Source organism: Rutilus rutilus, assembly GCF_951802725.1.
Source record: "Rutilus rutilus genome assembly, chromosome: 21".
Lineage (NCBI taxonomy): Eukaryota > Metazoa > Chordata > Actinopteri > Cypriniformes > Leuciscidae > Rutilus > Rutilus rutilus.
In genome coordinates, this window is record NC_140226.1 from 32472301 (window position 1) to 32544389 (window position 72089).

The window sequence follows — 72089 nt, forward strand, 5'->3', positions numbered from 1 at the left end:
TAAGTGTGGCCATAAAGTTGTCAAAACATTGAGCTGGAGGTCTTTAAATACAGAGCAGATGCAATAATGATGGTATAAGTGAGTAAGTAGGAGCGTCTCACAGTAGCCAAGACCACAACACAGCTGAGCACATCAAACACGCCGCAAAACGGGAAATAATTGATCTTACACTGTCAGCTCAGATTAAAGAGAAATGCAAAGTTGGCAGCGTAATGGATGTGCTGATAGACGGATCAGTCATGCGTTTCAGACTGATGTTTTTAATTCATGTTAAAGGGAGAGTTTGCTTGATCCTTCATTCTTATTGGATGAGCTGCGTTCAAAGCCCTTGTAAAATGGCAATCAACAGCCTACAATTAGAGTAATGAATTATATTATTGGAGGACGCATGGTTTAATCTGATTATTATTATTTGCCCAAAAAAAATGGAAAAAAAAGTAAAAAAAATAATAATTATATATATATATATATATATATATATATATATATATAGGAAAAGATAACATATAGTGAATGTGTATATATATATATATATATATATATACATACACACACACACATATATATATATACTGTATACACACACATTCACTATATGTTATCTTTTCCAAACTGAAGTTATAAAAATATATATAAACTTATTATATATTCTATCTATCAGGATAGATAAATAACTATAATTGATTTTAAATAGATATTATCAATGAATATCAAATAAATAAAATATAATTTAAATATATATTTTCCTGATATATATATTCCTGTATTTTAATGTCTAAAAATATCAAATATATATTTTGTGCTTTTTTGGGGGTTTAGTTTAACTATTTATTGAACAATGATTTTTAATCATATTGCTGTTGTTTCACGTCCAATGGTGTGTTTCTTTAATTCATAATGATTGTTAGTGAAGATGCTTCATTTATAAACATTTTTTAATTATTCAGCTACAGTCTGACCATGCCTTAGTCAGTGGAAGGACAATAGATGTAAGAAAATAGTGGCATTCAAACTGTGTTAATCAAGTCATGTTTGTTAAAGGTAAAGTGTGTTATTTTTTTTAACCACTGAAAGCTTTGGCTAAAAGAGTAACATTGACCAATGGCGAGAGTTTGGGGGCGGGACTAGTGACAACCTGTTTGAAAACAGTCATTATTTTTGCAAATCTGATTGGTGAGTCTAGTTGCGCTGTATATCAGTGCCAAAGTGTGTCATAAATGAATTTTGATAAATGCCTTTATAAAGTGGTGACCATACGTGATCACGAAGAAATCTAGATCGAGCAAAAAAAAAAAAAAAAAAAAAAACACACACACAATCCACAAAAATTAGCTGAGCATCACAACCGACGGCATCTGTTTCCAATATGTAGCGCGGCGGAAGGGTGGGTGCTTCATTTAGTGGCAAAAAAGTACAGCCTACTTTATCTTTAAATAGCCTGCGGCTTTGGGCTGGACGGATGTGTGGCTTATTGTTGTATCCCAGATTCCATGAATCTAGACTACAGCTTCTGTCCTTTGAAGACAACAAGTGTACAATTAGAAGGGAATGTTTGCAATGCTTTTCTGTTGCGCCGGACCCAGATACAGCAGAGAGTGTGTGAGCCCAACACCGTGTGTTTAGGACGGGACGCTTCGACCACATGAAAGCGCTCTGTGACTCATTAACCTCCTGCTCTTTGAAAGCCTTTGAAACAGATAATAATTATAATTTACTGCACAGAAAACTAGGCAGGACTTTTGCTGCAAGTGTCGGGCACTTTTAGACTCTGCATGTGGTTTCGCAGGAAAGGGGAAGTGTCCTTTATGATGAGAAATGATTAAACTGAAAGTGTGTGTGTGTGTGTGTGTGTGTGTGTGTGTGAATATTAGTGCTGTCAAGTCCATTAATCAGGATTAATCGCATCTTAAAGTTTGTATTTATAAAAAAAATGTGTCTCTATATATATTATACATAATACATGTACATATGTACCTGTTTTCTTTCCTGCAGTGTATATTTATTTCATACATACATTACATTTTGAAATGTTCGAATTTTTTTTTTTTTTTTTTTTTTTTTATAGATACAATTTTAGAAAGATTATATATATATATATATATATATATATATATATATATATATATATATATGTGATATGAGATATATATACAGTGGGTACGGAAAGTATTCAGACCCCCTTACATTTTTCACTCTTTGTTATATTGCAGCCATTTGCTAAAATCATTTAAGTTCTTTTTTTTTCCTCATTATTGTACACACAGCACCCCATATTGACAGAAAACACAGAATTGTTTACATTTTTGCACATTTATTAAAAAAGCAAAACTGAAATATCACATGGTCCTAAGTATTCAGACCCTTTGCTCAGTATTTAGTAGAAGCACCCTTTTGATCTAATACAGCCATGAGTCTTTTTGGGAAAGATGCAACAAGTTCTTCACACCTGGATTTGGGTATCCTCTGCCATTCCTCCTTGCAGATCCTCTCCAGTTCTGTCAGGTTGGATGGTAAACGTTGGTGGACAGCCATTTTCAGGTCTCTCCAGAGATGCTCAATTGGGTTTAAGTCAGGGCTCTGGCTGGGCCATTCAAGAACAGTCACGGAGTTGTTGTGAAGCCACTCCTTCGTTATTTTAGCTGTGTGCTTAGGGTCATTGTCTTGTTGGAAGGTGAACCTTCGTCCCAGTCTGAGGTCCAGAGCACTCTGGAGAAGGTCTTCGTCCAGGATATCCCTGTACTTGGCCGCATTCATCTTTCCCTCGATTGCAACCAGTCGTCCTGTCCCTGCAGCTGAAAAACACCCCCACAGCATGATGCTGCCACCACCATGCTTCACTGTTGAGACTTTATTGGACAGGTGATGAGCAGTGCCTGGTTTTCTCCACACATACCGCTTAGAATTAAGGCCAAAAAGTTCTATCTTGGTCTCATCAGACCAGAGAATCTTATTTATCACCATCTTGGAGTCCTTCAGGTGTGCTTTCATGTGTCTTGCACTGAGGAGAGGCTTCCGTCGGGCCACTCTGCCATAAAGCCCCGACTGGTGGATGGCTGCAGTGATGGTTGACTTACTACAACTTTCTCCCATCTCCCGACTGCATCTCTGGAGCTCAGCCACAGTGATCTTTGGGTTCTTCTTCACCTCTCTTACCAAGGCTCTTCTCCCCCGATAGCTCAGTTTGGCCGGACGGCCAGCTCTAGGAAGGGTTCTGGTCGTCCCAAACGTCTTCCATTTAAGGATTATGGAGGCCACTGTGCTCTTAGGAACCTTAAGTGCAGCAGAATTTTTTTTGTAACCTTGGCCAGATCTGTGCCTTGCCACAATTCTGTCTCTGAGCTCTTCAGGCAGTTCCTTTGACCTCATGATTCTCATTTGCTCTGACATGCACTGTGAGCCGTAAGGTCTTATATAGACAGGTGTGTGGCTTTCCTAATCAAGTCCAATCAGTATTATCAAACACAGCTGGACACAAATGAAGGTGTAGAACCATGATGATCAGAAGAAATGGACAGCACCTGAGTTAAATATATGAGTGTCACAGCAAAGGGTCTGAATACTTAGGACCATGTGATATTTCAGTTTTTCTTTTTTAATAAATGTGCAAAAATGTCAACAATTCTGTGTTTTTCTGTCAATATGGGGTGCTGTATGTACAATAATGAGGAAAAAAAATGAACTTAAATGATTTTAGCAAATGGCTGCAATTTAACAAAGAGTGAAAAATTTAAGGGGGTCTGAATACTTTCCGTACCCACTGTATGTATATATATATATATATATATATATGAGATATGAGATATATATATATATATATATATATATATATATATATATAATGTATGTATATATAAGAAAAATATGAGATCTCAATATGATATATATATATATATATATATGAAAAAAATAACCAATAACTTATCCTGCAGTGTATATTTATTTCATACATACATTTCATTTTGAAATTTTAAGATTAAATTTTAGAAAGATTATTCCAGTGTATATATAAGAAAAATATAATTACAATAGATTGCATGGGGTTATTTAGACATTATTTCAACTGTTTATTGAACAGATAAAAGTTATAATTTGTTGCATAAAAAATAGGCAGGACTTTTGCTGCAAGGGCTTTTAGACACTTCATGCGGTTTATCAGGAACGGGGATTTATTTTGATAAGAAATGGCAAAACCGAAAGTATCTCTTTAATAACTGCATGTCATTTTAGGACATTGCACATTATGGGCTCCATGCATGCTTGGATGCCATTAAATCTGGCTTATTTTCCTTTAAGAGCAGGAAATTCCAGTTTTTAGCGGATGCAAATCTATGACAAATTCACACACAGTGATGCTCTTAGCAGTAGCCACAATCATCATGATCATTTCCTACTAAACAGCAACCACAGGAAAACATCTGTCCGGTTTAATGAGAAGACCAGAGCTCGAGCTGCTCTATCCAGGAGAAATACTGTGTCATTATTAGTCATGTGTTTCCTAAGGCGAGCATCACTACAACCGTTGCTCATGCTTAATGATAAAGATGTGCTTTTACTTACAGTGATCAAATGCATTTTTTTCACCTGCTGAACCAAACAAAATCCCAAAGATGCACCAGTGTTATTAATAATATTTTTAATTAGTTTTTACATTTTCTATGTTAATTTAAGTTAGTTTTAATCATTTTGTGTGTTTTTATCATTTTTATTAGTTTTTAAAATTTCTATATATTTTTTATTAGTTATTTTAGTATAACAAGTTAGTTGAAATACATCAAACTAACTGAAATAAAATATGTAAGTAATTTTTTTGTTTAGTTTATTTCAGTCAATGTTTGTTTTATTTCAAGTTACAAAATATATATATATTTTTTTTCTGGTTTTAGTTGACTAAAATAATAATACATAAAAATAATAAATAATGTTTATATTAGTTGCTAAAGCAAAATTTCTCATTTTAAAATTATTTTATTATTTTTACATTAATTTCAGTCAGTTTTATTTGAGTTCTAGTAATATATATAAATATAAACATTTTTGTTTCAGTTTTAGTTATTTTAGTGCATCAAGTAAAACAAAATAAAAGTGAGAAATGTCTCATTGGCACCTAGCTGAAATAAAATACGTAACTTTTTTTCTTTTTTTTTCTTCTTTTTTTTCTGGTTTAGCTTTAGTTTTAGTTTCCTCCAATAACCCTGAGGTGCACATTGAAGGACCTGAGCCATATCTAGACCAGAGGATCACAGATAAGAGGTAAGTAACCGCCTAGCATACTACACATAGTATACTGCCTTTACAGCATAGTTTGAAAAATGTATATAAAATGATGATAGTTAATAATCCAGATTTAGATGCTGAGACTGTTGTAGAAAAGCTAAACTCCTGGTGAATGACTAAAAATGGAAGTTGCACTGAAATCCACAAAATTCCACTGGTCAGGCCGAGCTCAAGCCACAGAGATCAATGTCACACACATTGACAGTCCGTCGTCTGTGCCAGCGTGCCGAAATAAAGATCCCTTACCCACAATACTAACAGCAGAAAAGATCTTCTCTGAATTAGTGCAGGGTATAATGCAGCGTAAAACAACCTAGTGTGCATTTACAGTAGAGTACAATGAGCTAACCAATCAGAAACATGCATAATACCTGTGTGATTTTGTGTAGAAAAACAGGATTTTAATGATATCTTGCTAACTAATTTTGCCATATCACTATTGGTCTTATATATATATATATGTATATGTTGGGGTTCTTAACTCTAAATGACGCCTGTATTTGTTCTTATATTTACTTGATTTTTTATCTTTTTTTTTCCTTTTGTAGGGTTTCTGTAACTTGATTGGTTGAGCTTATCGTTCACAACAGCAAGGTTATGGGTTTGATTCCCAGAGAACTCACAAGCTGGTAAATATATACATATACAATGCACTGTAACTGTAAAGTCACTCATAAATTATGTATGTCTATGAATATTTAAAGGTGCTTTAAGCGATGTTGGGTGACGTCACTTCATGTTGACGTTCGAAGTATTGTCAAACAAAACGGAGGCTAGCTCGACCCTCCCTCCTCCTCATCCCGCTCCCTCCCCCTCCCTTCCGTGCTTCCTGAAACAGTCATGAACTATTTAGAATAAACAAACTGGATTTACCCTGTCCATCAGAAACAGAGCCTCCTGAATGTCGGATTGGAAGCCACTCCAATGTGGTCGGATCTCTCTCCTCCACTCCACTCCACATGTATTCCCTGGGAATCAAACCCATGACCTTGCTGTTGTTTGAGCTTCAAGAAGGTATGTTTAAACAAAACCATGTGGCGGATGATATAAAATATTAATCCAAACAAAAATATTTTTATTTCTAGTTTTGTATTAGTCACTCGACCAACACAATTACACCAGTCACTAAAGATGTGTAGGTCAATAGTGTTGCTTTTACACATTTTATTTCTAACAATAAGATATTCATTTTTAAGTTTAAGTACAAAGGCAATAAGTTCAATAGAGCATGACATATGTTCAGCAGGTCTTCATGAGGGTTTCAGGCCTCTAGGGACAGGTTGAGAGGAAGGTTTTTGTCGATGGGATTCGGCTCATGGTGGTCTGGGTCAGTTAAACAGCCAGAGGAGACACACACACACACACACACACACGTGTGATGTTCTGAAGGCCGCTCACAGATAAAGTGATAACTGCTGCTTTTCACCGGTTCCTCTTCATCACTGAATTATTAATAAACGCTGTAAATCCTGTCAGGCGAGCTGTCAACACAACAAACTGTTGTATGAGATTCTGTATGAGACTCCAGATGGTTCAAGATGATAGAACAATATCGTTGTCATTTTTGTGTATCAGGTTGAATGAATGTTTGCAAAAAGCTTCTGTGTTATTTTAGAGGAAGGATCCATTTTCTTATGAAATCCACATATGGGTTATTTGTTCAGTAAATGCCATGTTATGAAAATATAAAAGAGTGAACATTTTTATGTTGTAATTGAGTGAAACTGAGTACACTTTTTAAAAAACTGTTATCGCTCAAGTTTGCATCAATCTTTTTTGTTATGACAACTTAATTTGAAATTGTTCAACCAACAATGTACATTGAGTTAGATGAACTTAATTATTTGTAGTATATGCACACACACAAAAAATATATATATATATATATATTTATATATGTAAGCTAACACTGCCGTTCAAAAGTTTGGGATTGGTAAGATTTTTTAAATAAAGTTAAAATTAAAATAAGTCTCTTCTGCTCACCAAGGTTGCATTTATTTAAAAATATATATATTTTTTTTATTTTTGTAATAATTTGAAATATTTACAATTTCAAATAACTGACATGCAAAATGTGCTGTCAAATCAATTAATCACATCTAACATAAAAGTTTGTTTATATAATACAGTGGGGAGAACAAGTATTTGATACACTGCTGATTTTGCAGGTTTTCCTACTTACAAAGCATGTAGAAGTCTGTAATTTTTATCATAGGTACACTTTAACTGTGAGTGACGGAATCTAAAACTAAAATCCAGAAAATCACATTGTATGATTTTTAAGTAATTCATTTGCATGTTATTGCATGACATAAGTATTTGATCACCTACCAACCAGTAAGAATTCCGGCTCTCACAGACCTGTTAGTTTTTCTTTAAGAAGCCCTCCTGTTCTCCACTCATTACCTGTATTAACTGCACCTGTTTGAACTCGTTACCTGTATAAAAGACACCTGTCCACACACTCAATCAAACAGACTCCAACCTCTCCACAATGGCCAAGACCAGAGAGCTGTGTAAGGACATCAGGGATAAAATTGTAGACCTGCACAAGGCTGGGATGGGCTACAGGACAATAGGCAAGCAGCTTGGTAAGAAGGCAACAACTGTTGGCGCAATTATTAGAAAATGGAAGAAGTTCAAGATGACGGTCAATCTCCCTCGGTCTGGGGTACCATGCAAGATCTCACCTCGTGGGGCATCAATGATCATGAGGAAGGTGAGGGATCAGCCCAGAACTACACGGCAGGACCTGATCAATGACCTGAAGAGAGCTGGGACCACAGTCTCAAAGAAAACCATTAGTAACACACTACGCCGTCATGGATTAAAATCCTGCAGGGCACGCAAGGTCCTCCTGCTCAAGCCAGCGCATGTCCATGTCCGTCTGAAGTTTGCCAGTGACCATCTGGATGATCCAGAGGAGGAATGGGAGAAGGTCATGTGGTCTGATGAGACAAAAATAGAGCTTTTTGGTCTAAACTCCACTCGCCGTGTTTGGAGGAAGAAGAAGGATGAGTACAACCCCAAGAACACCATCCCAACCGTGAAGCATGGAGGTGGAAACATCAACCTTTGGGGATGCTTTTCTGCAAAGGGGACAGGACGACTGCACCGTATTGAGGGGAGGATGGATGGGGCCATGTATCGCGAGATCTTGGCCAACAACCTCCTTCCCTCAGTAAGAGCATTGTAGATGGGTCGTGGCTGGGTCTTCCAGCATGACAACGACCCGAAACACACAGCCAGGTCAAATAAGGAGTGGCTTCGTAAGAAGCATCTCAAGGTCCTGGTGTGGCCTAGCCAGTCTCCAGACCTGAACCCAATAGAAAATCTTTGGAGGGAGCTGAAAGTCCGTATTGCCCAGCGACAGCCCCGAAACCTGAAGGATCTGGAGAAGATCTGTATGGAGGAGGGGGCCAAAATCCCTGCTGCAGTGTGTGCAAACCTGGTCAAGAACTACAGAAAACGTATGATTTCTGTAATTGCAAACAAAGGTTTCTGTACCAAATATTAATTAGCTTTTTGCTTATTAAGTTCTGCTTTTCTGATGTATCAAATACTTATGTCATGCAATAAAATCCAAATTAATTACTTAAAAATCATACAATGTGATTTTCTGGATTTTTGTTTTAGATTCCGTCACTCACAGTTGAAGAGTACCTATGATAAAAATTACAGACTTCTACATGCTTTGTAAGTGGGAAAACCTGCAAAATCGGCAGTGTATCAAATACTTGTTCTCCCCATATATATATATATATATGTATATGTGTGTGTGTATGTGTATGTGTGTGTGTATTATTATATTTATATTATATATATATGAGTATATTACAAATGGCTTAAATTAAGTTTTGACTTAAGTTGTGCTGGAACCCTTTAATCTTACATGTTATAATCAACAGCTAGTTTAGCACATGCTACATGTAACTTACTGTACTTGGCATGTAAATCTAATGAACAAATAAGATATTACTTGTCACTGACATTAGCACAATCATTGGTTATAGAGTCATTTTAGTTTATTATTTTACAGAATTTTTCATCTGAAACCATGCACTTATTTTAGAGTGGTTGTGAAAAAAATATCTTGAATCTATTTATTTTGATTCTAAAATATTGTTTCAACAGGAAGCACCTGCAGCAAACCTTCTTATGAATCATAATGTTCAGAAATCAAGCACTGCTTATGTGACTTCTCTCATGAACTAATCTGTAAGCAGACCTGTAAACAGCCAAATGTGCGTCTTCATCGCATCAAAACACCGGGAAGGAATGATTAGGAATGATTTTGGGTCTTTCCAGCAACCACCCATTGCCGTCTTCCACCGGTAAGCTAAACGCTGCATCATGGTGTGTGTGATAAAGGTTGTTATCTTCTTCATCCAGCTCACAGATGACCCAGCGAGGGGCCAGACACCAGATGATTGTTTGTGGCATTGATGTAACGTCTAGAACAGCTTCAGTCTGTAATTATGTGAAGGAGACAGACACGCTGAAGAGGAATATTCCTGAGCACGTAAAAAACTGATGTACAGTCGCCTCTACGCCCACCTGGCGAAACCGATGAAACATTAAAACATTCAGAAACTGAAGATCGTACAGTGAAACATCTCAGTTTTGGTTCTCGCCAGCTGGAGTTTCTGTGGTTAACTCCTGCATCAAATACTCGAGTCTGTTGTAATACTCAGATGCATGACCAATACTTATTTATACTGTCATTTCACTGAGCTTATGTCTTGTCTTTACTTTCATTGCAGGTCTCGGGTTTCATATGGTGGTGGTTGGTAATAGAGATGCGTATATGTTCAGAATGCATACTTACTAATATTTTTGCAAGCAAGTAGTAATCCAGCATTCATATATGTCATAGGTCAAGTCTAATTTCTATAGCGTTTTATACAATACAGATTGTTTCAAAGCAGCTTTACAGTGATAAACTGGAAAATAATAATTCAGTGATGCAAAATGAATTCAGTTCTGCTGTAAAGCAGCTCTAACAAGATAAAAGTGTCGTCATTCAGCTGAAGTCAGTTCTCTTACGAGAGGTTCTCTCGTATTGCGTAAGCTAGCTTACGCTGCGGGAAAGTCTCCTTTCACGAGATACTGAAGCCAAAAATTATCCTAATTTTTTAAACTTTGTCAACGCAGTGCGGCAGCCTGCAGACCTAGGGCAAGCGAATCGCGTGCCCATTGGCTGCTCTGCGGCAACTGCAGCAGCCTATGGCTGAGCCTTGCGCGTGACGTCACGTCCAATGAGCGCGCTTGGCGCGCTTAGTGCGTCACAGCCCGTCATTAGGGGTGTGGCTTAGAGTATATAAGCAAGGAACAGAGGCTGCTTCGCTGATTTCTGTCTCTTCAGCGAAGCTCTTCGCATCGCTGATCTCCGAGGAAGCCGCCGTTGAATCCAGCGACCAGCACGCCGAGGATCTCAGCCTGAGGACGCCGGCCGCTCGCCGCCTTCAGCCTTCCCTGCCTGCTGCGCCATCCGGCACTTATATCCTTTTTCTGCTCTGTTTTGTGTGTGTGTGTGTCCGCCGCGACACACTTGCATCTAAAAGAGCGCGAGGCGTTGTTTCAAATGCCTCGCACATCCTGTGGCTCGTGCAGAGCCTCGCTCAGCGACGGAGACCGCCACGTGCTGTGCGCTCTCTGCCTGGGTTTTGACCACGCTGTTCGCGCTCTCTCCGAGGGCGGCTGCGAACAGTGTGAAGATTTACCGATGTCGACCCTACGGGCTCGACTCGCTAAATTCGAAGACACTCCATCTTCCCCGGCCGCTTCTTCCGGGCCACGAAAGAAAAAGCGTCGCTCTCAAAGGCCGCCGGAACTGGACGCTACAGCTGAGCGCTCGCCGGAACCTCTCCCGCGAGCCTCGCTCTCTCCTTCCCCCCCACCCTTCTCCGACGCGCAGCGGCCGGCCACTGCCCGCACTGCCGTCGCCCTGGGGGATGATGCAGATGATGCCGCTGACAGCTGCTCTCTGCTCGCGTCTGACAGCGAGGAGTGGTCGGGCTCTCACCGCTCCGCCCCCTCTACTCTGGAGTCTTCTCGAACCCGCGCTAGTGTTGACGCGGAGCTTCTCCGCCTCCTCACTTTAGCGGTCGAGAGAATGGGACTGGATTGGTCTCCACCTAAGGAGCCGGAGCCCAATCGCCTTGACGGGTTTTTTCTGCCTAGCCGCCGCCCTGCGCCTGCCTCTAGGTCAGCACCCTTCCTGCCTGAGCTCCACGCCGAGCTCTCTAAGTCCTGGAACGCTCCGTTCTCCACCAGACTCCGCTCGCCAGTCTCCTCGGCTCTCTCCCAGGTGGACGGAGCCGCCGAGAACGGCTATAACGGCATCCCCGCCGTTGAGGATGCTGTGGCAACGCACCTTTGCCCGCCGTCTGCTAGATGGCGCTCAAAGTCTGCCCTGCCGTCTAAAGCCTGCAGGACCACTTCAGCTCTCGCCGGCCGCGCTTCGCCGCCTCCGGCCAGGCTGCTTCCGCCCTGCACTCAATGGCTATTCTTCAGATCCTTCAAGCCGACCTCCTCCGTGAACTGGACGAGAAGGGCTCGGATCAGTCTGCCTTTACCGATCTCCGCAGCGCTACGGATCTCGCGCTGCGCGCTACCAAGACCGCTGCTCAAGCCATCGGCAGATCCATGGCCGCGCTCACCGTCATCGACAGACATCTATGGTTGACGCTCGCGGACATGAGTGAGTCAGAGCGCGCTGTGTTTCTGAACGCACCACTCTCGCCCACCGGCCTCTTTGGCCCTGCGGTCAGCGGAATTGTGGATCGGTTCTCTGAGGTACAGAAGGCGTCGCAGGCGATGGACCTCTTCCTGCCCCGCCGTTCGAGCTCAGCCACAGGCCGCCCTCAAACTCAGCCTCCTGTGCGCAGCTCTAACCAGCGCTCTTCCAGGCCCCCCAACGCTTCGCAGCGGCGCCAGGGCAATCGCCCCAGGTCGCGCTCGACCAGCCGTCACAGACCGCCGCCCCCACGGGGCCCGCGGTCCAAGATCGCGTTGAAGCCCGAGCCCGCGAAGTCCTCCTAGCATCCGCAAGGAGGAAAAGATGGTTGAGTCCCGCTACGGCCGGACCGCCATCAAAACGCACAGCTCTGTCAGTCCCCTATGTTCAGGCTACTGCAGCAGCACACACCGCAGCCAACGAGCCAGTAATTACACTCGCTCGCCTGCACACAAACGCCGTTTTCACGGCGACCCAGATAAATCTCAAAAAGAGTATAAGTGCTTTAAGTGTAGAAAATGTGCCCACACCCATGTGCTCACTGCTTCACACAAGTGCAATCCCCATGGTAACGCGCCCAGAGCGCTCTCTCATAAAGCGGCCTCACACCGCTCGAGCACTAAATGTAGTAAAAGTGCCCACACTTCCGTGCTCACAACTACTCGCTGCTCGCTCTGTCACTCAGTTACCTCAAATTGTTACGGCTCAAGCCGCAGGGGTTTTAAGTGTAGAAAAAGTGCCCACTCCCGTGTGCTCACTGCCTCACACAGACCAGGTTCCCATGGCAACGCGTCCAGAGCGCTATCTCTTAAAGCGGAAACTTTCCGCTCGAGCATCAAGTGTAGGAAATGTGCCCACAGCCCTGTGCTCACACCTGCCCACTGCCCGCTCTGCCAGACAGGTTGCAAACCTCATAAAGCCCCCAAACACTGGCCGTGTCATAAGTGCATATCCCGCGCCAGCTCACGAGCACGCGCGCCCACTTTCAGACACCATAATCCCCACGCCGCCCTCGCGCCTGGGTTGTTTGACAGCAGTTCACGCTCCATCGTCCGAGATCGAGCTACTAAATTCTGCACAGTCGGCCAGCCCTGTTCTTCTGCCCTCGTGTCCGAGCATCGGCGGCGCGCGCGCCGCCCCGTCTTCTCTGATACAGGTTCCCCATCCCGCGCAACGCGGCGATCTGAACCCAGAGACCATTCGACCCCTAGCTATGCATGCAAAAGCATGGGAGGCTATTCAGGGCGCGTCAGAATGGGTGCTCAACACCATAAGACACGGTTATTCGCTCCAATTTGCTCGTCGCCCTCCGCGCTTTCTAGCGCAGACGGAAACGAAAGTGAGTTTGGAAACAGCACATCTGCTTCAAGCAGAGATAACAAAGCTGCTGCGAAAAGGGGCCATAGAACAGGTGCATCCTTCTCTGAGCGAGTCAGGCTTTTACAGCCGTTACTTCCTCGTTCCCAAGAAGGACGGAGCATTAAGACCTATTTTAGATCTGAGACATCTGAACAAAGCCCTCATGAGACGGCCGTTCAGGATGATTACAACCAGACAGATCCTCGCGCAAATTCGCCCAGGAGACTGGTTTATCTCTCTCGATCTGAAGGACGCTTATTTCCAGATCCAGATAACTCCCCGTCACAGGCCATTTTTGAGATTCGCCTTCGACGGTCGAGCTTATCAATACACAGTCCTGCCGTTCGGCCTGTCTTTAGCACCCCGTACATTTACGAAATGCATGGACACGGCTCTCGCTCCCCTGAGGAGTCAGGGAATGCGAATTCTGAACTACTTGGACGATTGGCTCGTTCTAGCGCAGTCAGAGACAGAACTTATGTCTCACAGAACAGCGCTACTCGACCACCTGGAGGTTTTGGGTCTAGCGGTCAACTGGACAAAGAGCTCGCTCTCGCCCCGGCAGTCGATTTCCTTTCTCGGAATAGAACTGGACTCGGTGGCGATGACGGCCAGATTGACGGAGCAGCGCGCGCGCCGCATCCAGCGCCTCGCTGCATCCTTCAAAGAAGGCAACCGGGTTCCCCTGAAGGCATTTCAGCGCATTCTGGGGCATATGGCCTCAGCTGCAGCAGTGCTTCAGTTGGGTTTACTGCGCATGCGCCCGCTTCAACGCTGGCTGAGAACGCGCGTATCCCATCGAGCCTGGGCGACCGGCGGCTCGCTAATCAGAGTGACTCAGGTCTGTGTCTCAGCCCTGCAGCCCTGGCTAGCAGCCGAATGGTATCACACGGGAGTGAATATGGGAGTGGTCTCACACCGGAAAGTTGTCTCTACAGACGCGTCCAACCTAGGTTGGGGAGCGCTCTTCGAAGGCAGACCGGTCTTTGGCCACTGGTCAGACCAGGAGAATCTCCTACACATAAACTGTCTAGAGATGCTCGCGGTCGAGAAAGCGCTCATGCACTTCCTCCCTTTCCTCCGTGGTCACCATGTTCTAGTCCGCACGGACAACACTTCAGTAGTGGCCTATGTGAACCGCCAGGGCGGTGTCAGATCAAAGCAACTCTGCGCCCTGACGGAACGCCTCCTCGTATGGGCTCAGCACTCTCTGCGCTCTCTGAGAGCATCGCATGTGCCTGGCCATCTGAACGAGGGCCCCGACAGACTGTCCAGGGACAACGTTCCCCCTGGGGAGTGGTCTCTACACCCTCAAACAGTCCAGTCGCTGTGGCGCCGCTTTGGCAGAGCGAAAGTCGACCTCTTTGCGTCAATAGACAACGCACACTGCCCAGCGTTCTTTTCAAAGAGCGAGGACGCGCTGGCCCAGTCTTGGCCCAGCGGCCCGCTATATGCGTTTCCGCCAGTCTCTCTGCTGCCTCAGGTCATCGAGAGAGTCAGGAAAGCGCGCCACACAGTGCTCCTCATAGCCCCGTTCTGGGAGAACCAAGCTTGGTTCCCGGAACTCATACAATTGGCAGACTCAGCCCCCTGGCCGATTCCGGTGCGGAGAGACCTTCTCTCTCAAGCCCGCGGCTCGATTTGGCATCCCCACCCAGAGCACTGGTCTCTGCATGCGTGGAGCCTCAACAACTACATGCTGATCTACCAGAAGGGGTGATGAACACGATCATACAATCTAGAGCCCCCTCCACGAGGCGGCTCTACACGTCTAAATGGTCTGTGTTTAACAAATGGTGCACTACCAAAGGGCTCAATCCACAGACATGTGGGGTCTCGCAAGTATTGTGTTTCCTTCAAGAGCTACTGGACGCGGGCAGGTCCCCCTCCACGCTCAAAGTCTATGTCGCGGCCATTTCAGCGCTCTCTGTGTCAGAGCCGGGCCGCGCATTAGGAAGGAACGAGTTGGTCATCCGCTTCCTTAGAGGAGCGAGGAGGATGAACCCCCCGCGACCCCCTTCGGTTCCTATGTGGGATCTTTCACTGGTCTTAGACGCACTGAAAGCACATCCCTTTGAACCTTTAGAAACTGTGGATATGAAATACCTCACGCTCAAAACCGTTTTTCTGATAGCACTGTCTTCAGTAAAACGTGTGGGAGACCTTCACGCGTTATCCACTAACGCTGCGTGCCTCGAGTTCGGACCTAATGACTCTAAAGTTATTCTCAGACCGAGGCATGGGTACGTCCCAAAAATTTTGGGCACTCCCTTCAGAGCGCAGGTCATTTCCCTCTCAGCCCTGCCGACTACTGGCTGCGAGGCAGATAGTCACCTCCTCTGCCCAGTTAGGGCGCTGAGAAGCTATATTTCGCGCTCCGCCGCCTTCAGGCGTTCAGAGCAGCTTTTTGTTTCGTTTGGCGGGCGCACCAAGGGTCTCGCCGCCTCGAAACACACTCTGTCCAGATGGATAGTCGATGCTATCGCAGCTGCTTACGCATCTAAAAACCTGCAGTGCCCCTTGGGCATTCGGGCACACTCCACCAGAGGCATGGCCTCATCGTGGGCGTGGTCCAGTGGGATTCCCATTCATGACATTTGTGCAGCGGCGGGCTGGGCCTCCCCCTCCACATTTGTTAGGTTTTACAACCTGGAAGTTCCCGCTTTGCAGGCCAAAGTGCTATCAGTCTAAGTCTCGCGTAAGCCAGCCCACTGTCTGTGCGCGGGCTACGCTGCTGATTTAGCTCTACTGGTTGAGCTACACTATATGGAAGTGTTAGTTGGACCGGCTGTGCCGCTCCCTGCCCCATATTATGTGCTTGTGTACTGTGGTATCTGGCCGCCCAGCTCCGTTTCGCGTTCCCTGGGCTTCCCACGGGATTCATTCAGGATGCTGGGCGCGCGCACGGCGTTGACAAAGGTGTTCCCGCAGCGTAAGCTAGCTTACGCAATACGAGAGAACCTCTCGTAAGAGAACGTACTCGGTTACTAACGTAACCTCTGTTCTCTCTAGAGAGGGAACGAGTATTGCGTAACCCGCCGTGCTCTCGCCACGAGCTCATTTTCGCTTCATGCGACAGAAACCAGCGAAGCAGCCTCTGTTCCTTGCTTATATACTCTAAGCCACACCCCTAATGACGGGCTGTGACGCACTAAGCGCGCCAAGCGCGCTCATTGGACGTGACGTCACGCGCAAGGCTCAGCCATAGGCTGCTGCAGTTGCCGCAGAGCAGCCAATGGGCACGCGATTCGCTTGCCCTAGGTCTGCAGGCTGCCGCACTGCGTTGACAAAGTTTAAAAAATTAGGATAATTTTTGGCTTCAGTATCTCGTGAAAGGAGACTTTCCCGCAGCGTAAGCTAGCTTACGCAATACTCGTTCCCTCTCTAGAGAGAACAGAGGTTACGTTAGTAACCGAGTACGTTCAGTGTCGATTCAGTTCTGTTCAATAACTAAAGATTCACTGATGAAATGAGTTTAATTCAGCTATAAGCAGAAGACAGTTCACTTTCATTCAAATTCAGTTCAATAACAGTGTGTCCATGTTTCAGAAATAGTCAATTATGAAACAAAAACGAATCAGCTACGTATAAAGCATAATAGGTCAAGAACGATATATATATATATATATATATATATATATATATATATATATATATAAATATATATATTATATTCATACAAAATAGTATTTAAATACTACAAAATAGTACTTATTTCAGAGATGATGGATGCACACATGCATGTAATACAGTAAAGAGATCATGTGTCAACAATGGACAAAGCTACATTTAGTAGCCTTCATATTTGCATATTGTTTATTGTCATAGTCTCTTTCAAAGTCTGTTTTTGCATGGGCAAGTCCTATCTGCTTGAATGGGGAAATCCTAAAATATCAAAAACTTTCCGGATTCACAATAAAATAACATATTTCAAATTAACAACAGAATCGGACATGAACTGTGGCTCTTTTATTTAATTATCTTTTATACTTCCCATTCATAAGTAATATGAGTGCACCGTCTTTGAATAACTTTAGTATTGTTTAACATATGATTTTTTTAGAAAATAGCAGCCAGGATACAGTATATACTGTGCACTATTCAGTTCACTAGTCTTCCATTTCGAACATAACCAATATCAAGCCCACTTCTTCCAAACTCATTAGTTGATAAAACTGCCTAAAGACATTTTACGATTGGATAAAAATGTGGAGTATTTATTCTAAGTATTTATTTCTGAAATCATCTTTGACGTTTGCTGAATTAAACATGCATCATGATGGTCATGTGACAATACTATTGGAAATGTTTATTGTACTGTTATTTAGAAAAATAGTGTTCAGCAAATCCTTCATAACATGGCATTATTATTATTATATTTAAATTAAACTAAAATCATAAATTATTTACTTAAAAACTTAAAATATATATACATATAAAAAACTTTATTTTTACTTTAAAGGGTTATTCACCCAAAAATGTAAATTCTGTCAGTAATTACTCTCCCTCATGTTGTCCAACCCCGTAAGACTTTCATTCATCTTCAAAACACATATTAAGATATTTCTGATGAAATCTGAGAGCTGTCTCACTCCTCTATTGGCTTCTCTGTAATCGATATCTGCTGGTCCAGAAATGTTAGTAAAGACATCGTTAAAATAGTCCAAGTGACTACAGTGGCTCAACCTTAAGTTTATCAAGCGACGAGAATACTTTTTGTGCGCAAAACCCCCCATTTTCTTCTGTGTGTTTCTCTGAGTGAGTTCACGAGAGCCGCGACGCATGCGCGAGAAATGAAAGCTTTAGCATAAGTTCTGCCAGGAAGACATTGGCCCTGTCCCAGATGGCACACTCTGGACTTGTGGACTTCCTCATAGTCCACACTTTGGTGACGTCATGTAGTGCAGACCTATAGGGCCCTTGGCGCGAGTCCACGAGGTTCACACTGAGAGGTATTTTTGGGACAGACTCGATCTCCATGTCAACTACACAGCCTAATTTTACAGTTCTATATTTTGATATTGTGCATGCCACCTGGGCATTAGACAAGATACATCATGCTTATTTAAATGATGTATACAGTTGTACATAATAATACATAATGTTCCATTTGAACTAAGATTACAATTTTAACACATAATGAAAATGTGCATGCGTTTCAGATGAATTTACAGATTTCAATATTCATACCATGGTCACATATGACTCAGTAAAGCCCTGACATTCGGTTCTATTTATTTAATGAATTGTAATGCGATCGTATTATTCAACGCGCTATTATTATGTTTGAGACATCAACCACTGCTCGATGACCATAATGTTTGTATAAACTGTAGGTAACAACTGGTAAAATGTACATCTAGGTCATAAAAACCGTAATATTTTCTTCTCAGCCATGTTAACAATTATCCGTGAGTGAAATCTCCTCCCATCCGTTGTCTGATTGGCCTTTCGCAAGGATTCCTGGGTAGTTAAAGTGTGTGGAGCCTGCATCTATGCGGGACCGCTTCAAGGGTACAAAGGGGGCGCTGCTGAGCGCACTTCAGAGCATTAAAATGCTGAATGGGACGGCCTACGGACTCGTAGACTCAGCGAGCACGCGCATTTTAAGTCCACGAGACTGAAAGTCCACATGAAGTGCGCCATTTGGGACAGGGCCTTAATTACTACGTCATTTATTACCTTCTCATATATCCAATCATGTCCTAATACTTGCTGTATAAAAGATTGGTACTTACACATGTTTGAGTTCGCAGATGCTGACGCAAACAATTACCTGTCAGCCTCATCAGCCCTGTGAAGGCCTCATCGACACAACCAGTCTGACTTCTGACCTGTAATGCTGCCTGGATCATAATCATACACAGTTGGGGACATTTAATATTCAACAATATTATTGATCTGCCTTACTTAGTGTGGACGATGACGCAATTTTCTTCTAGAAACAAACTTTGTTGTATTATTTTCATGTTATCAATGTGAAGCTGCTTTGATACAATCTGTATTTTAAAAAGTGCTATATGAATAAAGGTGACTTGACTTGACTTGACCTCCACCACCAGGATAGTCCTGTCCATACCTCCCGGGGGTCGCCTGCGCCCCGCCTTATAAATAATTGCTTGCTTGGCTGTCAATAAATTAGTGCTTTGTTACATCATTCTGTCTCCCGAGTCTTTCTGGCAGAACTGAGAAGGTGACGCAGATGGGACTCGATGTAGTGTTTAAAATGGTAGTGTGCATTTGCTGGATGTCCGAATCATAAGAACCAACGAGAAAACGTAAAAGTGCCTTACCATTGGCGCAAAATTAATGACTTACCTTTCACACTTTCCCATCAAATGATCGTGAGCGTCCTCTTCTCAGTTCTCACGCATGCGTCGTGTTGCTCTCGTGAACTCACTCAGAGGCCCACACTGAAGAAGTCGTTATTTTTGTTTTGTTTTTGCGCACAAAAAGTATTCTCGTCGCTTGATAAACTTAAAGGGGTGGTATAATGCCCTTTTCACAAGATGTAAAATAAGTCTCTGATGTCCCCAGAGTGTGTGTGTGAAGTTTTAGCTCAAAATACCCCACAGATATTTTTATATAGCATTTTAAATTTGTCACTTTTTGAGGGTGAGCAAAAACGCACAGTTTTTCTGTCTGTCCCTTTAAATGCAAATGAGCTGCTGCTCCCGGCACAGGGGGCGGAGCTTCAACGGCTTGTGTCCTTTTAGCTCACACAGACACACACTGAACATTTCAAAAACTTTTAGCCTTTTATGTTCAAACCGGAGTCAGACAATGATGGAGAGACTCAAGAAGAAGTGACAACATGTAGAAGCAACAGGACATTTCTGAATGGTTAGTTGATGAATTTATGTAGCTTATGTGTAGTTATCTTCTAGTCATTGATTAGCATATTCTGTCTTGATAATCTATAAATATAATCTATGTTCCGGGGGCATGGTTTATGTACATTTTAGGGTTGGTGATGTCACTAACCCGGGAGGAATGTCGTGTAGTGTCTACCAGCCGTTCCTTAAAAAGCTATTTCTTTAAAAGCAAATATCTTCCTTTGCTCTGAACTTTGCGTCGTAACTTTGCAGATGTTGTTTATGCTCAAACAGCAACATTACACACTAACTAAAGTTAGAAAAGTCAAATCATAATCAACCACCCCTTTAAGGTTGAGCCTCTGTAGTCACTTGGACTATTTTAACGATGTCTTTACTAACTTTTCTGGGCCGGCAAGTTTCAATTACATAGAAGCCTATGGAGGAGTGAGACAGCTCTCAGATTTAATCAAAAATATCTTAATTTGTGTCCCGAAGATGAACGAAAGTCTTACGGGGTTGGAACAACATGAGGGAGAGTAATTACTGACAGAATTTAAATTTTTGGGTGAACTGACCCTTTAACTTACATTTCTTTCAGCCAGTTGTCAACATTTTCATCTAGTTTAATGTGATGTACTAAAATAAATAAACTTGAACTAATGAATTAAAATGTTTCAAAAACTAGAAAATGCATTTAAAATATAGACAGAAAAGACAAAAATACTCAAACAAAATGACTACAACTTAAAGTAAAAACAGAAAATATAAAAATATAAACAAATATACACACAATATATATAAACACATAAATATATATATATATATGTATATACATATATAGATGTATTTATATATAGATGTGCTTCAGAAAGGTGAAAAGGCGGATAATATGAGCTTCAGTATAACTCATACTTGACCTCTAGGGAGATGTGGGTGACAGTCATAATTTGAAGGGGAAGGTAAACAGTGAAAGATGAGCTTTCTGTGGCTTAATTCGCTCAAATTCCCCATTACACAGAATATATTTCCATATCAAGTGAAACATGAGATTTGAACAACATCATGACGGTGATCCTTACATCAGTTTGAGGAATATTCTCCGTGTCCTGTGTGTGTGAAACTGAAGATCAGGAGGGAAACCTCAGAGCACAACGTGTGTTTGTGATGAATGAAGGGGTGAACACAATGTCATGTTATTCAAACGGCCGTATTTCATATCCTGACTAGACCACACACACTATTGTGTTTCCAGTCACAATGCTAGCACTGTAACCTCACACCGTGCTAGAAACTGTTTCTTCAACATTAGCATTTTGCATGTCATGTTTTTAGCATATATGTGTTTTTTAACAATTGCAGCGTGTAGATTTTGAGATATATGCTGTTTTCTAAAGCCTTATCATTGGCACGCAAAGGCTATTCCAAAAGGTAAGCAGCAACTTTTGCTATATTTATATTTATTTATTTGTATAAAAAAAATTCTGAAAATATATATTATATATTTATAAATATTGTCAGTTTACAAAACCTATTTCATTCCCATATATATTTGTATTAAATATATTTAAATACTAATTAAATATGTTTTTTGGTAAAATTTGGGTAAATATAAGAATGATTATTATTATGATTAGTAAAGAATAACAGTAATAATAATCATCATCTTTTCTTTTTGTAAATAAATACTTCCAAAGCTGGACATTTCACTCCAATATTGATTGTACTTTATTTTGTAAATAAATATATTATTATTGTTGTTAATAATAATCATCATCATCTTTTTTTGGAAATAAACATTTCCAAAGCTTGACATTTCATTCCCATATTTTAATTTGTTATTTTATTTTATTTTTGTAAAATTATTATTATAATTATAATTCTTGTGATTGTGATTCTTACGATAATAATAATCATATTTTACCAAAGCTTGACATTTTATTTCCATTTTTTATTTTATTTATTTATTTTTCTCTGTTCACGGCTCACTAGCCCAATTTTGTTTTATTTTATTTTTGTGTTTTGTTTTGTTTCTGGTCACGGCTCACTAGCCCATTTTTGTTTTGTTGTATTTTGTTGTTTTTTTGGTTTTGTTTTGCGCTAGCCCATTTTTGTTTTGTTGGTTTTTTGTTTTGTTTGGTCTATGTTCACGGCTCACTGCTCCATTTTTGTTTTGTTTAGATGTTTTGTTTTGTCTGTGTTCATGGCTTACTAGCCCATTTTTGTTTTGTTTAGATGTTTTGTTTTGTCTGTGTTCATGGCTTACTAGCCCATTTTTGTTTTGTTTTGTTGTTTTGTTTTGTCTCTGTTCACGGCTCACTGCTCCATTTTTGTTTTGTTTAGTTGTTTTGTTTGGTCTATGTTCACGGCTCACTGCTCCATTTTTGTTTTGTTTAGATGTTTTGTTTTGTCTGTGTTCATGGCTTACTAGCCCATTTTTGTTTTGTTTAGATGTTTTGTTTTGTCTGTGTTCATGGCTTACTAGCCCATTTTTGTTTTGTTTAGTTGTTTTGTTTTGTCTCTGTTCACGGCTCACTGCTCCATTTTTGTTTTGTTTAGTTGTTTTGTTTGGTCTATGTTCACGGCTCACTGCTCCATTTTTGTTTTGTTTAGATGTTTTGTTTTGTCTGTGTTCATGGCTTACTAGCCCATTTTTGTTTTGTTTAGATGTTTTGTTTTGTCTGTGTTCATGGCTTACTAGCCCATTTTTGTTTTGTTTTGTTGTTTTGTTTTGTCTCTGTTCACGGCTCACTGCTCCATTTTTGTTTTGTTTAGTTGTTTTGTTTGGTCTATGTTCACGGCTCACTGCTCCATTTTTGTTTTGTTTAGATGTTTTGTTTTGTCTGTGTTCATGGCTTACTAGCCCATTTTTGTTTTGTTTAGATGTTTTGTTTTGTCTGTGTTCATGGCTTACTAGCCCATTTTTGTTTTGTTTAGTTGTTTTGTTTTGTCTCTGTTCACGGCTCACTGCTCCATTTTTGTTTTGTTTAGTTGTTTTGTTTGGTCTATGTTCACAGCTCACTGCTCCATTTTTGTTTTGTTTAGATGTTTTGTTTTGTCTGTGTTCATGGCTTACTAGCCCATTTTTGTTTTGTTTTATTTTTTTGTTTTGTTTTGTTTTGTTTTGTCTGTGTTCACGGCTCACTAGTCCAATTTTTTTTTTTTTTTTCTGTTTTGTTTTGCCTCTGTTCACGGCTCATAGCCCATTTTTGTTTTGTGTTTTGTTTTTGCCTCTGTTCACAGCTCACTGCTCCATTTTTATTTTGTTGTTTTGTATTGTTGTTTGTTTGGTCTCTGTTTTTCAGTCAGTTGAGCAGATGGAGCGCCGGCCCAGAGTTCAGTTATCAGTGACAGCCTGATGGATCAGTCGATTGTGTTTCGTCTTCACCGATGACTGCAGGAATGTGTCTGATGAAGAACAGGAATGATGCTGCAGTGTTGCTGTCTGATGAGTGGGGAAATTATTTCTGATCATAAATCCAGCATCACAAAGATTTCTCATCAAATACTTCAAGATAAAATGATAATGATCTGAGCTGATTTTATTTCTCTGTAATCGACTTTTGTGTCTTTTAGATTGGGGATTAGGAGTTGATTATTAAATTACACATCAAATTGCAAATCCTAAATTGGATGAAACACAATAACTCATTAATCAGTTGTTAAAAGTCACATAATTTGTTTAGTCTTTTATATTTTCCTTTTCTTTTTCATATTTATCTGACTTGTGCTATATTGTGAAAGTTTGTATTTATGTATACCATGATATACATACAAATGATCACATTATCACACATTTAAGTACCTTAGTATGTACAAGGGTAATTTAAATACTACCATGGTATTTTCATGGTACAGTTACAAAAAAACAAAAACATGGTAATACCATGGTACTTTTTTGTATTGTGTGTGTGCAGGGGCATAATTTGTGGGGGGGTTGGGGGGGACATAACCCCCCAATATTTAAATCTATGCATTACAACCCCCCCAATATTTATACCATGATCACATGAAAAGGAGGCATACCCAAACTTCAACCCCCCCAATGTTCAAACCAAATCTACGCCCTTGTGTGTGTGTGTGTGTTAGTGTGTTAAATATATAAAAACTGCATTGTCAGAATGTTGTTTACATATTATTTTTTTTTTTTTGCTTTTTCCTTGTTTTTACTGAAAATAAATAAAAAATACAATTCAATTCAATAAAATTCAATAAAATCTATGAAATCTATGCAGTATCTCAATCTGATCCCTTATAAACATCAAAGGCATTGTAACTAATTTGCATATCAATGACATCACCCCCACAATCTATCAGTCCTGTCGTTATCTCCTCCAATCAGCTCACAGGTGTTAATCTTCACTGGTCTGGCCATCTGAAGCTGATCAGCTGTTTAAAGTCTCAGTCCGGGCCGTGAGGTCTGTTTGACTGTCCTGCTCATGTTAATGATGGTGTGTGTGAGTCTCAGTGTCCTGTTTTTAATGTTAAGTCTCTGTTCTCCTGCTTTTATAAACACAGAAAATGTTAACGTGCAAGAAAAGCTGTTTTTAAGCTCCATGGGTCTCTCAAGTCGACCGAAACCGTCCCATCAGGCTCCGGTTCCCTCTCTGCTGTGGAAGATCTTCAAGAAGAGCACCTGGACGTCACACACTGACCCATGCGTGGTGTCCGAGTACGGCGTCCGAGGTAACATCGTGAGGTTCATCCAGGACCAAGGTGAGGCCTTGAGGATTTGGGTCAACCTTATGTTAAATCATGTGTTAGTTTTTTGGGGGCAGTTTTCAGAATTAAACCAAAGTGAATTGATTCAGAATTCACCCCTTAAGTTATGCCGTCGGTTTTATTGTCCCGTTCTCTAAAAAGTTTTCTTGGGAATCATTGCAATCGGTTTAGTTCTTTCCATGTTAGTTTTCTGTGAAATCTTTTTTACAGACAAAAATTGTAAAACTTATGACTTGATTCTCCAGGAAGTGACATCATTAGGTGGTTGGACATCATTAAGCATTATTGTGTTAATCAAGTTTTGACAAAACCCTTTTATAGAAATAACACCACAGGTACTGGTCAGTTTTGAGATTTTAGGCTGTTATATGCCTTTCAGACTAATAGAAAGAAAAATAAATCCAAAATATACTTTTAAGTGTTTATTTTACTGTACTTTATCTGTGTCTGTAGGTTTCAATTACAATACATATCTTTAAAGGCTGTGAGTTTTTTCTTCTCCTGTACATGCACCAAAATGTACAGTTTTATTCCTATCTATTCTGAATGTTTTTACTGAGGGGTTTGTTAGTAGTATATCATTCACTTGCTTTGATAGAACACTTCATTCATAAAAACATGGTGAACATGTTTTCCCCCTGCTGTTGACAGTATTTTCTGATTTACAGAGCAAAAAATCCCCTCTGTAAAAACCTGTCTCTAATATCACAATAAAAAAGCAGTTTTGAACCTGGTGTCCTCCAGTGTTCAGATTTCTGTTATGGAAATATATGCAAATTAGTGGGTGTTTAATTAGATAATGCCTCAGTTGCATATCATAAACACAACTTGCATACAAAAAATGTTTGCAGTTCTTAATGGAACCAGTCAACTGGGAAAGTACGCTCAGGGAAAAAAAAAGGTTCAACGGAATTCTATATAGAACTCTAGGATTCTCAACTCAATTTTAAAGAACACTTTATGGCAAAAAGGTTCTATATAAGGGGAAATGTCTTAAATTATTGCATAATGCTTTCATGTTTAACAGGTTATTTCAAATGTTTCTAGTGATAAAGTATGTTTATGAGCTATTTAATTTATATATTTATTAAATGAATTAAAAGTAAATCCACCAAAGGGTCCATGAAAGGTTCTATATATGGAACCCCAAACCTTTAGGGTTCCATATACAGAATCTTTTCCTATAAGTGTGGTGATTATTGTTTTCTCTATTCATCGGGGGTGTCTTGTCCATAATAAGAACCCTTATGTTACCACATGAAACCCTATGTTAACCCTTATGTACCCCAAACAGGTAGTGTGATCTCCGCTCCGGCCGTCCACTGCTTTAACTGTGAGCGAAAGCATCTGTTTTTCAACATGTCGGTGCTGGAGGATGTTGAGCAACTCTCCTTCGCGCAGCTGGAGATGAAGTTCATACAGGACCTGGCTCACCTGGGACAGCGTGTTTTCAGCGTGGACCTGTACAGGGTTTTAAGGACCACGCTGAAGGGAGTGAGTCCCGAGTCCAGCCGTAGATTACTCCAGTCTCAGTCTCTCGGGTCGGGTGCGCACGGGTCAGTGCTGGTCAATCTGACAGACCTGGCTGAATCCTGGAGGAAACCTGGGAAGAACTACGGGATGCAGCTTGAGATGCAGCTCACGCATCTGAGCAACATGCTTCAGGAGCATGCGTACGTGAAGAGCGTGCAGTTCCCGGAGATGCACACGTCTCTGCTGGTGGTGTCGCTGAACCCACTTCAGTGCAGGTCCAGGAGAAAGAGGAGCGCGGCGTATTACTTACCCGTGACCCCCAGTAACGTGTGCAAACCCAGGAGGCTTTACATTGACTTTAAAGACGTGGGCTGGCAGGACTGGATCATTGCTCCTCAAGGATACTTAGCCAATTACTGCCACGGCGAGTGTCCGTTCCCTCTGAGCGAGAGTTTGAACGGGACCAATCACGCCATCCTGCAGACGCTGGTGCACTCGTTCGACCCTAAAGGAACGCCTCAGCCCTGCTGCGTTCCCATCAAACTCTCCCCCATCTCCATGCTCTACTACGACAACAACGACAATGTGGTTCTTCGACATTATGAAGATATGGTGGTGGATGAGTGTGGATGCAGATGAACTCATTTTAAACATCTTTCTCAAACATTGATTAAAAGGTTATGATGTTTTAGAGTTAATTAACAATGATAATGTGGAGGTTTTTAGACATGGAGGACATTATGGGAGAATGTGGATGAGGGCAGACGGAGCTGTGACATATGTGTTCAAAATAAACTTCATTTTATAATAAATTGCTTTTTTTCCATCAAATATGGTTTAAGTGGTTTTTAATATATTAGATTAGAGGAATGTTCATGTTTAATGATGTATTAGACCTGGATTGGAATCTGTTTGAAATATCCATATTACAAGGACAAATTAAATTCCTAGTGTTAAATTATAATTTTTTGGCGGACTTTGCAATCCAGACTGAAATATTTGTGTAGTCTGTTGTGTAAATAAGTCAACAGATAAATCTGTAGCATATGTATATACAGTACTGGTCAAAAGTTTGGAAACATGACTATTTTTAATGTTTTGAAAAAACTTATGCTCATCAAGCCTACATTTATTTGATAAAAAACAGGAAAAAACCTGTAATATTGTGAATTTTATTAGTGTAAAATTATGTTTTTCCATTTTATTATACTTTAAAATATAATTTATTTCTATGATGCAAAGCAGAATTTTCAGCGTTATTACTCCAGTCTTCAGAATTCATTCTAATATGCTGATTTGATATTCAGTTATTATAAATGTTGGAAACTGTTGTGCTGCTTTTTTTTTTTTTTTTTTTTTTTGGAACCTGTGATACTTTTCAGGATTCATTAATGAATAAAAAGTTGAAAAGAACAGCATTTATTCAAAATAGAAATCTTTTCTGACTTACTGACCCTAACTTTTGAACGGTAATGTTTAATGTTACAAAAGATTTCTATTTTAAATAAATGCTGTTCTTTAAAAAAAAAAAAAAAAAAAATGTTTATTCACATCATTTTATTCACCACTCACCTTTTACACATTTATCTTGCACTGTAAAAAAAAAAAAAAAAAAACATCCCCAAGTCAAAATTTTCTAGTGACTGGTCACATCTAAATTTTTCAATTAGTCTGACGTATTATTTCTCATTGAGCCAATGTTAACAAGAATTGCACTTGGGCCAATGTAATGTGACCAGTCACTAGAAAATTTTGACTTGGAGAGGTTAGAATTTTTTTACAGTGTGGTGGGGCAAGTTGTCATGTTTCCTAAGATGCAATTACAAAACGATGATTTTACATTTGTTACCTTATTTTTTTAGTCTTGAGAATATATAATGGACTAAAGTGTGACAACTAGCCCCGGTCCCTCCTACTGACATCAAACGTCGTTACTTCTGTTCTCCACAAGTTGGCGCACTGGCTCTGAATATGAGCGCTAAATAGTGAGTGTCTTTAAAAAAAAAAAAAAAAATGTGTAATTTTTTTTATTAAAGTTATATTATTTTTATTTTTATGGATCTAAATATATCGTTAGTAATAATAGGTGATAGAGTGAGGACTGATTAAAATGTCCAAGAGAGATTTAATGCCTTATGTTGTATTCAATTTAATAAGCAGTAATGGTGTAAATCTGGAACTTTCCATATTTTTCCCCCTGTTACTTAATTAGATGATGTCTGAGCTCTCCAAAGGAGCATTTGACCACACGGACCCCTTGATGTCCAAAGGTGATGAATTCTGTCATGACATCAGAGAGTTAAACCTAAAGACACATGAGGAGAGAGAGAGAGAGAGAGAGACGCTGTTGCACACTTGCGCACTGCGCGTAAAGGACACACGTACCCAAACCCTCGCCGCGACGAGTTGCGCTCTTCGCAAAGGAAGAAACTTTTGTTTGATCAATGAAGTGGACTTTTATATCTTCTACAGCACCTACAGCTTCTCTTAATACAGCAGTGACGGTAGAATATGTGTAAAAAGAGGCGGGCGTTCTCCTGGAAATCTCCCACTGTTTTCTCCAGATAAACAGCTTTTCCTTGGTGATCTCGAAGATGGAACACAGTGAAACGGGGAATTATAAAAGAGGAGCAACTTTATATGAAAACCTGCATTGATCATCCCATATGCCATGAACAGAAGATCAGCTGCGCGTTTGGAGTTTTAACTTTATCTGGACTTTATCTTCAGGTCCTGCACTTGTACACCTACGGAGAAACTTGCAAATACACCGCTGAGCTCGATTTAGCCTCCGTTTTATTATTTGGAACGTTGCTGATGTGTTAAGCCATATTATTTAGAAGAGTTCGAATGTTCAATTTTTACACTTTGTGTTATTTTAAGAAGAGCGCAAATCTAGTATTATGACAGACTTGGACTCATGGACCTTCTCCTATCCAGATGGATCTAGCGCAGGTTTGCGTTCCTCCTTAAAGCGGCTCTTAAGGTGGCTTTGATGCACGAAGGATCCTCCAAACACTTACAATGGCTCACTTAAACACGGAATATGTTCCCATCTCCTGGCCCGAGCCCATCTGATCTCGTTCGTCACTGATCTGTCGGCTTTAGAGTGATCATGGTCTCGTCCGTTGGCGCTCTGATGGTTCTGATGGTCACTCAGGTGTTCTTTGGAGGCTCCAGTGGACTCGTACCTCAGATCGGCCGGTCCTCTCTGTCTCAGGATGTCTTGCATGCTTTTGAACTTCGACTTCTGAGCATGTTTGGACTCAAACACAGACCCAGTCCCAGCAGGTCTGCGGTGGTTCCGCAATACATGATGGACTTGTACTCGATGCACTCGGTGAACGCGGAGCAGAACAACAGCAACAGACCCAAGGGTTCACTAGGGAAAGCATCAGAAAGATCTGCCAGCCGCGCAAACACTATCAGGAGCTTCCATCATGATGGTAAGCAAGTGTTTACTTCACGAATTCTTCCTCTCCACCTTCCCTAAATTCCTTCTTTCTTTTCTTATCTGCTTTATCCTTCATTCCTGACAGGAGTTGACATTATCTACAGGCTATTTAATGAGGAATTGGCAGTTTATTTGTATAAAGTGAGAACACATTTTCTGTACTCCCAATTTTTTTCTTAAATCATTATATATATATATATATATATATATATATATATATATATATATATATATATATGTATGTAGGCTATGTATGTATGTATGTGTGTGTATATATATATGTATATATATGTCCCAACCAGGCTGAAATGTCCTCATACTGTCTATACAATAGTTTTGTATATTTGTATTTATTTGTTTGCACTGTAGAGTTGCAGGTGCTTTTTTAACATAAATGTTGAATGCATATCCTAATCCTGTGGATTGTCTTAGATGACATTAAAATAAACTAGAAATGCCCCTTGTGTTAGTTTACCACCTCTGAAGTAAATCATGTCGTGATAATTTATCATTTTTAAGTGTTTTAAACCAGTGTGTAGAGTAAGAGGTCAGGAAAAGTCACATCCTGTCAATGAGTGTAAACACTAAGTTTGTCACAGTACAAGGAACTGGCTTTGATTCAGACAGCCATAACCTTCCCATATATTTATTCCAAAATTGTTTTTTTTTTTCCTCCCAGAATCCACGGAGGATCTGTCCAGTTCGAGCGGAAAGACGACTCAGCGGTTCCTCTTCAACCTGACCTCAATCCCGGGCGAGGAGTTCGTGACGTCAGCGGAGCTAAGGATTTTCCGAGAGCAGATCGTGAGTTCTCCGAGCAACGGATTCCACCGCATTAACATTCACGAGATCATCAGACCGTCCGCTTCCCTTCAGGAACCCATCACGAGACTCCTGGACACCAGGCTGGTTCAGCACAGCTTGAGCAAGTGGGAGAGTTTCGACGTGAGCCCCGCCGTCACGAGGTGGACCGCAGACGGACGGCCCAACCATGGCTTCGTGGTGGAAATAGTTCACCCGGACCAGGACTCCAAAAGACACGTCCGGGTCAGTAGGTCCCTGCACGACAGGGAGGACACGTGGTCCCAGATGAGGCCTCTGTTGGTGACCTACAGCCACGACGGCAAGGGGAACGTGCTTCACTCTCGCGAGAAGCGGCAAGCGAGGCCCAAAAACCAGCGGAAGAAGCACAAACCCAACTGCAAGAGACATTCGCTGTATGTGGACTTCAGCGACGTGGGGTGGAACGACTGGATAGTCGCCCCGCCGGGATACCATGCCTTTTACTGCCAGGGCGAGTGTCCGTTCCCGCTGGCGGACCACCTGAACTCCACCAACCACGCTATTGTACAGACACTGGTGAACTCGGTGAACAGCAACATTCCCCGGGCCTGCTGCGTTCCCACGGACCTGAGTCCCGTTTCTCTGCTCTATCTGGACGAGTACGAGCGGGTGATCCTAAAAAACTACCAGGACATGGTCGTGGAGGGCTGCGGATGCCGCTGAAGTCTCCACACACTTTATTTTTCCCAATACTAAACTTTATTTATAATAAAGTAAAACACATATTTTGGAGAAGTATATAAAGATATATTTATGTTCACTATTGGGAAAATAAATATTTTAATCAGAGTTAAACTAAGGTATTTTCTGATGTACGTTTCGCACATGAAGTATTCGTATTCTGTATTTATTTCTACCGCACTCCTTTTTTAGAGAATAGTTTTGGTAGCACTTTACAATGAGGTCTAGCATAATGCATTAACAATGAGCAATACGATATTTAATAATCTTTGACATTAGCAGCTGTTCATGGTCAGCTCAGGTCCATTCAATAATAGAAACAGATACAACTATTGATTTTAATAATGTATTAGTAAATGGCGAGATTAACATTGAGATTACTAACTGTTGTTTTCCTTATTGTAAAGTGTTACCATGTTTTTAATGCATAATCAAAGAAAAAAATAGCTATGTGTCATTAATTGTTACTATGTTTCTTCAAGCAATGCAAAATGCAAGAGCTCCTCGCCTATAGGTGGAAATGCATTGAATGCAGTAAAAGCACTTAGAGGGTCACCATTGGAACGGCATTGGCCGAACTAGACCGACTTCCATTAAAACAATGAGCACGCAGCACTGGAATGCCAGTGTTTTAGAGATGGGTCTTTGTTACGCAGCAGTAAATGTGAATGCACTTATTTCAAACCAATGTGACAGGTAGTTGACACTGAATGCTCAGGAAATTAGCCGGTGTGAGTTTAGTCCCACAGTATGAGCTCTTGAAATTGACCTATTGCCTGGAGACAATGACTATTGTGTTTCTTCTCACAGGTCCTTATGCTTTGGTAGCGTAAAGGTGTCTTCCTCCAGCTTTATACTGAAGTCAGCTTATTGAGTCTGGCTAATTAAGAGCCATTCACTACATGGTGCTCTAAAGTCGAGAGCTAGGAAGTGTTTAATTAGAGGGACGTTGTTTAAAACGTGAGGATTGCCATGTAATTAAGTTGCCCAAAATAAAGAGTGCAGAATGCAAAATGTATGCGTTGACAGAAACAACTACAACATGATGTTCTGTTAGGCTAAGCTTAAAAATCTTTCATTTGAAGTCAAAGAACAAAATAGAATTTGATCCATAAACATGCTTTTATCTGTTAGTACAGTCGTAGGTTGTGTATGCTTGAGTTTCTGATATTTTACAGCCAAAATCAGATGAAAATATGACTGTAGTCTAATCCAGAGTTTTATATGCACCAAAATTGAAGGAGTACATGCTCTTTAGCAACATCTACTTATCCTGTGTGAATCATTCTCCACTTTGGCCCTAGAAAATATAGCCTTTTATTGGGTTGTCTTGAGGTTAAACACACGTCAAAGGAATCGCAACTTGACTTTCTTATGGATCATAAAGCAGGACTGTGGGAAGTACAGCTTTCCTCGCGCAGGCAGGTTTCTCTGAAATGTAACGTGTTATGCACCGCTGGTAAAAATGCCTTGATGTCGAACTATTTGAAAATGGACAGTTTGAGTTCATTAAGGGGTCGGTAACAGTATGGTGCTGTGCTATAGGGCATGTGGACGCTTCAAATGAACATGTATGGTTTGCAGATGTTGGGAGAGACACACCCTACCTATCAAGATACTGGTTACTGGAGAACGATACGCGCATGCAGTGCTTCGGCTAGCAGATAAAACCAATCGAATGCTCATGGCAACACGCAGATGTTATGATGCCCTGCATTCCTGTGGCATTCCAGAGATAAGGTGGCCAACACGATCGTCTTTATGATTCATAATTGGTGATGAGATTGCTTTAATGACCGAGATAAGAGCGCAGAACCGGCGCAGAGAATCGCACTCTCTGATGGCAGGAACGATAATAATCACCTGCTTCACATGTGATTCACAGCCAGACACGTGGAAATATCGCTTTGACGTGTGCCATGCCACATTCTGACCTCCATCTGATTGGAGAATGATTACAGTGTCTAAAGAAGAATAACTTTTGGTTAATAATCATGTCTGGTTTTCTAAAACATGCTTGCCATCAAAAAAACACTTTACTTGAAGTATTTTAATGCATTGTAATGCACCTTTTAAAAGATCTCATGAATAATTGTAACCACAGTAATAATACATTATAGATATTTCAAGCAGCCAGTAAGTAATCTGCAAATATAATGCATTTTACCTTTGATTACATATAATGCGTTACAATGTAATCATTATGATGCATTATACTGTAAGGCTTCAAGTAAAGTGTTAACAAATGTTCTACCATTTAGTTTATCTGCATGTATTTTGCAAATGATGTAATGCAGTGAATCTCACCTGGTTTTGCTTCAGGATCTAGATTATTTCTTTAAATGATTTTTGGAATTTTGATGCGTTCATGCTTCCAGCAGCCAGTAACGTACCTCATAAAAAGCATTGTGTTCAGTCCAAACCATGTTTATCTTAATATCTAATGTTGCCTTGATCATACTTTCTGGTTTTTGAGGATGAGGGCATGTCGCACAACCTGTCAACATCGCATCTGTCTAATTTGACTGTGTTTGATTGGACACACGACCTTTGACATGAACAACAAAAGATATGGGAGGTGTTTTCTCCTCCCTTTTAAACACCGATAAGCCTGTTTGTTTTGCTATAGTTACACTATGCACGTCAGTGACCCGGTCCGAAAAGACCCGCTGATGCTATATGAATTCAAGCATGTATCATAATGCCGTCAAATTCAGTCAGTCACGTGACCCGACTCTGCACATGCGCACATGCGACCGGCTCGACTGGAACACCAGCAGGCCTTGATTTCAGGCGAGTTTGATGGAGGGAATTTGTCCTGAAGCCTTTCATTTAGCTCATAACCGTGAACCAGGAACTCATCTGGACTGCATTTGCACCGTAGGGGCCTGACCACAGCGCAAGGAAATCATAGACCCAGAATTGCAGTGCTGCAGAGGCAGTGGCCAATTGCTGGTATTTTTATTTACTTCAGGAGGCAACGCGTTAATTTATATGCGTGCAAACATTAAACTTTGAATAGTCCTCGCAAAGCCAGCACCAGAAAATAGGTTCATGCCTGTGAGGGTATTAGACTCTTGCTAGTTTAATTGTTTGTTTTCATTGCCCAAGTGTATAAACTTTGCATGAGCCAGCGAGTGTGGAAACTCCTCTCTCATGATGCATTACAGCGTGTTCGCGCGCTGCTTGAATATAATGTGTGGACTCATGCGCAGCTGTGGGCAGTGGAGATATTCCGTCATCTAAGTCCTGTCTTGCAATGCCATAATTTCTGGACATGCAGACTACAGAATGATTCTGTCTTTACTGTATATTTACTCAATAGCAGGCCATACGGCTTCATAAGGAGGCTGAAAAGGTTTGTACTCCTGCCATGGCAAAAGAATAAATATAGTTTGGCCAAAAAAGTGAGCGAGTTGTCATTTTTATACTCGCAGAATCTTCTGCGCTCTATACGATGGGGGAGGTTTATGTTGGTTTCTTTCTTGTGGTCATGGGAAAGAACAATAAAGGATTAGTTTACCCCCAAAAATTCTTTACTCACCCTCACGTTGATCCAAACCCAGGATTTACTTTCAACTGAGAACACCAGATGAACGTTCACATTGGACGTTCTTCTAAAATGATCAAAAAAAGGATTCTGCTGTATAAGTTGGCATTGATTATGAATGTTTTTGCTTGTGATGTTTGTCATTTGTAAGTTAGTATCAACGCCTCAACCGTTGGCTGAATATCTAATACATAAGGCACACAAAATGGGAAACATTCCAGGAGTTTCAAAGTTGTCTCTGATTGGTTGAATTGTACAGGATTTCCGGGAGACGCGTGTGTTCTTTAACAAAGCCCAATATTAACCAACTGCAGAACCGCAGAACCATATGTCATAGCAGTGTGAGGACGACAGCGCCAGCCTAACAGTCTGATGCCGGAAGTGGGCGGGGTAAAAGCATCTAAGGGGTGGAGATGGGTAGGTTTAGGTATGGTATATGTAAGGTGGATATGTATGGTATGCGGTTCCGGCATCAGACTGTTAGGCTGGCGCTGTCGTCCTCACACTGCTATGACATATGGTTCTGCGGTTCAACAAAGCCGTTGTGAAGCCAAACCCCCTCATGGAAGAAGAAAGCCATAACGTTTACAGCTGTGACGATGAGGGCTTATCAGGATCAACTAAATGCTGGATTTTCAAAAGTATGTGAAGTGTGTAAAGTTCACAGCACTCTTTAAAATACGTCCAAAAGTTTCACATACCTGTCTGTTATTGTAGGGGCATCGACTTTACATTTCCACGCCCCTAAACATGACTCAGAACTGTGATTGGTTGCTGTACATGTCAGTCAGATGGCCGCTTGACCAATGAAAGCTGTGATGGAGTCCAGACCTTCTGCTGTCAGTCATGAGACTATTTTGCAAGCATCTGCTATATGAATAGATGTAAATATGATGCTTCGAGTGAGGAAGAGACCCAAAGTTAAGTTGTTTTTCACTGAAACTCTTCCCCTCCACCACTTCTCTCATTTCTCATTCGTGCATTACACCACCATGGCACTGGCTCTCGTGCATCTAGTCACGCTAAGTTTGATTGCATGCATGCACAAATGAGATCAAATTTTATGGATTCAAGTCGTATGGACTATCTTAATGGTGCCTTTTTGAACATGACCGTTTAAAAACGTTGTCTTTGTGTTGCATGTAAGAAATGGGTTCGGAATGAGGGTGAGTAGGCTAAATAATGACTGCATTTTTTTTTCTTAAAGAAAACCACACATTTATTTAGCAATAATTGAAATCACGTGTCTTGTATTGATCTCTCTGACGTTTTTTTCCTTGCGTCTTGTAGAGGAAGTGTGTTTACATTCCAGCGGTCAGAGTAAAGCCGTGGGTTTGTTCAGCATCGTGTCCAGGTGCAGAGGGATCGCTCAGGTAATTACAGAGGAAATTCCCTAACCACAGTGACACAGGCGGGTGATGAGCTCGCACTGTGTCATTTGACTATTCTTACGCATAAATCCTCAAATACCACCCTGTGCATGAGTCAAAAGGGCCTGTTTGCTCATTGAACACGCCCTTCATCTGAACTTACTCAAAGTTGCTTCTCTTTGATGTGCCATGATCTCGTGTGTGTGTACAGAATGTGCTTCAACACATCTGCATCGTTGCTTTGTGTGTCTGACTCCGACACTGCTGGAGAAAATACTTCTGTTTCACAGTTTTCTAAATTAATCGGTTAACAGTTACCCTATTAAATTATTTAAATGCTTTAAAATATTTTCTTTTCGATTATAAATTATATGAGTGAAAAGAGTTAAAATGGCCACTGTCACAAATGTATATATTTTATTGCTGAGCTAGAAATATGATTCATATTAGGCCATAATATTTATTTTTATTATTATTTTATTTATATCCTAAAATGTCCAGGTTTTAATTCAATTTTGAGATTCTAGATTCCAGAACATTTATTTAGATCTTTTTTTCCTAAATCACTTTATATTATCACCCTATTACGTTATTTAAATGGTTTAACTTTTGTTTTTTAAATATTAATTAAATGAGTGAAAAGAGGTGATATGGTCAATGTCACACATTTATTTATTGTATTACTGACCTAAAAAATCTCAAATATGTATTATCCATTTTATCTTATTTTATTTTATTAATATTGTAAAATTATCAGGTTTTAATTTGATTTTGAATTCCAAGTGAAATGCATTTATTAATCATTATTGTAAATTAATAATTTAAAATAAGTATACTTTTATATTACTGAAATAAATCAAATCAAATGATATTATCACCAAAAGTGTTCTTATGGCCAATGTCACCCTATTTTATTAGTGACCAATAAATCTTAATTTTATGTCATAATATTTATATTTTTACATTTTATCAAAACACAAGAACTTAACTTCCATGTCTTAATTCTATTTTCATTGTGGACTTTTAATCTAATTCCGCTGCATGCATCCTGAAGTTCTGTGTTTAATTTTAAAAGATGTGCAGTTTTATGATGAAAAAAGCTTGATCGCAACCTGCCAATTCAAGTTTTGCACCGTCACACGTGATCATGCACTGCAGCTGTGCAAAGATAACAGTGAGTGCACGACAGAGTAGATGATTCATGGCTCAAATCACTGCTTTCACGTGAAGACGTTTGTGACGCGCCAGCGTTGCGCATCATACACTCGAAGGCCGAAATGCCTCGTGCGCTCCGACAAGTGCTTCTAAAGCTGTCAGTTTCCCTTTCCAACATAAACATCTGAGGTCACGGAGCAACCATGGGAACCTAAACAAATTATACGCTAGGACTTTTTTGTCACTGTCAAACTCTGGACACGCTCGCTTTGTGAAAATCGCAGAGAAAGCATAACGTTATTGAGTCGAAAGGCCTCAAAGAACGTTCCAGAAGTATTGGGCTCGCGACCGGCTAGCAACAGCAACCCTCCTCCACCATAACAAACTCTTGCTCTGACACTCAGCTGTCGTGCTGTAGATTCAGACCTGTAATTTCATGTGCAGTTGGCTGTCTCCGTGGAGATTTATTTTGTGTAAATACATGCTTTACTTCCACTGGGTCTCACCAGCAGATGGCAACCATTAGTCCATCTGACTTGAAACAAAACACAGGCCGATATAAATACTTTTGTGCCGACCGCTTCGACGTGTGTGATCAGCTCTTCAAACCGGAGTTGCGTGGAATACGAGAGCTGAATTTAGCTCGTCTCATTTAGGTTTTCTTGAGTCATGCTTTCCTGCATTTTGCACATGCCAAACTTTTCCAGAATGCATGCAGCACCTGTCATTTCTTCTGCCCGGGCCTTCAAATTAGAAGATTTAAAGTCAACATGACACAAACATTGACCCTTTATTTTTTTTGCATGCATGTTTCTGGTTTTTACTGTGAATGATTCATTAGTGCACCTTATTCCAAAAAAAAAAAAAAAAAACCATTGTAATCTTTCATCAAAATGAAATAACTTGCTCCAATAACTCTCCTTTTCGGCTGACGTCAGCCCTCTTATTTTCCAGTCCTCCAATCAATCCCCACTGGATCCAACCAAACCCCGCCCTGCGTTTCTCTCTCTCGCAGCGTCTCCTTTCACTCGCAAATATGTCAATGTTGACTTTGGCGTTTAAAATCAATGCACACATTTCCTCACCAAGAAACTGTAAAGTAAAAGCTTTAGAATTGCACTTTTTTTTGACGGATGTCGGATGCAAATCTCAGTTATTATTAGCGCTAATGACAAATTCTCCAGACCTATCCTTGCGCTTGCATTCATGCAAGAGGCATCTCTACAGTAAATGTGCTGCTCAGCCGTTACTGTACGTCATCATGAACTATTGCACGATGATGCTTCGGTGACATCACCTCCAAAATATTGACCGTTCCAACCCGCAGTCTGATTTCACCTTTAATTATTATCGTGCACTAAAAGACGATGAAGCATACAGGCTTATTAAAGTGCTATCAAAAGCGGCTGTGACTAAGGTCTAATTATCTCCTGCGCTCGTCCAGGTATAAAGCCTTCAGAGGCAACTCCCCTGTCATCCAGCCCATTAAAACAGGGCCTGGTTTCAAAGGGCTTTAATATTACCAGAGTTGGCGGAGATGTCAGTCTCTCGGCTGTGGGTTTTGCATTAGTGTCAAGCTCCCAGCTGGAGTTGCCCCTGGGAAGAATGCAAGTATCTTACACCCTGTCTTTGTGCCTCATTACGGGACGTCCAGAGGCAGCTGGGAGGGGCGGGATCGGTTTCCCTGGGTGGTGGTGGTGGTGCAGATTTTCCAAAAGCCTTCCATTCTACGAGCTACACGAGTGTTAAAAGACAAATCAGTGCTGTAATTTGCATAGGGAAGAACGTTTAGTGCCCATTTAGGCTTTGCGCCATTAATCATCGTGGATTAGTGGTTTTGACTGAACGCTCATTATCTTATTTGCTTTCTGGATGAGCCCGTGGATTTAAATCAGCTGTCTGATCGTGGAGAACTAATGCAGTGGCTATAGAGGGCTGGATATTAATGGATACTCTTGTTTTCTTGTACAAATGAAACATTTAAATCAAGATGCATTAACTTGAGAAGCAAATTAAGTTTTGTTTTCTGGAAAATACACAGCAGTGTTATTGTAGTATTTTAATATACTGTTATAGTATTTATATACATTTAGAATTAGCATTTATTTTATATTACTTTTTTTTATATATATATAAAAAAAACGTTCTTAAATCAAGATTGAGAAGCAAATTAAGTCTTGATTTCTGAAAAAATAAATAAAAATAATAACTATTAAACTAATTAAATTATTTTTTGGACTCCAATGGCAAATATTTGTTCATGTTTTAAGCTTAAACTAATTTTGAATTATAATTTTATATATATATCACATATATTTTATGTGTATATGTATGTATGTATATGTGTATATGTGTGTGTGTGTGTGTGTATGTATTTGTGCGTGTGTAACAAGACTTAATATTTGCTTCTTAAATAAATGGATCTTGCTTTAAGAATATTTAGATATTTGTACACTGATATTTTTTGCAGTGTTTGCAAGGTCTTTGTACTCATTAGTTCTTTGTGGCTGATAATTGTGAAAACAAAGGAGGACAGTAAGGGGGCCTGTACCATGATGGTGGTTGAACAAACTCAGGGTTGCAGGATTAGTTTTGAGTTCACAAAACCAAACCAATCCAACCAGGCTTTGATGCTGATCATCAGCTTTCTCTTTCAACTCAGGCTTTGATCCGGAGTTTAGGAGTTTAGGAGTGACATCAGTAGCGAACAGCCAATCACAGGCTGAGAAAGAGTGAAACTGCGATTCATTTCTCGCGAGAGAAGCGTCGCGATTCCCTTCTCTCTTCTGCAGAATATTACGAGATTGAAAAATATTAAACACATTTACACAGCAAGAAGAAAAAAGCTGTCTATGAAAGAGGACGACTAAAAGAAAAAGTCTTTCTATATCAGTGCAAGTAAAAGTTGTGAAGTTAGTTTATACAGTTGATAAAGGTATTGAGATAATTGAACATTTAAGCTCACATGTAGTCACTTTACAGCTTCATCTGTTGATTCTAAAGCGTATTTATATTGCCTTTATATCATTATTATTTTAAACTGTGCATAATAATAACTGATAAACAAAAAATGTTACATGTGTGATCGATTAAGGGTATTATAATTACATAAATATCAAAATCATTATTATTCTAAAAAAGCATTACTAAAAGCCAGACAATTTTGTCTTTAAAAAGCATTTGCTATGCAGTGACATTTAATTTGGAGTAGAAACAGGTGGAGTGACTTTATCCTTTGCTCACAGCTGATTGGTCCAAATTCAGTTTGCAACCTCTTACCTGTAACATCACCTGACCCGGGCCAGGTTAGCTGTGCACTTACTATGGCGATGGACAGTTTCATGGTGCCTAAAACCCAGGGTTGGCACAAACTAAACTGAAACACACCTGGCTATCCACCTAATCCGGCTTAATGGTACAGGACCCAGGTGTAAACAGGGCCATCGTTGGAATCACTTTCTGAACGATGACAAAACTGCAACGCGCTCTATAGAATAAACAGAACGATATCGCCATGTTGTTCCTCCAAGACCGACAGAGGTGCACCTATATCACCCCCATGTGGCGAAACATCATAAAATGCATTTAGTCTACTCCAAATTAAAGGTCACTACATAGCAAATGCTTTTTAAAGACAAAATCGTCTGGCTTTTAGTAATGCTTATTTAGAATAATAATGATTTTGATATTATTTATGTAATTCTAATACCCTTAATCGATCACACATTTTTGTTTATCAATTATTATTATGCACAGTTTAAATGCATAATTATATAAAGGTAATATAAATACGCTTTAGAATCAACAGATGAAGCTGTAAAGTGACTACATGAGAGCTTAAATGTTCAATTATCTCAATATCAACTGTATAAACTAACTTCACAACTTTTACTTGCACTGATATAGAAAGACTTTTTCTTTTAGTCGTCCTCTTTCTCTTGCTGTGTAAATGTGTTTAAATTCTTCATATTTTGCAATAACCTGAATCTGAGAATGCATGGCTACAGTGGGAATGAACTGAGGTTGATTGACTGGGGGAAAGTGTCCCAATCGCCCTGAATTCACCCCTATAGTAATCACTGCATTATTTGGCCTAGTACAACGACTCTTAAAACATCAGCTAGGTGTGTAAACTCGCATGCATCCTGTGTCAGAATGCATATTGTATTTCACAAGCTGTCTTATGTTACAAAAAAATGTTTTTTTGTGCATATGTCAGGGTGTTGTTGTTTAAGCTCTGAGTCAAGCCCTTCAAGAGTCTGTTAATCGTCATTTCCTTTCCTAAGGAAGTCGTAATAATTCTAAATGCTTTAAGTTTCTTGTTTCTGCAACGTTTTAATGGTGCACTTGAGTGAGTTATGGAGCTTCCATCTGGGCCTACTGTTTTACTAGCTCTTACTTGGCTCACTTAATTACATCTGCCCCGAGAGGCAGTGCGCAGCACAATTACAGCGGCCTGTTAAGTATTTAGTGTTTCTTACAGTCGCTACGGTATTGGATAATGGATGACAGACTTGAACACCGAGTTCGTCCGTGATACTTGTCACTTCTTAAAAAAGTTTGACGGTGAGTTTAAGGGGCAGGGCCGACGAAAACAAGCCTGAAAACTTTTGGCTGCTCCGTGAAATGAATGATTATGCATTTAATGCGACATCGGGAACTCTGAGGGCGAGTCCCGTAACCGCGCAGTCGGACACCCTGCAGACACAGCTGGAGATCGTTGTCATATCCTCTCCATGAAATTGATTAGCTGTGTTTACAAATGTTTACCTCGAGCCTGAGCGTGAACACGAGGGCTCGACGTGGGCCGCTCGCATTCAGCGGGAATCCAGAAACAGATCTTTGTGCTTGCGGCGGACGAAAAAAAAAAAAAAAGATTGTTAATCCTGTTATTTTTTAATTTGCTTTCCGAGACTTTGCTTGGACAGGAATGCATCGGAAAGAAAGGATATGGATGCCATGCCGCATAGATTGACCACTCCTTTCTCTTGCTGCAAAGCGCAACAGTATTTCATCATGTCTTGGTAGAAGTGAACTATTGTGTAGTTGTGCGGTTCAGAAGCGGCCTGAAGGGAAGCGAAGGGTTTAGAGGTTTAAAAATAAGCAGATTTGTTCAACTGAAAGGATTTTGATCACAGCTGAACAAATCCAATCAACAGGCATGAGGGTCGTTTCATTCCAGACGCTGAGAATGTCGTGCTGGATTGAGAAGTGTTTCTTTAAACACACACAATGGATTTATTCTGCTTGTCCAAACGTCTAAACTGATTGTGCGGAGCGACTGGTCATTAGTGTAGATCTGAATTAGCTCTGCGGTCTCGAGGGAACAGGAAAGTCATTGATCTTGCTGAAGAAGTGGAAGCGTATGGCCGTACAGACAGTTTAAGGGTTAACGGCTAATATTTCATTATACAGTGGCCTTCTGGACTGTTAAAGGCACAGTAGACAGAACAATGGATATTCTGGGATCGTGTTGGACTTTCTTGGGGACACAAAAGAAGATATTTTGAAAGTCATTCAGACATTTTCAAGGGATATTTCACCCCCAAAAATGTCCATACAATGAAAGTGAATGAGGTCTAAAAAAAACATTGGACACCATTGACTTGTATTGTATGGAATTCCAAGTCACACTTTAAAATGTCTGAATTTCATTGCATTTGTTGACAATAGTATGAATTAATAGTGTAAATTTTTTTTATTTTTTTTTTATTATATATATTTATTATTTTAACTTTTTGGTTTTACTCTGCTGTTTGCAGAGTACATTAAGTGCATTAAAATACTACACAGGTGTTTTATTATTTATATTATTTATTCATATTTAGATTTAGCTTTTATTTTTATATTTTCAGTTTTTTTATTTAATTAGCCTATTTTTTGTAATTTTGCGATGTGTGTGTATATATATATATACAGTATATATATATATACAGTATATATAGCTTGAATTTTTTTTAAATTAAATTTAGTACTTCAACTTAACCTCAAGATTTCGTTCAAGTTTTTTAAGTTCAAGTTTTTCCTCTAATATTTATATATTATCTTATTTCTGCTTCGTTTCAATTACCGACAAGATTTGAATAGTTCTAATTAACAATAACAGCACTGATACACAGACGGAGTGACGATTGAAGTGTATTTGTGTGTTTATCTCTGATCTGAGGCATTTGTTGTTGTTCTGCGACTAATGTCTCGCCAGACACTGCGACGTAAACAACATCTGGACAACTTATGTGACTTGTGAATGCGAATCGTATTTTTGTATATGTTTTTTTTGTTTTACCTTTGATTGCTGTTTGCACAGCCTATTGACATCGTTAGCTTGATTACTTGAGTTTGCTTGATTAAACGCCACTTATACAGTATTTTCTTCAGAAAATGTCAAAAGTATAGTTTCATTTTAAATTCTAGTTGCACACGGAGTTCATTTGAACAGGCCTTTAAATTGATCATTGTATTGAAGTCTTCTGTTGTCCATCCGCTCCCGCTCCAGCCATTACTACAAAACAACACTAGTGCAACTACTACTAAAGATGATAGTAATCCTGAGATATGTGTAATTGAGTTGATGTGATCCACTTTTTCCTCCGACTGCAGCCTCGCCGATTATATGGATGTGATTGACTGGAGGGAGAAAAAACAAAAAGAAAGAGCAAAGAGGGAGAAGATTATATGCCTTTACAGTCAACGCATGACATAACCTTTTTAATTTAGAATATGCCAAGGTCATAGTCAGCCTATAATAACTTGGAAGTAACCAAAGACAAACAGAAACCTTTAATCTGAGTTTCTAAAATAGGGCACTGACTGATCAGCCAACGTGCCAAGTGTGTGCAGCGTTTGAGTCCGTTCGGTCATGTGCTAAACACACTCGGCCACATGAAAGCCCAGCTAATGTAGGCTGCTGCATCACAATAAGAGAACTGCAGCGTGCCGCGCTCAAACGCCTTTAATAAAGTCAGTGTGTGTGTGAGGAAGTCAAGTCTGTCCCCACATGTCCCTGCCGTACTGGACCGTTGAACCGCCACTGCTGAGAACACACAGACTGAAGCCCGTTATGAGAACTGAAAAAGATGATTCAATTACGACTGAAATTGAGTAGCCGACTGAATGATGATGGCAGTAGTCACTAGACTTAATCAGTTTTGATTTATATGCTGTTTAATGTTGATGATCACGCTATTTCATCCTTCTGCTTACATGTGATATCGCTTGTTTCTGCATCTTCTTCACTTGTTGTGTTTTGATCAGGAGATTCTCTACTCTCTCAGAAGATGCCTAATATATATAGCGCCCCCTACCAGATAACAGTGAAAACACGGAAAGACGACCGGAAAGAGTCAAGTAAATATATCTTGATTTAAAGGATTAGGTCACTTCAGAATAAAAATTTCCTGATAATTTACTCTCCCCCCACGTCATCCAAGATGTTCATGTCTTTCTTTCTTCAGTCGAAAAGAAATAAAGGTTTTTGAGGAAAACATTCCAGGATTTTTCTCCCTGACTTCAACGGGAACCCTTTAAAGGGCTCTACACAATCCCAGCCGAGGAATAAGAGTCTTATCTAGCCAAACCATCGGCCATTTAAAAAAAAAAAAAAAAACTTTTATATACTTTTTAACCACAAATGCTCGTCTTGCACTAGCTGTGATGCGCCACACATTACGTAATCACGTTGAAAGGTCAAGCGTGACATAGGAGAAAGTAGTCGGACGAGTTTTTTGCCCTACCCTACGTTTTCCACATACGTCAGGTTACCGCCTGACCTTTCCAACATGATTACGTAATGTAATTAATAAAAAAAATTTTTTGCAAATGGCAGATGGTTTGGTTTGGATGAGGGGGTGAGTAAATTATCAGGAAATTTTAATTCTGAGAAGTGAACTAATCCTTTCAGACAAATATTCTTAGTAAGAAAATCGTTTTTTGCTGTTTTTCCATCCATGTATTTTTATGCAAATTATGTTGGAGTATCGCTTAAAAAACGCTGGGTGGAAATGGCAAGATGTGCATAAAATTGAGATTTATCATTTTTTAATTCAGTAAAACAACATCCACATACACAACAATGGAGACACACTTACCAAAAAAAAAAAAACTATAACAAAATGTGACTTTTCCTCAGCAGATCATGTGATTGGATAACAGGAAATAATCGAAAATAGTCGATCTCCAAATGCAACGTAACAGGGAGGAGAGTACAGATGGAAAGCTCCTAAAGCTTAGTTCCATATAAATTCACGGATAATTTGTTGTTTTGTCGTTAGTGAAAATCAATATTGACCTTGTATTTGAAAAAGGATCCTCATATAAGAAGCAATACTAAAATTCAGAGTCAGTTCATTCGCATTCGGAGATCGACTATTTTTGACTGACAAAATGCCGGCGGACACAGAGACAGTGAGTTGTTCAAAATCTTTCTTTTTAGTAAACTCTGTGTACACAAACAATGTTCTCAATGTTGGAGTTCATGTGTAGAGCCTCTGGTGAGACTTCCAGCACAGTTTCATGTTGTGTCGAGTCTTCTTAGTGCTTTCAAAATAGCGATTTTTGATGCTATCAGTCGTGCCCCAAGCGCTCCCATTCACAACGCAATTTTGACCGAAAACGAAAATACGGTCAATCTTAAAAGTGGCGTTTCCATCCTAATTATGCTTTTAAACGAAAGTTTGCCTCGAGTAGATTCACAAAAAGACCCTAGGTGGCATTTTGGCGACAGTTACCCTTTAAAACATGATTTTATTTTGACAATATCCCTCAAATATTTTATTTTTTTTACCCAATTGGCAGATTTTTTTCCCCTTATTTTAAGCAGAAACTTTAGATTTTTTTTCACCCTCTTAAATTATGTAAAAAACTAAACATTAACAGCAGAAAAACTGTCCCGAAAATGTTTCTCCTGTCAAGAGCTTATTTGGGAATGTTGTTTTCTCAAACACCTTCATTTTAAGGCACTTATGATGTCATTGTGTGTCTAACTGTAGTTTGAAGTGTGCGTCATTTCCTGTTCACCTCAGATTTGTTGTCATTTTTTCCAAAACTCAATTTTTTACAAACAGGCAAACTTGCTTTTCTCCTCTGGAGGCCCTGCAGCATTGGATACGACACAAACATGTTTACATATCCAATTGTGAAATAAGGCGAAACTGTTAATTATGAATCAGAGTCGTGTGTGTGTGTTTACTATAGTATCGGCCACTCATGTTCTGTATGAGTCACGCCTCTCAGACAAATAAATGTGGGTGGATCCCAACTAAAGTGAGGAAATTTACTCAAAGAATTTTCATAAGCAATGAACTTGAATATATATATATATATATATATATATATATATATATATATATAAAGAGAGAGAGCGAGAGAGCGCTTCATAAAATACACCATTTATCCATTAATATTCATAATGCCACAGTAAAAGGTCAAAACTTTAGTCAAGTTCTTCATTGCACCTGACTTCAATTTATATATAATTTAAAGTTGAAGTCCTTTAAAATTTAAAGTTGAAGTCCTTTAAAGTTGACAGGGGCTGTTATTTTCATGTCTAAAAGTACATGTCTTTTTAAGTGCTTTTTTTTCCGCTATAGGGGATATTAGCGTTAGTTTTCTTCTATGATTAATTCTTTTTACTTTAATGTGTGTGTGTGTGTGTGTGTGTGTGTGTGTGTGTGTGTGTACTGTGTACAGATTTATATTACATTTTGGGGACCAACTGAAATCACCTACATTGTGTTTGTGTGAGTGTGTGTGTATGTGTACAGATTTATATTACATTTTGGGGACCAATGGAAATCACCTTGTGTGTGTGTGTGTGTGTATGCATATTCTTTAAATAATTTTGAGATGGCTAATGGGACTGAGTGGATGGAGCAGTTAAAAATAAGAGGGCGTTGTGAAGAAATTATTAAATAAGACAAACAATTTTTGTCCTTGTAATATCATGCACTGAAGCACCATTCTCAACACGACCAGGAATGTGCATTAAGAAAGTAAATAAGGTCAGTTTAGATGTCGTGTTGACTTGAAGCACTTAAATCCCTGAGCTATTGCTGATTCGAAGTCTTTTCCACGAGATAAGTGACTGTTAGTCAGCTTGTAAAACAATGACAGAAGGCTTTGGCCGTCCGCGGCGAACAGTTGCAACAGCTTCTGTTGAGAGTCTATCCAAAAACCATTTCACAAGCATCCTGTGTCAGAAGCAAACATCTCGCATGCTAAAGTCCAGCGAATTCCTCCCGAGACCTCTCGGCCACACAGACACATCTCTGTCTGAACTCGCTGCTTTCATAAGAGCCGTTAATTTGGTCAAAAGGCTTTCTAAAATGTTTATGTTCACACTGGGGGTGGACAATGTGTCAGCATGACCTCTGACCTCGACTTCCTAACACGTCTTGCGCTGTGAGAACAACCATGCTCAACGCTCAATTAGTGTTTAGGTCAACCTCCGAGCTGGGCTGGATTTCTCCTCGCAAATGAAAGATATATAAACATCCTGTTAACAAAGCGATTGTGCTGATAGCGCAGCCTGGACAGTGAACATGCACAGATCTTGTTTGTTAAAGTGTCATCGAAAGGCAGCTGTCATGAGAAATGGGACTGACGTAAAAATATGCGATGTATTGTAATTCTCAAAGTGTTTACAAATAGACGTATGGTTTCGTATGTTCACTAAAAAACGTTTCTAGCGTAGAAGTTAATAAAACATTTTTTTTTAGTCATGCTAATATTTATTTGGCTATGTATTGTTCTTTTTTTACTGAGCCTCGGACATGACATACTCAAACATACAACATTGGGGGATATTAACATGCCTAAGACTTATATTGTGGCCATAAATGAACAATTAATTCCCAAGAATTACTAATATGACAGCACGTCTAATTATTTCCCATCATTTTGCTAAATCGTTGCACGAGAACGAATTAAGTCGTGAAAAAAAAAAAAATTCCTGGCCATTATATACCCTATATTTCCATCATATATATACAGTATGTGCAGGGCTCCATACTTTTTAAGTGCAAAATGTAATATTAAAAAAAAGAAAAAGTCATTTTCAGTGTTGCCACAAGAGGCGCTAGAGTAGATATTACCGGTAGTCTTCTACTGAGAGTAAAGTGTGCTTTCACAAACTAAAAAATGTGTTTCAAGTATTTGACTAGTAAACGATCAGTATACCTATAAGTTCACTTGTAGTATATAGTTGCAGTACAAATGAAAAACGTTGTTAAAAACTAGTTGTGTACTCCTCAGTATACTTTTATATACTAAAAAGTGGGCCAATTTAGTCCCAAGTAGTATTGAAATAGTACACTTACACTTACAAGTACACTGTACATTAATATTAGTATACTTTCTACATAAAGTATACTTACAAATATACTTGAACTTTACTTATATACTTAATAAAATGAACTTAAAGTATACTTATTTTCGTAAGGGCTACCAGCGTCAGTGCCATTCATAAATCCTCTCCTGTGGCCTCATGGGATAGTAAAGCATCCATCGTAAGCATCCTTCAGAATCTCATCGGTCATCCGGGACTCCTTAAAGAGTACCGTGGATTTGAACATACTTCTTTTGTCACGTAATGTTTTTCCACCTGCTCTAGTTGTGAAGTATGCGATTTCGGACGCAGCTCTTATGCACTTACATAGAGACTAATACAATCTTAAAAAGTCTAAACAAATTTTCCAAATGCATATTTATAGTTTTGCTTTATTGAATTGGCTAGATATTGCTCTTTTAAGTAAAAAAAAAAAATAAAAAAAAATAATATATATATATATATATATATATATACACTCTAAAATATGGACAAAACCAGCGAATGGGTTGTTTTAACTCAGCGGTTGGGTTAAATGTTTGCCCAACCTGCTGGGTAGTTTTTATTTAACTCAACTATTGTTTAATAATTACTGTATTTTTTGCTCAAAATGAACCCAAAGTATGTTGAAAATGAACATTTATGAACATGTTTAATGAAGGATAATTAAACAATAAACATTTATTAAACTGCTTATTGATAAATGTTCACCTTTTGATTATTATTGTTGCCTGATTTTTAATTTACAACCGATTTTGTGTTAATTTTAAGCCAGCCATGTAGTATTTTTTTGTTTATTTTTAAATAGTTGAGTTAAATAAAACTACCAGCACCTTGGGCAAACATTTAACCCAACCGCTGAGTTGAAACAACCCATTTGCTGGTTTTGTCCATTTTCAACCCAACTTGGCTTGTTTTTAACCCAGCATTTTTTAGAGTGACACATTAATTAATATTCTTCTCATTCATTTTTCCATTCTTTCTCATAATTTATTTAGTGCTTGTGTACTTGAATGTGTCTGACTTGCATTAATTAAATCTGTAAACATTTCTATAAAGAACACACATACATTTGGTAATGCTCATAAAATATTTAGATATTGTTTTTGTTTTTAATACTCACCCAGCATAATCACAGTAACAAGTAAAGTTGTGCAAATGCATTGGTCAAAAAGTGTGGGAACCCTGAAAAAAAAAAGACATCTTTAAAGTTTCATAATTTGCTGCTCATTTTAGCTATGAAGTTTGCAGGTATGAAAAATACCATGCAACACATGTAAAAACTTATCTTAACTGATCATAAATGCGTCATTCTGAAAGAACTGGAGCTTGAACCTTTTTGATGTTTTTTCAACCTGCAACACATTTGTGATATTACTACAGAACGAACTGTTTTCAGATAACAAATTGTCCACAGGTCTGGACTCTGGAAACGATTTGAGCTTAATAAAGCATGGCAGGCACCTGCATTGTGGGGTTTTTGCAGCCTAAACCGTTGGGTTTAATCAAGGATATAAGGTTCTGTGCGGCGTCTATATCACCACTCACTGTATGAAACATGCTGGACTTTGACAGAGTTGTGGGCACTCAAAAAACATTTAGTTTAACATTACTTGGCAGGTTTCAAATGCGTACATTAATGTGTAACTGTGCAGAAAAATAGCTGAGCTACATTTTTGTATTTTCTAAAGAAATTGTTATTGGTGTTTACTTATTATTTACTTGCATAAAGAACTAATTGCATTTATGATGCTGTTCAGACAAAGAATAGAAAACATTTATATTTTCCAGTAAAAAAAGGCTTTTTAGCTGTCCATTTGTCTGAGAAACTAAATAAAATATTGTAATATCAAATCTGGATATATATATACACATAATTTAATTGCTCATTGCATTTCCAGAGTTGCCACAAGGGGTGGTATAGTGCATATTAGCAATAGTCTTCTTTTATGGTAATTTTTCTACAAGTCTTTATTGTAAAGTGTTAACAGTACTCTTTATGTCCGAACAGCATCATAAATGCAGTTACCGCTATATGCAAATAAGGTTCATTTATTAACATTAGTTAATGTATTAACTAACATAAACTAACAATGAGCAATACATTTGTTACAGTATTTATTATTCTTTGTTAATGTTAGTTAATAGAAATACAGCTGATCATTGTTTGTTCATGTCAGTTCACAGTGCATTAACTAATGTTAACAGATACAACCTTTGATTTTAATGACGTATTAGTAAATGTTGAAATTTATATTAACTGAGATTAATAAATGAGCAGAAAAAAAGAGTAAAAAAAAAAAATATATATATATATATTATTTTTTTATTTATTTTTTTTATTATAAAAAAAGTCATTTCTAGAGTTGCCACAAGGGGTGATATAGTGGATATTAGCATTTAGGGTTGTCATAAGGGGCTTTCGCACTGGAGGAACCTTTTCATAGTTCCTGGAATAATTGGCGAAAGTACCCGGATTTTGGCGCGTTCGCACCACAGGAACTATGAACGATTTTAGTTCTAGGAACTCTTTTGGAGGAACTCATTTAGCTCCTACGTCAGAGTCGGGTCTAAACCAGCACTATAGGAACTATCCGTGACGTTAGTGTACGCTGATTGGCCGAACGCACGCGAAACACCAGCACATGCCATTTTTAAAAAGGCTGTGTGAACACACAGATTCTAGCCTATATATTTACTCCACAAACTAACTCTACGAACATGGAAAACAGTGATAGATGGGCCTCTTAAAGGGATTGTTCGGAGTAAAATCAACCTAGGGTCCTTTGCACCATGACCTCGAGCCAAACACGGCCTGACGGCTCATGCTACCGCTAACCCGGACGTCGACGTCACTTCAGTGGTTTGGGAAAAGCACGTAAAAGTCCTGGCAGAAAGCGATGCATAAGGATGTAGTGTAAAATCTAGTATTTACTTGCGTATATAACTTATTGCATTTATGATGTTGTACATTTTCACTCAAAAATTTTGGACTTTGGAAATTGTGCCTGGCAGGCCTGGACAATTTGTGGAAGTTAATAAAATCTTTGCATACAGAACTTATTGCGTTGACGATGCTGTTCAGACACGAAAGAACCCCACATTCATTCTCAGAGGCAGCGAGCCACCACGAAAGAAGGCACTAGATAAGTCCATTAAAAACGGGTTCTCGACGAGTACAGTTTCGAGAGGCCAAAGCGGGCGGTGGGAAAGTCTCGCATGCCTTCGAGCCTGACAACAGGCTGAGACCGCGGGACCCGCGCGAGAAGTCAAAGCCGAGCATGACAGCGGAACAGAGGAGTCGATATTTAATCAACCCCATGCCGCGGCAGCTTTTGAATATTTGATGGCGCTTTTCTTCGATGATTACCTTCCCATTACGGTATCTTGTCACCAGTTGAAGGGAGAGGTTTTGGCTCTATTGTCTGGGCTCAGCGCAGGTCTGGTGTCCTCCAGGGCTGGACGCTATTGTCAAGCTGTCAGATGACTGCTTTCCTGTTAGTCCACTATATTCTCTGTTTCACATGCCCCTGGTACGCTGACTTATCACACCTGCCAGTCACACTCCACCCTTCACCATGGGCAATAAAAAGAAAGTTATAGAGAGAGAGCGTCTACCACACAAGCTGAATGAATGAACGCCCATCTTGATCCCACAGTTTAATTTACTGCTCTCCATGAGCGAAACGGGATTATGAGATGCCATGTTTCATAGAGGGAAAAAATCTCTTGGCCAGCTGGGCCTACATGATGAGGGAAGGGGCAGCCATTGTGCTGGAGAAACTATTATATACGTTTATTTTTTTCCCCTCCTCAATTCAACTTTTGCACTCTCTCTATGTTGTGTCAATTTGAATATCGTCTTAGAGAAATACCAGTTCACCTCATCTGTATATTTGTATATGGCTGGCGTGAACGTGAAGATAAAGCTCTCTTGAATCTTATAAGGTTCGTCAAGGTTTCTGGCGCCAAAAACAGTCGTATTTTAGTTTTCCTGAATGGAAAATGATCATGAAAAACAGACTGTTTTTGGTAACACTTAACTATAAGGTTTCATTAGTTAACATGAACTAATAATGAACTTCTCTTTACAGCTTTTATTAATCTTTGTTAATGTTCATTTCAACATACATAAGTTGCATCTGTGAACATTAGTTAATGCGCTGTGAACTGACATGAACAAACAATGGACAGTTGTATTTTTATTAACTAACGTTTACAAAGATTAACAAATACAGTAACAAATGTCTTGCTCATTAGTAGTTCATGTTAGTTAATACATTAATGTTAACAAACGAAATCTTATTGCAAAGCGTTACCTGCATTTTTAGGAGTTTTATATGTAATTCTTAAAATGTGTAAAATCCTTTACACAATTCTTGCTATACAATCTTGACTTTGTGTTGCTGTTTTCTGAAATGTGCCAAGTGCAATTTATAATGCAATGCAAGTACATGTTGCAATCTCTGCACGACCACAAGGGGTGCTACAGTAATTTGCATTAAATATTAAATGCATTTATATGTATGTGGCTGATGCTTTTATCCAAAATACCTTACAGTGCATTCAAGGCGTGCATTTTTTTTTTTTATCAGTTCAAATTCATGACCTTGGTGTTGCTAACGCCATGCTCTTGTTTGAGCTGCAGGATAATGCAGATCTATAAACAGACATATATATATGAAAATAGGCTTTGGTTTGTGAGATCGATATCATGACAAAGATAAGAATAGCTATTACTTCTGCTCATACTTTGAGTTAGTTATTTGAGCAAACCCTTGACTCTAAGTTGTGCTTAGCTCTGAAGTTTGCACCAAAAATCCTTTGATGATTTCTTTATCTGAAAACAAAAGCATTTCTATTGTTCACTACATTGTGCTTTAGGGGAGCAAACCTTACATGTGTCACATTTAGCTAATTCCATATATTTACTGAGTTTCTTTATTGTGGCTGGAGTAACCGCAAGCATTCTACAACACTTCCTTCAGAAGAGAAGCCTGGGTCGTAGAGACGACTCTAAGATCCAGACCAATAAAAATGGCTGAAACTCGCTGGTTAGTATAAATGTGTTCCATAGCGGCCGCAACATCCTGATGAAAGAGTGCGCGCCGGTGGCGATAAGATCTGTTTGTGTAGGCCTCGCTCCACCAGCCTACGAGACGGGAACAGAGCTGAGAGCCTCACCCGCGGCTGCCTGTAAAAGGAAATATCAAACACCGCTGATGTCTTTTCCGAGGAAGTATTTTAGCTGGTAATTATTGGCTGGGCGTAAGCCCTTCCTGTTTGATGAGCCACCGCAGAAAATGACCCTAAAGAATCATTTCCATGATGTAAACTGTTTATTTAAGACATATATGCTGCGGGGGAAGAATTTTACGGATTTTTCTGTGTGCAAAAAAAAAAAAAGAAAAAAAAAAAAGCTCTCTACATGTAAGTGAAGTTTAAAATAATAGGCATTTAGTTTTTGAAACACTAAATGACAGGAAGAAAAATAGTGAGATTTTATAAATGATATGTCATTGCACCAAAAAGTTTGTGTAAATCACACACTTATTTTGCCACATACATTGAAAATCTTTCAAATAAAGCTTCCAAAAAGGTGCCATATATAGAAGAACCATTTTTGGTTCCATTTCTGTGAACAAAACAAATCTTAAAAGATAGTTAAAGAACCTTTTGTGCAATGGAAAGGTTCCAAGACTTTTCAAAATAAAGGTTCTTTATTGGCATCGATGGTTCCATGAAGAACGTTTAACATTCTTGGAACCTTTCCATTCTACAAAAGGTTCTTTGTCTTGAAAAAGTTTCTGTAGGTTATTAAAATGTTGTTCACACTAAGAAAAAAATGGATATTTTAAGACTGAAAGGTTCTTTGGGAAACCAAAAATTGGTTCTTCTGTGGTATTGCAGCAAAATCCATCTTATGGAACCTTTATTTTTAAGAGTGAAGGATGTTAAAGGTTCTTCATGGAACCATCAATGTCAATAAATAACCTTATTAAGAGAGTGAGAAATCCTGCTCAGGGGATTTGGAATTCCCAGCATGCTTTGTATGGGACTGGATTTGGATAATAAATGTTAAAATTGAGTGTTTTTGTGCCAGATGAAAATAAGAGGACATTTACTATTGAATTATGTTCAATGTAAAGGGTTTCTGTTATAGTGACATTTGTGGTGAAGAGTGGAGCTTGGAGGATGAGCTCATAATCACATTCATTAATATTGAAAGCTGGACAAATTGAGGTGTTCATGAAAGCATGTTCATGCAACTTGTCTTTTGGAGAAATGTTGCCCTTGAAGTTTAGATACAGAGATTATATGTATTGTTTTAGCTTAATGGGATAGTTTGTCCCAAAATGATTCATATCTTCTTTGTTCAGCAGAAGAAAGAAATTCATACAGGTTTGGAACAACTTGAGGGCGAGTAAATGATGAGGGCATTTTCATTTTTGGTTGAACTGTTCCTTTAATGAGGCAATTAACTCTTTTGCTTATACTAAATTACATTTGCTTTGATATTTTGCAGTTCAATCACATTTCATCATATTAATGCTTAAGTGTCCAAACATTTTTTTGGTCCACTATAATTAGTTGAAAGACATTGGTATTTTGCATTGCTCAGGGCTCCTCTGAGGAAAGCCGTGCTCGTGACATCAGCAGCGATGGTCAAATGTCAAAGGATGCGGTTCAGTATTTGTTTAGGCAAAACTTCACACATAGTTCATCTCAGTTTCCGCTTCCAATGACATGGTTGAATTTAAATGTATACTACTTGACGTCAATCAGCCAGTTGTGTATATTCTTTTTTTAATATAGAAAAATCCTTGACCAATACATACATAAAATCCTACAATTCAATTAACTTTTTCATGCTCTCATTATATATGTTGTGTATATATATATATATATATATATATATATATATATATATATATATACTGGATAATATATTTTAGATATTTTTACCTGGGTGTAGCTTCTACAGTAAAAAAAAAAAACCTTTTTTTTTTTTGTGATATAAATGTTTCAAATAAAACACTTTCTTGTATGTTTTAATTGATGATCAATTTACAGGTTCTTCCTTTGTTCTCAAAATCACTTATAGTACTGATAATCTTTTGTTAAATCCCTTTAACAAGCCATTTTCTCAGTGACGACATCATCCATAAGTGTCATTGTTTTGGAGGGAAAGCAACAGAATAACACAAATTAGCAATTACACAAATAAGTCAACATTTCAAAAGATATATAGATGAAGAGGTGAATTCAGTGTAATAAATGGTCCTTTATCAAGGCAGTACAATTTCCTCAAGCTAATACTGTCCACGGCCTTTTATCTGGACTGCATTTTTGAAAGTCATCCGGTCTATGACAGATCTCATTTCCTGTCCCAGAGGACAGACGGTAACCATATCCACTTGACCCCTGCCATCACTGTCTGAAGATATGACACCATTGTTCTCACCATATTCAGTCATTTACCATTGTAAAAGACAATGACTGTGGGTATTAGAAAGGATTATGGATTTTTTTGTCCACCATGATTGTGTTTTCTTTCTTTTCCAGTCATGCATTGTACCTGGTGCTGTCGGGCTAATAAACGCCGTTTAAATATTCATGCAATGTTCGTTACAGTGAAGTCTAATGTCACTCCACAGCAGTCCATTGAACTCGAACAATAACGAGAAGTGAATAAACAAATTGAACCAGGGTCGTGACCTGCGGTGTATGCAACAGGTTTGGATATAAACATCAGGTCCTGTTTCAGGTGAGCTACAGGTGCATCACAAAAAAAGGACTTTACTAAATTTAAAGTTTCACTATGTAGCCTTTTCTTTCGTTCAAAATGAACCTAAATTTAAATAATGAGTCAATGCATCATCAACCCTTCGTCCAAAACGTGTTTATGTCTTTACCCTGATTCACCATGGTATGTCTGTTATAATAAGTGTTTATATTTTAGACCTGGTCTCGTGGGAAATTGCGTGCATGCGTCACTCACCCGTGTGTGTCTCAGTGTTGATGTAAACACTACTGCTGCGTCCCAATTCTCCAACTTATACTACGCCCTAAAAGTATAGAAAAAAGAAGAAAAAGTACATACTTTTGAGTGTGTAGCAAAAGAGTAGGCAAGCTTTGAGACATACTTCGTCATCTTATCGGACGGATCTGTCGCGTGCATCCTGTCACCGCAAACTGCCCTGTCAATCATCTTGTCACAGTTAAAATCCTCCATTCAATCTAATTTAATTTCCTACCGTTTCGGAGAGAATGTATTTGCACGTTCATCTGCCAGTCGTGGGTCTTTCATGCGGAGACTCTCCTCATGTGTTTGCAATTTGAATATAATGATGCATTTCAAAGTTAATGGCTAAACGTATCTCTACAAAAGTTCACAATGCTGCTGCAGATGCAATATAATGTAGACAACATTGAGTAAATAAATTTTCTTCAGGTTAGATACTGATAATTAATCACTCAAATGATCACTCCATGTCTGTAGTTTTTTTAACACTTTTCACGCGTGTTTGTAGTTCTAACCGAATCCTCGTCCAACGCGCGATGGGTTGTGGGCAATATTAGCCGTTAGTGCGGATCGATCTGCACTTCGGATTCTGACCGGAAGTAGTAGACCATCCGGGTATCTTTGGAACACTCATTTCAACACAATTTGGGATGTACTAATTCTATTTTCGCATACTATTTAGGACGGATAGTATGCGAATTGGGACCACCATCATGCCTGGGTGTTGTGAGTGGTTGCCGCGGTTGCCAGGGCGTTACTATGTGGTTTCTAACATCATCTGAGTATTAATATGTGGTTGTTAACAAAGAGTCCAAATTGTTTTGACTGATGGTAAACTGTTTTAGTCCTCAATTAAATTGATTTGGCTTTCTACAAAATTATTAGACAATCACACGCTTTTTTTTTTATCATTTGGAAGTGTGAATTTCTTTGACGCTTCATCATGCAAATGTAATAGCATCTATTTGGTAACCGATCCAAACACATGCTGACATTTATATCATTAATATCTCCACTCCTTTTTTAGATCAAAGCTGGCGAGTTTAAACTGTAGATGAGTAAAGTTCAAAGACCAGGACAAGTCTGAACACACACCTGGTTTAATCGGTCTGTAATTATGGGGGTTAACACATAACTGACATGCATTCATACCTGCTTCATGCTTCACGTGAGATTTCTGTTCTGTTATTGACATAATCTCCTCTCAAAGGCATTGTATCCGAACAAATGGATATAAAACGTCAAAACGTCTTGTGGTTATACTGCCACTGCAAAAAATCATATTCTTACCCTAAAAGTCTTGTTTTCCAACACAATTAATTATAGATGTTTAGAGATTTTTTCACTTGAGAAGTAATTAAATGATAGAAGAATTAAGTCTTTATTTCGGTGAAATCTATGGAGCCCCTAAAGGGACATATAAAGGGGAAAAAAATGACATTTACATTACATTTATGCATTTGGCAGATATTTCAATGCTTTTGCGTTCTCTCGCAAAACTTTTGAGTTCCCTGAGAAACTTTGCATTTGCTCGCAAATAACTCAAAAGATTTGGGAGAGAACGCAAAAGCATTGCTGTAGATTTCTCTGAAATCATTCGGCGAAGTGATATAAAACTGTAATGCGGTCAAGACCTGCCTGGAACTACTTTAGTCGTGCGTTTTCCTGAAAATAATTGAACACCCAGAACGTTCGTCAACCAATCAGAATCAAGCATTCAACAGCCCCATAGTTTAAATATAAATACAGTTCCAAATCACTTCGCCAAATGATTACAGTTAGTTTTTACGGCCCACAGAACTAAAATCCTCAACACTTACCGAGCAAATAAATATAGGCTATTAAACAATAGGATAAAAACGACCAATCGCATTTTATCAGTAAAATAGCGTATAGCAACTTAAAAGCTACATGACGTTTCTCACTAGCGAGGTGCAGATAAACGTAGTTTCGCTATCAGTAGACGATGGTGCCGAACACTGTTGAGAGACGCACAGACTGAGGTAATTCACACACACTTAATCTCTCTCTCTCTCTCTCTCTCTCTCTCTCTCTCTCTCTCTCTCTCTCTCAAATAACTTTAAATTAATAACTGCATTAGTCTGCTATCAGTGGCTTAAGTCTCCGTCACAAGCTCTAAAATTACATTTTGGAAAGAGCAACGGAGGCTTGGGATGAGATGCGTAAGAAATTATACGCATAATTGACTCCGGGCTGTTGAATTATTGGAAAAATAATGAACACTTGAGATGTAACGGCCACTCCACTTCATTCCTTACACACACACACACACACACACACACACACACACACACACACACACACACACATTAATGTTTTGTAATGTTTTTGAAAGTAGTCTCTTAATGTCACCAAGGCTGCATTTGTTTGGTCAGAAATAGAGTAAAAACTGTAATATTGTGAAATATTCAAATAACTGCATGGTTTCTGTTGTGATATATTGTAAAATGTAATTTACTCCTGTGATCAAAGCTGAATTTTCAGCATCACTACTCCAGTCTTCAGTGTCACATGATCCTTCAGAAACCTCCAAAAATTTAGAATTATTATTATTATTATTTTTTTTTTTGGAAATCATGATACACTGCCATTCAAAAGTTTGGGGTAAGTAAGATTTAAAAATTAATAATACTTTTATTTAGCATACCATAGGCACATTAATTTGATGAAAAAACATGTATGAAATTAATAAATATTACAAAAAAGTTAACATTTTTAATAAATGATGGTTTCCTTTCATCAAAGAATCCTGAAAAAAATCAGTTTCCACACAAATATTAATCAGCACAACTGTGTTTAACATTAACAATAATCAGAAATGTTTCTCCAGCATCAAATCCTCATATCAGAATGATTTGTGAAGGATCATGTGACACTGAAGACTGGAGTAATGAAAATTCTGCTTTGATCACAGGAATAAATTACACTTTAAAGTATATCACAACAGAAACCAGATCATTTAAATTGTAATATTATTCCACTAAACGCAGCCTTGATGAGCATAAGAAACTTTTTTTTTTGTAAACGTTAATGTTTCCAAACTTTTGACCGGAACTGTATATCAATGTCAATCAACAATCACTAGAAAACAAGATAAAAATACCAAGAATATTTTTTCAAAATTTTTTTCCCTCAGTGCATTGACTGTGCTGAGACTTGTAACGTCTTTCAGAGCGTCCCGGAGTCTTTAATGAAGGAATCCTCTCACGCGCTCCACCTGCCGGGCCGCCGACCCCCGCCGAGCTCCAGGTGTCCCATCTGTGCCCATTCACTGTCCCGGTGTTGGCCCGCGATGATTCTGACCCACAAACTCTCTGACTAATTATATCACATTATCAGCCCCGTTGCTTTTCCCTCCCCGGCTTCCGCTTCGGAGGAAAGGTTGCGAAAATCCCAGCCACCCGAATCAGAGAGTGTGTGTTAACCTGTGACCTCCATCTGATGTGTGTGGCTCAGAACGCTCTCACACCCAGCCGAGGCCCATTAACACGTCGCTGCTAAAACAGAAGCTGTTTTGACGGGCCGAAATGATGGCTAAGTGACACTCGACAATGGCCCTCATTGTGTCTGCCGGAGGAGCGGGACTCCCAGCTGACATTTCCAGCAATATGAATGTCCCTCCATCCCAGCGAGTGCCATGTTCAGCAGGAGAACTGAGATAATGAGAGGTTATTCACCAGAACAAGTCCAGTGGAATTACACGCTCCACATCGGCGAACGCTAATTAAGTCGTCAATGGCGATTCCCATTCACGGCGTTCCCGAGGCTTCCGCTGCAGGAGGAATGTAATTAGTTTATGTTCACTGCTAAAGGTTAAAGGCTCTGAAAGGCCACGGAGAGGGTTTGTTCTGTGGGGTTTTAGGAGAGATGTTGCTGTAATTGCTGGATGTTTGGAGCTGCAGGTGCGCGTTTGGGCTCATTTGTGTTTTGGCAGTGTGACTGTGGAGATGGAGAACCACAAGGCCTGTTTGTCTGAGGGTCTGAATGAGCTCTCAGTGTTCGTACCTGTTTCTGCTTTAAACTGCGTCTGTTTCTCTCGGGCTCTATTGTTTTACACTCGATTGAGGAAGACTTCAGAAGCTACCGTATACTGATAAAACAGGGGTTCCTGCATGGATTATTGAGGAAATTAATTATATTTATGAATACAGTAGATAAATTATATTCACAGCAAACGAAATAATATTACACAAGATTTTAAATTTGCTGTGCGAATTGAATGTTTATTTTTATAATATTTTTGTTCATTTGGCTTTGTTTTGACAAATGGTTACTTATCCATCCATCCATCCATCCATCCCTCCATCTATCCTTTATCCATCCCTCCATCCATCCCGCCATTCATCCCGCCATCCATCCATCAATCCATCTCTCCATCCATCCATCCCTCCATCTATCCTTCATCCATCCATCCATCAATCCATCTCTCCATCATCCATCCCTCCATCTATCCTTCATCCATCAATCCATCTCTCCATCATCCATCCCTCCATCTATCCTTCATCCATCCCTCCATTCATCCATCTCTCCATCCATCCATCCATCCCTCCATCCATCCATCCATCCATCTCTCCATCTATCCTTCATCCATCCCTCCATTCATCCATCCATCTCTCCATCTATCCTTCATCCATCTCTCCATCCATCCCTCCATCATCCATCCATCTCTCCATCCATCCATCCCTCCATCCTCCATTCATCCATCCATCCCTCCATCATCATCCCTCCATCCATCATCCCTCCATCTATCCTTCATCCATCCATCATCCCTCCATCTATCCTTCATCCATATCTCCATCCCTCCATCCTCCATCATCCATCCATCCATCCCTCCATCTATCCTTCATCCATCCCTCCATTCATTCATTCATCCTTCATCCATCCATCCATCAATCCATCCCTCCATCCATCATCCATCCCTCCATCCATCCGATTACTGTTTTTGTAAACATATTTTAATGTCTGTGAATATAAATTTTATAGATAGCCATTAAAAACTAGTTTCATTTGATCAAATCTTTTTATTTCATTTAATTTTCTAAAAAATAAATATATAATATCATATTTTTGTTCAGTTGACTTTCTTGTGAAAAAAGGTTACTTTTCATTCCATCCATCCATCCGATTACTGTTTTTGTAAACATATCTTAATGTCTGTATGTATAAATATATACTTTGTAAGTATGCAACTTTTTTTCTCCATTGATAGCCATAGTTGTTTAATTTGATTAAATATTTTTAGTTGTATTTGATTTTCTAAATAAATATAATATAATCTTGACTTCATTTTCTTACGTCTCGTAAGAAAGATCAGTCATATTGGCTCTGGACCGCCGCCCCCCCCACAATGCCAGTTGAGCAATTTTCATTAAGATGTATATCTATTTTAGTACTTTGGAAGTACTTCTTCTCCAAAAACACAATTCTGAAGGAAACACTGTGATAACCTGATGGCCGCATTCAATCCTCAAACTTCCCTTCATGTGGACAATTCACACCTCTCTCCTAAAGCCTTCATTCACAGATCTGTCAGCTGTAACACAATCTAATCTGATTTGATGAGCAGAGCCACAATGGAAGTCTAAGAGGAAATTGATTTAACAAGTCCACTCAAAGTATGAGTAATAAATCTCAAAGGCCTCCGGAAGTGGCTAATCCCAAGACACACGCTAATGACTGAGCTCTGGGCATCAAAGACAGAGACGTCTCTTTGATTCGACGGGGAACCCCAGGCACGGGCCCTCATCAGGACATGTCCTAGACACCTCACGCGTGAGGGACTCCTGTGCATGACATATGATGTTATGATGGGTTAAGACAACAAACATGCAGATGTAAATTAACCATTGTTGTGAGTCATGACAAGTATTTGAAGTCTTGCTAACTCAGTGTCAACACACACAAGCAAGATTTATATTTATTGCTGTTTTTTTGTTTTTTTTTTGTCATAAATTATCTTCTGTTATCTTTTCCCGAAATATTTAGGCCTGAATTTTACAATTTATGTATTTAAATTGCATATACAATTTCCATAAACCAACTAAACAATGTGATGCATATTTGTCACTCATGCATAAATGGTTTCTGTAATAATACTAATAAACTAAATGTGTTTTAAATGCACAATAACCAGTTTTATATATTTATCGTCAGTGTTGGTTTTATTATTTAATTAAGTTAATTACTGTTATTTAATTTAATTAAGGGATTCAAATTTTCTATGTAGTTTAATTACAGTTACCTCTGATGTAATTGCATTAAATACTGAATAAAGTAGACAACAATTCGAAATAAAACAATAGTGGATTTAACAAAAACATTTAACGTCTAATGTTAAAATGTATGTTTTTAATGTAACCTTTTTCCTTTAAATGCTTTGGTCAGTTCAATAACAATTTTGGCCTATGCAATTTTATATTATTTATTCGCAAGAATTAAAAGAGCAGTTTCATGTCTATCCTTATAACTGGTCGAGGTTGATATGGGATTTAGAAAGTAATTAGTAATAATGCATAACTTTTCAGAGAGCGTAATTAGTACAGTAATCTACACTTGAAGATGTAATTAGTAGCTTATAATTACACTTTTAGAGTAACTTACCCAACACTATTTATCATCAATTATATATTTATCATCATTTATTTTAACTAAATATTGCTTGTTTCACAGCTATATTTTAATCATACTTTTTATCCAAATAAATGTAAGTGTTTTCTCAATGAACAAATTTATGCTGATTCTAAGCAATTATAATATGCATTTTGATTTCGATAAAATCATGCAAATAGTTATTAATAAACTATGCCATGATTTTCTTACCTGTTTCATTTAAGCATGACTGACAAATATGCATCAGAATAAATGTATTAATTTTATTTATGTTAAAACAGTGCAATCCAAAGGGAAATTCTATATGCAGGTCAAATGCATAAATATAAAATGTATAGGCCTAAATATTTTTTTGAGTAATGGTTTGCTGGTCTTATGTGATTTAGGCTGGTTTAACTGGTCTCCCAGCCTGACCAGCTTACGGTGCTCATATTTTATAGAGCCGTAAATTATTTTCATCACAATGAACTCTTTCCCTACCCTGGAAATCCAGAGTTCTCGCGAGAGCACAAGTTGAATTTGCTCAGCGAGTTACTCTGGCGTCGAGTAATGATGCTCATTAACTATGCCCTTGTATCTGAGCTGCACCAATCACATCGGGTTATCTGATATAGGCGGGCCAGAGGTGAGCTAAAGATGACGACAGCGCTGTGACATCGAAGTCATTAGTAAACATTGCAAGATGGCTATGGATGAACACCAGTTGTTTGAAACGGCTTCAATGAACGAGTTAGACTTGGCTTTTCATCTAAAAGAGGAACAGAAGACACCGCTCGAATCGTTCCTTTGCAAGAAGGGCGTTTTTGCTGTTTTGCCGACCGGATACGGCAAGAGTCTAATCTACCAGTTAGCTCCGCTGGTAGCTAAGCAATAACATGTTATGATTGGTCGTAGTGTTATCCAATTGACCTATGGCTAAGCCACGCCCCCTCCACTCACTCGGACAAACAGTCAACATTCGGTAACAGGCGCTATGGCAGCTGTCACAGTAGGAGACATTTCACAGGAGGCAATTGATGATTTTTGGAGACAGAAAGATTATATATCATCTCGAAGTTACCAAAAGGGCCTTAACTATGCATTGGAGGGTTATATTAATCATTTTATTGTTGAGTAGGTTGATGAAAACCTTTAGCTCCAAACAAAGATTTACAGGTCACAGTGTAAACGTTATGGCGTGTTATTTGCGCGAGTAGATTACATACAAAGTCAATGCAAAGACGCGAATTTGACGCTCTATTCGCGTTTGGTGTGAACGCAGCATAATGAACAGGCTGCGATGTCAAGATTGCAATGCTGGAACGTGTGTGTGTGTCAGAGAGAGAGAGGCACGGGCGCGATCGAACAGTGGAAACATAAAAACATACTCCATAATTTTGTTCATACAGGACATCATTAAAACTGCAAAGTGTTTAGCCTACTTATATTTGTGTAAAACACAACATTGTGCTTTTGTCAAACTGTAAATTCTTGTCAAACTGCAACGGAGCTAGAAGCTAGGCTAACGTTACGTTAAAGATGTTAAAGATAACGTTCAAATACGTTGTTGACTTACCTTAGAACAGATGTAGACATCCTTGTTTAATTTATCCACGTTTAGTTGGTGTTGTGGTCTAACGTTACCGCATAACTTAATCCAGATTAGACACTAGATACCTAGTGTCGGAGTTGCATGTACCCCATGCACACCGTTTGACCATTTTAAACTTAAAATGACAAGAAAAAACATATAAAAACGAATGAAAACTGACTAACTGCAATGCATTTCAATGGACGTGGAAGCAGAGAATGTCCGAGTGTATTGGGTTAGCTATGCGCACTGTGATTGGCTCATCGCGTTTGGGGGCGTGGCTTAGCCATAGGTCAATTGCATGCAGTGAGATTTTCAAATGCACGCTTGGTGCCGCCCCTCGAGCTGGCCGATTTTCATTAGTCGACGCCAGACCGTTAATATTTCAGATTTGGGTCTGGATTTCCAGGCTACTCTTTCCTCGCCATTGACGGAATTTTCCAGCTTTCCGTGTTTTCACTGTTATCTGGTAGGGGGCGCTATTACGCATCTTCTGAAAGAGTAGAGAATCTCCTGATCAAAACACAGGTGAAGAAGCAGAAACAAGCGATAGCACATAACCAGATGCATAATGTGAAATAACGCGACCATCAACATTAAACAGCATATAAATCAAAACTGCCTAATGTTACAGAATGAAATGTCGACCCAGGACGAGCTACAGGACTGTGCAAGCATTAGGGGTGTTGATGGACTCTATCTACTCCATCTATATTTTGATAATCGTTCTGAATCAGATCTGGATGTAGTGTTTGACAAAAACACGATTTTTTCAGCTTTTTGCTCAAAATGCTTTATTACCCTCATTCAAATGTTGATAAAAAAAGAATGCAGAATATTTTTTTTAAAGCAGAGGGTCTGTTTCTGGTGGCCATGATCAAAACCGCTGGCGGGGAAAGAGTTAAGCTCATTTACCACTAAAGTGTCCATTGAAAGCGCTGTAGATGTGTCCCAGTTCAGAGGCTGCGTCCTTCGAAGGACGTGAAGGTCGGACCGAGTGTTGATGAACGGGACGGTCTGGCGGAGGATTGTTCTATTTAACTATTTGAAAACAAATCCGAGTTCACAACCTGTCTGAATATGTTCACCAAGTTTATTTGTGTACAAAATAAAGAGTATAAGCTTTTTATAAAATCTCATGTCTTGCATGTTTAAAAAAAAACTAAAAAAACATTTGTATCGTTAGATATTTGAGTAAGCTGGAACCCAATACATTACAATACAAAGTGTAATCCAAATGTCACCAGAGCACAATGAATCTTGGGTTAGGCTGAGAAGGATCCACTCATTCTATCCTTCACGGCTCAGGAAAAGGAGGACACATTTGGTGGCAGATTTCGAAGGAGGCTTGAATTGGGACAGTCTTCGTCCCTCCGCTGAAGCATACAGCCTTGTGATTTCACCGAGTCCAACATGTTCCTGATCCACATCTTTGTTGATCCTGAAACAACATTCCTTTCAACCAATCAGATTTGAGGGACAAGTTCACAGTTTATGTGAAATTAAGGCTTACAATCAGGGTTAGGTGCTTCTACATCAGTGTTATTCAGCGATCATTTCACTCTGATTTCAGGGAGAAGTTAGGTTAGGGTTAGGACTACATTTCCGGGCAAGAATGTTGTTCTAGGATTAACAAAATATGTCTTACTTGGCAAAATCACGATGACCAAATTGGGACGCAGCTTGTTTAAGCTATTTTTTCTTCAGCAAGAAAAGCTTCACAGTGTTGATTCCAAAGTCATGCTTTCCTCTTTTTTTTTCCACGAACCACAATCTGTGAGCTGTGAATTTCCTGGCACGACACTTCTGTGTGTCAATTAGACACATTTCGTGATCTGGCAGCGTCTACATCCACTCAATTAAACCCTCTTTTTCGTTGGATCCGCTTCAGTTTCGATCGCAGCTCTTTCTGCTGGTGTGTATCTGCGTCCACTCAGTAACGTCATACTACGCAAGATAAAAAAAGCTGTGTATGATGTACATGAGCCGGCGCTCTGACTGAAACGATAGGCTTTTGTGTTCGCTGACATTTGTAAAGCGTCAGTGAGATGAATGTGGCTCTTTATGTCGCGGGACCAGGTGCGGGGCCTTTCACACTTGAACTTCTCTACATTAGAGTCCCCCGATACTGTCCCCCTGCATGTCCCTTTCTCTTCTTTGTGTTCCTGTGCTTCTCCAACGTGATTGAAATTTAGTGGGAAAAAAGAAAGGGAGGGAAAAGTAGGGCAATAACAGCACTTAAAAGGCTAGTTTGGTTTGAGTGAAGAGTGTTATCATCAATATAATGAGCAGAACTAGTACAATATTTATTTAACGGAACCAGGATCAGAGTTTATCCCACGATTAAAAGGAAAAATAATAATAAGGAGGTGCCCTCTTTTGCATAATGAAAACAAAGCCAGTTTTCAAAGTCTTTTTGTATTGTATTTTCATCGCCATTAAGCACATTTCCCCTAAATTCTCATTACTGTGATGTGACTGGCTCTTTAGTTTTGAATTTATTTGTAATCTAAATAAAAATTCAGTGCACTGAAAAAAAATAAAAATAATTGGTGTAGAATTTACAATTTTCACTCGAAAATTTTATGAATAACTACAAAGAAACGGCAAGTAACACATTGGATTAAATTAGAACTTTGAAGTGTTTCACTTTAAGCCCTTAAGGGGTTCCAATTGTTTTATGCATTTAGTTTTAATGAATTCATTTTTTTTTTTATTACTTTTCATTAATTAAACAGCTCATAGATATACTTTATCACTGGGAAAAAAACCCTGAAATAACCCATTAAACATGAAAGCATTATGCCATTTCATAAAGACATGTCTCCTTATATAGAACCTTTTTGGCATAAAGGGTTCTTTAAAATCAATAACCCTAGAGTTCTAAATAGAATCTAATGAGAAAGACTGAAATAGTATTTTCTTGTGAATTTACTCCAATTTACAACTTTGAAAAATATTTTTTTACAGTATGCTACCAAAATGTATTATTGTACAATTACTTAACTTTTTTTGCAAGCATCACTATTACATTTGCTTAAAGTTTAGTGTGTGCGTCGTTTTGCCACTTACAATCTTTTTATTTTTATTTTTATGCAAACAGCCACAGTAATATCGCTATAAAACTGTTACCTCTTAATTTTGTTCTGGTTATTTAAATGCAATATTTTTGTTAGAGTTTGCCCTCTTTACTTCAGGCGAACTCGAAACCAATTACAGCGTTGCTTATTTTTCGAGGCAGACCAGCATATCCATGCAATAGTATTAAAACCTTACACAAATAAACCAGAAGACACTCGAGAAGCTCTTGTTTGCCTCTCTAATGGTTCCACTTTTTTTGTGCACGAAAGCAAAGAGTGTTTCACTCACAGCTTACATGACTTTTGCTTTGTATTTGGACACATGGAAGTACTTCCAGGCTAGGAAAAACAGGAGAAAGTGAAGTGTTTGTGAGGTCTCGCAGTACATGTTGATTTCTGTGAATGTGTGGAGGGCAGTTAAAAATCCCTCGGCCGTCTGAATGGAGAAGCTGAGCATCAGACGGGCCCTGTTTTGTTTAGTATCGTGTTCGTTGATGGGATGCTTTGACCTTGTTAACTGTTCCATGAAATGTGCCTTTGGAAGCGTGTAAACCTTCTCCAACAGGAAAACCACTGTTAGACAACAGATCATTCTTTGTGTGTAAAATGGCAACGCCAGAGTCCGATAATCTCTCTTTTCATCTGAATCCTCAGCTGTGAGCAAACAAAGCTTGCTTGAAGATGGCGAAGACGTGAAGTCAACGCAGCAGGGACGCGATTGGCTGGAGCTTCGTCTCTCGCCTTTAGTTCCTGTTCATCTCTGAGTGAGTGAAAAGAGACTCATCCAAAGTAGAGGACAGTTCAAGACTTATTCATTTATTGCTGCATATCCCACTACTGCTTTAAAGTCTCGGGTCAGCACGATTATTACTATTTTTTTTAAGAAATTTATATTTTTACACTGCAAGATCCATGACATAAGATATTAAGTCTTGTTTTCTGGGGAAATAAATAAAAAATGAAGTGAGATTTTGCTTAAAACGAGCAAAATTATCTGCCAATGGGGTAAGAAAATGTTTCTGTTTGAATTAAGATTATTTTTCTGACTCCATTGGCAGATAATTGAGCTTTTTTTAAGCATCAACTCACTCAATTTTGATGAAATCCCCCGGAAAACAGGACATACTATCTTATGTCATTTTACCCATCTAGTAAATGCTTCTTGATTTAAGAATTTTTTGATATTTGGACTGGAAACAAGACAAAAGTACTTTTTTTAAAGTAAGAAAAGCCTTTTTTTTGCAGTGTATTTCAGCAAGGACGCATTAAATTGATCAAAAGTGACTGTAAAGACATTTATAATGTTACAAAAGATTATATTTCAAATAAATGCTGTTCTTTTGAACTTTTAAATCACATTTCCACACAAATTTGAAGCAGCACAACTGTTTTCAACATTGATAATAATCATAAATGTTTCTTGATCAGGAAATCCTCATATTAGAATGATTGCTGAAGGATCATGTGACACTGAAGACTGGAGTAATGATGCTGAAAATTCAGCTTTGATCACAGGAATAAATTACATTTTAAAATATAATTGCATAGAAAACTGTAATTTTGAATTGTAACAATATTTCACAAAATTACAGATTTTTGTGTATTTTTATTCACAAAAATGCAGCCGTAACTGAGCATAAGAGACTTCTATCAAAAACACACACACACACACACACACACAAAATCTTACTGACGACCACAAACTTCCGATCATTAGTTAAATAATAAAATATCTGTTCATTTTTTACATTTAAAGTCAGTTAAAATTGAGTTTTATGACTTTTAGTTTGTTTTGTGCTCATATATATGCTAGTGTACAGTTAAAAGTTGCAGATTTATGCATTTATAATCTACAGTCATCCTCTTCCCAGAAAATCATTTTACACTCATGTGCATTTACAAACCTCTGTCTCAATCAAATGCAAGTAGCAAATCATGTTCATGGCTTTGATGCATGGCTTTATTTAAAAATATCCTCCCATAACTTCCTGTTTCAACAGGAAATAAGTCAAAGCCATTTCGTGAAGTTTTAATTCACTTCTACAAGAGGCCTAATGAATTACACTGCATGTCCCATGGTGTCCTCATCCATCTGAACCTAAATGTAAGTGAGTATTTGTCTACGTTAAATTCAAGTATAGTGCGTTACAGTCTTGTGTTGAAGTCCTGAAGCTATAATCACCTCGTCTCTGATGGAAAGTGTTCGTCTGTAAGGACAGCATTTGTTAGTGTGGCTCATTGGTTGATAAACAAACAGTGGGATGTTTGAAAGCTGATTAACCAACAACATGTTCTTGGACAAGACTTGCATTGAATATATCAAACAGACTCAGATAGCCATAATGCACTGTAGTCCATTGCGCATGAAGTTCTGCATGCACGCAGTCGAGTCCGGTGAGCTTTGGCTCCTCGTGTCATTTGACTTGGTTTTGCCACCATACACTCAAAGGCAAAGTACAAGGAGTCTGAGCTGCACAGTAACAGATGTCACATGTGTTTCGCCGAAGATCGTGAACTGTTAGTAAACCACACGAGCATTCCAGCGGATCCAGCTGCTGAAGCCAGTGAGCAATTCTCAAAGTCATTTATTAGCGCATGTGGGATTCATTATCAAGGAATTTGTTAAATGGAAATGGAAACCGGTAGCAGTTGAATATGCGAATCCAGCGGGGTACACCGCTGTTCCTCTAGTTTACATCACCCGCTCTGTGTGTTTTGGCTTCCATGTGTGTTCGTCTGACCTTTGTTGGCGTAGCGCGTCGTGATACTCCAGGCTGAGTGTGTGTGATGTGGCTTTGGCTTCTGCATTTACTTAGCCTCATGATGTTGCAGACCTGTTTGTTTTTCTTTCTTCTGTGGAACACAAATGGAGAAAGAAAGAACACACTGCTCTTTTTCCATGCTAATGATGGGGATGCGTGCTGTCAAGCTCCAGAAACTCCTTAAAACGCTTCATGCAACTCGAGTCCTCTGAAGTCGTGTGATGCTCGACATTAATGATATATTGTGCAAACTATCCCTTTAAAATCTTGTTACAGTATTTCCACACACACTCTCAGAAAAAAAGGTGCAAAAGCTGTCACTGTGGCGGTACCTTTTCAAAAGGTACACCTTTGTACCTAAAGAGTGCATTTAAGTCCCTCAAAGGTACATATTGGTACCAGACGTGTACATATTAGAACCCTTTTGAAGGGTACTGTCCCAGTGACAGCTTTTGTACCTTTTTTTCTGAGAGTGCAGTCCAATAGAATTAGAATTAATTTCTTTCTTAAATATGTCCGAGGTGTCTGTGCATATGAACCAATATTTCTTCGTAGCATTATTAATATTCTATTATAGTTGTTTTTTATTTAAATTTAGTTCAGGTTTTAGTCATTTTGTTCTGTGTTTTATACTTTATCTTAAACTTATTTTATTTCAGTTAGTTTCTCAGGCAACTTTTCTAATTTTTGTTTAGTTTAGTTTAAGTTTTTCATCTAATATTTATATTTTATTACAATTTTCACAGACTGACGATGCATTTTCACATTTATTAAAACTATCAATGTTTCTTTTTTTAAATAATGTAAATTTATAACACTATACTTTAATTACTTTGACACTAAATTATGGAAAACTAGTTAACGTTGCTGATTGAGTGTTTCTAATACATCTCAATATTTTTTTCCTCTTTTGGAAAGTCAGAAACACTCACTGATTTTATTTTATTTTTTATTTGCTACTGGATCAAATGGGAATGAAAAAATTATATTTAATTAAATTGATATTTGTTGTAGATCTGCTCCCCACTATAGAAGTTCCCAACTATGATGTTTCTGAGAACCCTGTGAATGTGAAAAGAGTTCATTAATGAAAAGTTTATTAACAGGTTTAGATTTTGTTTATATAACATCACTGAGATGAATGTCACATTGTAAAAAAACGGCAGCTGTGGTTGCCAGAAATTTACAGTAATAAACCGTATTTAATTATCTGATATAAAGTTAATTTAAAGACTTAACTTAAATGTACAGTAATAAACCGTA

At 38.9% G+C, this 72089-nt stretch overlaps 2 protein-coding genes across 4 annotated transcripts; both read left to right on the forward strand.

Annotated features, from left to right (window-relative positions):
* The first annotated feature begins 9485 nt into the window (after positions 1–9485).
* Positions 9486–27210, forward strand: gdf3 (growth differentiation factor 3). Of its 3 annotated transcripts, XM_084394026.1 has the most exons (4): positions 9486–9608; positions 23493–23639; positions 24706–24903; positions 26204–27210. In XM_084394026.1, the coding sequence occupies exons 2-4, from the start codon at positions 23612–23614 to the stop codon at positions 27019–27021; spliced, it is 1044 nt and encodes a 347-aa protein (XP_084250152.1). In that variant the 5' UTR covers positions 9486–9608; positions 23493–23611; the 3' UTR covers positions 27022–27210. The 3 variants fall into 3 exon arrangements, with proteins under 3 accessions (XP_084250152.1, XP_084250153.1, XP_084250151.1); XM_084394027.1 differs by lacking the exons at positions 9486–9608; positions 23493–23639 and adding an exon at positions 24438–24605; XM_084394025.1 differs by lacking the exons at positions 9486–9608; positions 23493–23639 and having other exon boundaries at positions 24614–24903.
* A 1518-nt stretch (positions 27211–28728) lies between these two features.
* On the forward strand, positions 28729–32364 carry bmp2a (bone morphogenetic protein 2a). The gene is made up of 2 exons (XM_084392903.1): positions 28729–29828; positions 30516–32364. Exons 1-2 carry the CDS (start codon positions 29498–29500, stop codon positions 31340–31342), a joined length of 1158 nt encoding a protein of 385 aa, XP_084249029.1. The 5' UTR covers positions 28729–29497; the 3' UTR covers positions 31343–32364.
* Positions 32365–72089: the final 39725 nt, after the last annotated feature.

Coding starts and splice junctions, on each gene's coding strand:
- gdf3 (XM_084394025.1), top strand. CDS start 24,627: ATGTTAATGATGGTGTGTGTGAGTCTCAGTGTCCTGTTTTTAATGTTA. Junction 24,904..26,203: donor GAGGTTCATCCAGGACCAAG/GTGAGGCCTTGA, acceptor TACCCCAAACAG/GTAGTGTGATCTCCGCTCCG.
- bmp2a (XM_084392903.1), top strand. CDS start 29,498: ATGGTCTCGTCCGTTGGCGCTCTGATGGTTCTGATGGTCACTCAGGTG. Junction 29,829..30,515: donor CAGGAGCTTCCATCATGATG/GTAAGCAAGTGT, acceptor TTTTCCTCCCAG/AATCCACGGAGGATCTGTCC.